Below are 72,089 nucleotides of genomic sequence, written 5' to 3' on the forward strand. Positions count from 1 at the left end.
AGTAAGTTTGTACATATATTTACAAAATATTTTCCCCAGTATTCTTAAGAAACGAAATCATTGTATCTTTTCCGCATTCTATATTGATCGTGTCAGAACTATAGTAAATTTTTTGTTGTTGTATTAAATGTAATTTGTTGTATTTTTGTTGCGCACTAAAATCCTCGGATTCGAAATATATCTGAATTCCTGCTCGTTGCAGCAAATATTAAAAGTAGGGGGAACTACGCTGAAATATCGATTTTTGGGAAAACATCGAATGTTTTTTATTTATTATTTTAGATTTCTGAAAAAGTTTCTTTTATAAAACTTTTTCTTTGAACATTTATTTTATATAGCTTCTGATATAAAATAAGAGCATGCATTTGTTCATTTAGCATGACGCGTCATTCTGATGTAATCTGTATTTCTATCTATATACTACAATCTAGAAAGAAATATAACATATTTTTTCAAATTTTAGATCTCAGAGAAATTAAATCTCAACAGTCTCATAAAGAAATAGACTCAAATATTGACAATTTTTTGATGGTCATTTAAAGAAACTGAGAACATTTTTTTACAAATTCCTTTGTAAAGTTTTAACATTTAACAATGAAAGAAAGGATCAGCATCTGAATGAAAAAGAAGTTAAATAATATTTGATTTCCTTTAATTAAATGTAAAATTAACTATTATATGTTATTTTGAAGCCAAATGAGAGATATTGTGCTTGCCCCCCTGTCGACTTTGTCATGCCTGCCCGTTAGCAAATCTCTGCCGCTGCCTCTGATTTTGTAATTCCATACGGATTTCTTCAGAGCATTGTTTTATGTAATGCAATGTTGTTAATCGTTGATAAACAATCTCCATGCACTCTTAAGCTGCCATCAATTATTTTTCTCTTAGCATACGAAATAGGTCCAGCAACTTCTTGAAAGAATGTTTTGCTGCAGAAGTCTTCCTGCATCGATTGAAGAAATATTTCCTATTTTCCAAACAGAACCACCATTTGCTGTTTCTTTTTCTGTTTCATTTTCCACGCTTTTGATATGTTTCCTCCGTTCTCGAGTTTTATTTGTTGATTGCTTTCTATAATATGAATATCATTACTGATTTCCCTTCTAGAAACTGTACTAACCGCTGACAATGAATTATTTTCTTGATCTAAATCTTTATTTTATTTGTTGTTTTGTAAACAGGCCCCACATCAGATGACTCAGATTCACTTGCGGTATTAGAAGCGATCCAGTCTTCATCGAATAAATCTGACGTACTTCCGACATCAGGCTCAATTTCTATACTGGAATTATCATCATAAAGACTTTCAAGAGCTTTCAGCCTTTCTACAGCATAAGATATTTTCTACCAACACTTCTATACGATATGATACACAGATCACAAAATACACAAGTTAGAACAATGAAATTATTCAAACTGAATTGAAGTAAAGTACATCTGTATCCTTTGAGAGGCAAAAGGAATAAAAGAAAGGAAATGCAAAGTTAGATGGTGCAGGAAACTTATAAACAGGTGTTTTACTCCCCTTCCCTCCCCACTCATTTCCTTTTCTGTGAAATACACAAATCCCATCTTGGCAATTGCACTTGTTTTTCTGTCAGCATATGAATATAGGTAAAAAAAATCGTAAAACTTATGTGAAAAATAATTTTTTTGGATGAAGTTAAAATTATTGATAGCCATAATTGTATGCACACACAGTAATATTGGCTAAAATATTTATTTAATATGAACAAAATTGCATTTCTGTGATATTCGTACAATTTTAGGAAAAGTAAAAAAAATAACAAAATTATTCATAAAAAAGTTAAATTCAATTAAAGTGTGTTTTTCGTAAAAATTAACCGCTTCCATAATTCTAGTGTTAATGCTAAATAAATACCTTAAGAAAGCAGTTTATAACAGGGAATATTCAACAATATGCACATGTGATCTGAAAAATTCCAGAATCCTATGAATGAAATAAAAACATTTTTGCAACTCTAAGAAATCAAAATGAGCCAATTACGCAGGATTTCTAAAGGAAAAATGCTTTATATTGTATTTAATAATCCGCTGAAATTCTTTATATTGTATTAACATCTTAACACCACACCTCCGTTTCTAGAGCTCATGAGGCCCCTTTCCGGTTTGGTATAGATGTAGGTGGACTTTATTAAAAAAATTACACAACAATTAATAGGAAAGATACAAACAAATGGCAACTTTATATTGTATTTAAATGTTGTTGTTGCCTCAAATAATCTTTAGTTTTAAAGATCAGATTTTGACAGCAATGATTATATGACACCTCAAATTATTTGTTCCTAAGGACCTACAGGTTAAGAAGCAATATTTCACGTCAATTACAACTAAAGAATAATCAAATTAATTTTTTATAAAGCAAACATTTTTTTAATTATCAATAATAAAAATATGCATAGGTATGTATGCATACATATTTATTTAATGTACAATTTTTTAATGTCGTTTGCACAGATATACCACTTTTGTATTGAAATGAACTTAATTTGTATAATTACAAAAGCATATTCATAAAAATTGGAACGTCTACGTATAAAAAGTAATATGCAATAGCAATGTTCATTAAAAGATATTGTAATTCTCTACAAATAATTACTCATTTCTTTCTGGTGAACACCATTTTATTTTCGGACACATTTTTTGTGCCTCTTCAGGTAGACTGTTACAGATTAGGACACCTCTTACAGTTGGATGCCACGTCTCAGTTCACAGAATCGTTCTTACACACACTACGTTCAGAAACAAAAAAGAGTTAACAGGAACTTTGTACTCGACAGATACGCCATCTATCGGCGTGAAGCTGTAACATACTCCCCACCTTGAAACCCCAGGGTTTCAAGAGATTACAATGTTCAATAACATAAACAATATTACAACTTTTACACAAAGCTAGTAAAAAACACACAATATACATAATAATATCTTTAAGAAATAACAATCAAAACTTACAAATTTCAACATTAAATATTACAAATTAATTATGTTCCATAGGCAATACACAAATTTTAGAAATGGCTCTTTTACAAGTACTAAACTGCGTTTTAATCTTAACAACACGAATTTTCTTATCATCACCATAATAAATTTTAATTATCCTACCCATAGCCCATTTATAACAAGGAAAATTATCTTCGATTAATAACACTAAATCTCCTAATTTTGCATTATTTTTGTCAAACATCCATTTAGATCTCTGTTGTAACTGACTTAAATAATTACGATGCCAAAATTTCCACATACATTGTACAAGTCTAGTTACCTTTTGCCATCTCTTGAGATGACTCTCTTTTAAATTTGCAAATCAGAAACAATTTCTATATGGTCAGCTTTAAAACAAAAACATACAAAAATACAAATATAAATTTTTTGTAAAGCACCTTTACGCTGAGCCTTATTCTTAATATAAAACGGTCCACAGAAATCGGCACCAGCACAATTAAAAGCAAAATCTGGAGACACTCTTTCCTTGGGCAAATTGCCCATGATTTGAGTAGGCGGAATTGGTTGGGCTTTGAAACAAATGATACATTGATGAACAATTTTTCTGCAGCTATTACGTCCATTTAGAGGCCAAAATTTTTCTCTAACAAGATAGAGTAAAGAAGCACCAAAATGTAAATATTTATTTTAAAAATGTTCTATTATAATTAAAGTTAATCTATGGCCTTTAGGAAAAATTATTTGATGCTTTTTATTAAAACTAAAATTACTATTACCCAACCGTCCTCCGACTCTTAACAATCCTTTAGAATCCAAGAAAGGATTCAAAGTTTTTAATTTACTACCAGGAGGCACACAGTGGTGTTTTTGGAGACTACTGAACTCTTTAGAAAACTCTTGTATTTGGACATTTTTAATTAAAAATGTCTCTGCATAGTTGAATTCCTCAGCATTCAGTGGACATGTTGCCTTCTTCACTGCTCCTTTTAGGTTCTTGACAAACCTGAAAACATAACTCAAAACACGAACAATTTTACTATAATTATTACTTATATCTAATATAAACTGTAAAAAACTAGGATTATTACAAATGGAAAGATTGATCATAAGATCATTATTCAGTTCAGAGTTCTTCGCAGTTCTTTTCACCTCAAGAAGATATTCATCATCTGAGACACCAGGATCGTCATTGAAGTTTGGCCAGCTACTAGATGAAAAAAAAGACGGTCCATTCCACCAAATGTCCAACTGTTGGATTGTTGAAGGAAATACTCCTCGTGATATCAAGTCCGCAGGATTCTCAGCAGTATTTACATAATGCCATTGGAAGTTCTCAGTATACTCTTGAATCCCAGTGACTCGATTAGCAACAAAAGTTTTCAACGATGTAGGTGGAGTTTTGATCCAAGCAAGCACCACAGTGGAGTCTGAGTACAAATGTACACCATGAATGTCTAGTTGCAAGGATGACAGAACCTTAACGGTAAGCTTGGAAAGCAGATCCGCTGCACACAGCTCCAAACGTGGGATACTAATTTCTTTGATGGGAGCCACTCGAGATTTGCTGCATAAGAGTGACACCTTTATCTCACCAGACCTTGACCAAGACCTGGTGTAGACAGCAAAACCGTATGCATTTTTCGAAGCATCTCCGATGCCTATCAGGTCTACTTTCAGAACTTTAGAACATAACACATGACGATCTATGTTTACATTTTTCAATTGACTCAGTTCAGAACTAAATTTTTCCCACTCTCTATTTAAGTGTAAGGGAACTTCATCGTCCCAATAAATTCTCAAAATCCACAACTTCTGCAAGAACATCTTCGCTGTGATTATCAAAGGTCCTAAAAGACCTAAAGGATCAAACAATCTGGATATGTCCGATAGCATTGTTCTTTTTGTTGCAGGTCTCACAATTTTTTGAACACTAAAACTAAATGTATCCTTTTCAGGACTGAATTGTAATCCCAAAGTTTTTAAAGTTGCTGAGTTAGGATTATCGAAATTGTATTCTCGGTCCGACGTTGGAACATTTTGTAACAAAACAGGATTATTTGAGCTCCATTTGTGAAGCTCCATACCAGCTGATTTTAACAATTGTATTAACTGGTTTTGTAGTTCAATGGCAGAAGATAAATCCTCGGTACCACTGAGTATATCATCGACGTAAAAGTCTTTGCCAGCAGCAGCGGCTAAAGGATAATTGTCCTGCTCATCACAGCATATTTGTTTTAGTACTCGGGTCGCCAAGTAAGGAGCGCATTTGGTTCCGTAGGTAACAGTGAGCAACTTAAATACACGTAATTTCTCTTCCTCTAAATCCTTCCATAAAATACATTGTAAATCACACTGATCTGGATGTATCCAAATTTGACGATACATCTTTTTTATATCAGCGGTGAAAACTATAGAATGTTTTCGAAACCTCAACAAAATAGCAAACAAATCATCTTGGACAACAGATCCTGAATACAAATTATCATTAAGCGATTGTCCAGATGACGTTGCCTCTGAGGAGTTAAAAACAACGCGTAATTTTGTAGTACTACTTTCTGGCCTAAAAACGCCATGATGAGGCATAATGTACCTTGGAGTTTCGCAAGTTGTCTGCATATGCCCCAAATTCTCATACTCAGTTAAAAATTCGCTGTATAGTTGCCTATACTCTGGTTCTCTTTTCAAACTTTGCCAAAGTGATTTAAATCTTTTAGTAGCAATGTGTTTTGATTCGCCTAAACATGGGGGGGGGTCTATTTTAAACAGCATTTTAACAACATAGCTTCCATCGTCATTTCTGAAATGTGTTTTCATGAAATGATCTTCACATATTAAACTCTCATCATTTTGTAATTTATCCCCCTCTACATCTTCAATTTCCCAAAATTTCCTTAAATTTGCATCCAAATCTTCTATTACTAACCCACAATGAACAGTAGTTTCGTTTTCTATTGGAACACTTCCGGTAGCAACAAACCCAAACACAGTATTTTGAAAAAAGATGTCTGTTCCCGAAAACCTAATTTGACCCGATCTTTAAAGTTCATAGAATATTTGGGCACCTAATAAAATATCCACCTCTCCAGGTTCATTGAAACTCACATCCGCTAAATTGAAACCATCTAATTCTAGCGTATCAATGTCAAATTGTTTGGAGGGGATACAATCTGTTATATGCGGCACTACCAATTGCTCAATTCCCTTTTCAAAGCTTCTGCTTACGTTCGAAAATTTCGTTTTTACGATCGAATTAATAACAGATGATGATTGATTTAGTCCAGAAACCAAAATGTTTCGTCTTTCTTTTTTCAAATTCAGTTTATCGGCTAAACGTTTTAAAATGAAATGACTCATACTACCAACATCCAGTCACGCACGTGCACCCATAAACATTCCTACATTATTTTGAATCATCACATTTGCAGTACTTAATAAAACCAATTTGTTTACATTTAAGTTGGTAGCAGTGAATGAATGCGTACTGTTCGCAGGTGACTCATTCGTCAGTTGTGAAGAATTATGACTAGGATTCTCAGTTCTCGGAACGAATACATTTGACCTTGGATTTAATCCCGCGTTAGCATTTTGCGAACGAGTTTCAGTTTCGCTTTGAGTATTTCCCAAGTGCAAAAGAGTGTTGTGTCGTTTTTTGCAAGTGGAGCAATTGGATTTTGAATAACAGTTAGCAATTTTATGGTGATTTAAACAATTAAAACATAATTGCTTATTTTTAACGACCTCTATTCTCTCATTAACAAGCATATTTTTGAAAACAGGACATACATTCAGGGAATGATTTTCATTAGATTTACAAATTATACATTTCAGAGTTTTAACTTCCGCTACGAATGCTTTTAGTGGACTGTATTCTTTACGATATTTTTGAGAATGGTTTACAACTTGCGGTCATGAAAACACATTACTATCGTTTTTGAATTTTGACGATACATAAATATCGCAATGCCTGGCCAAATCAGGTGGCACATACCAAGATTCTAATTGTTTCACGCCAATATGAATTTGTAGTTCACGATCTAATGAATCAAATATTTTTTCGGAAACCATGAGTTCACAAACTCCCTTAAAATCATTTACCTTTCTTAATTGACAATAATAATCAAAGGCTGCACTAAGTCGCGATGCAAACTGGATATAGCTTTCGTTTGGGCGTTTTTTCGCTTTACGGAAATTATTTCAAACTTCTTGTGGGGTAGATTGAAATTCTTTTAACACTAATTCCTTTAATTTGTCATACATACACAATTCATCTTCATTTAAATATATCATTAAATTGGTAACTTTTTCACCTAAGATATTTAATAGGATCTCTGATTTGAATTGTTCTGGGACATTTTTGATTTTGAAAGCTCTTTCAAGCGATTGGAAAAATAAATTATACGACTCTGCTCGTGTAGGAACTGGAATAGTTAAAGTTTTGACACTTTTTATCAAACTTTCTAAACTAAAATTTGAATCAGAATCGCTATTTGTCACATTAACCTTTTGTGTTACATCTTTTTGTAAATTAGCAAGCTCAAGTTGTTTTTCTAATTGCGCGAGTTTAAGTTTTTCCAATTCTACTTTCTGTGCTTCATTTTTCTCGTATTTTTCTAATTGCGCGAGTTTAAGTTTTTCCTATTCTACTTTCTGTGCTTCATTTTTCTCGTAATCTTTTTTTCTTTTCAATTATTGACTCAACCACAGTTTTTACGAATTCATAATTATCTTTATAGATCTCGCTCTTTTCAATTAAATTTTTAATAGTAACTACTTTGGCACCCGAAGGAATATCAATTTCTAGTTCCTCGGCAACTTCAATTAATTCACTCTTCTTAAGTTTTGAAAGCATTTTGAAAAGAGAACTCTGAATATATGCAACTCATAAAAACGAAACTAATACACAAATTTGGAAAACAAAAGTATACTCACAGTTACCCTGAAACCAAAACAGACATAATAATCCAATTATAGGAATTTACACTTTATATCCATTGAAGATCACTCTAAGGATTCAGAAATTACTGAGAACAATATCAAATAAACACACGCGGCAAAACAGAAACACTTGCCGACTTCTCAAAACTCTCGATGGTTCAATACTGCGTAGTCGACGGACCACTTAATGTAATTCTCTACAAATAATTACTCATTTCTTTCTGGTGAACACCATTTTATTTTCGGACACATTTTTGTGCCTCTTTAGGTAGACTGTTACAGATTAGGACACCTCTTACAGTTGGATGCCACGTCTCAGTTCACAGAATCGTTCTTACACACACTACGTTCAGAAACAAAAAAAGAGTTAACAGGAACTTTGTACTCGACAGATACGCCATCTATCGGCGTGAAGCTGTAACAGATATTTTGTGCTATAAAACAGTTTTTAAACTGACGAACATTTTCTATACAGAGTAAAGAATCTTTTTGGAAGTATTTTTTCTGCATGTAATAAAATTCCAAAATCATTCATAAATTGGAATTTCTAAATATACAAAATATCTTGACTAAAATTTGTAAAAAATACTTTTAAAAAATACATACACATAAGAACAATTTTTTTAAATCACATATTTTTATAAGTAAATCATTTTTGGAAACATTTATTACAAACAAGTATACTATCTTTAAATTAATAAACTTTGCATGACAAAAATAAAATATTATTTGATTCAGAGTTTTAACGAAAACTACCAATAGTATGTAAAGATAAAATGAGCATTACCTGGATTTTTAAACCAAATATCTCTCAATTCTTGAATACTTGCAGGTTGCTGTAAGTCGAAATCACAGTTCAAAAAACCCAAATATAAGGCTAATTCAATGTCTTCACCATTAGTGAGCAAGTATTTCACTTGAATACTCAAGTTACGCTTTAGAAACTCAGCAACCACAGATCCTGAAATGATTCAAACAATTCTTTCAATAATTTTATATAAATTATCAGATCGAAAAATATTGAATGAGAGACAATGTTGTTTCTCCATCATTTTTCTTTTTAAAATTAATATTCTGTTTATGGATGGTGTTATTAGGAGAAGATGGACAAAAGATCAAAAGATACTAATATTTTATGTACATATTTTGGGTAAGATATAAATTTATATATAATTGATTATAAAGCTGACTGAATTTCATAATTCAATATATATATATATATATATATATATATATATATATATATATATATATATATATATATATATATATATATATATATATATATATATATATATATATATATATATATATAATGAAATACGTATTTTTCTATATTTGAAGAACTAATAAACAGATTACCAGTTTCTTTTGACAACTTCAAGGCGCAATAACTTTTTAGGACAAAAATGAATATACAGGGTGTTCCGAAAAAACGTGGACAAAATGACATGGCAGATCGGTCATACAACAAGGATCAAAAATCGCATAGGAACATGGGGTCGCAAACGCTTGTAGAGGGCGCGAGAAGCACGAAAGAGCGTTGCGGTGCAGACACGAGCCGAGCAAAAGGAGATTGAATTCATTCGAGCCATGGATGCGTTGGGCGTAACATGGCTAGTTACATGTAAAACGAATTGGCTGACATGCATTTAGTTTACGGCATGGCCAACTGCAATGGACGAGAAGCCTTTTGAATGTATCGTCAAAAATATCCTAGTAGAAAGATGCCTAGCCGCTCATTCTTTGCCACTATTCACCGAAGATTGTGTGAAACCGGCGCGTTAGACGTGCACAAGCCAGATTCAGGTCGCCAACGAATATCTCTGACAGTTGATGCTGAAGAAAGAGTTGTCCAAGCACTTCAGCGTAATCCTTCAACAAGTATACGAGTTGTATCCCGAGAGACCCATATTCCCCAAACTATCGTCTGGCGCATTCTACACGACGAAGGACTTTACCCATATCATTTACAACGCGTCCAGGCACTTCAACCGGGAGACTAAAGCAGTCGTATGCATTTTGCGCCGTGGTATGTGCAAGAAAAAGCTGCCGACCGACATTTCGCTGCAAGTATTCTATTCACGGATGAGGCTGCATTCTCATTAGAGGGTGTGATGAATTGTCACAACTTGCATAGGTGGACAGATGAAAACCCGCATGCTACATGTTCGCACGCCGCACAACGAAGAGTTTCCGTGAACGTGTGGGCTGGCATTGTAGGAGACTGTTTACTTGGTCCGTACATTCTACCAGACAGACTGAACGGTTCTACGTATCTAACATTCTTGCAAGAGATTCTGCCAGACATGCTGAATAATGTTCCGATGCCTATTCGTCGACGCATTCAATTTCAACACAATGGCGCTCCCGCACATTTCGGCAACGGCAACGTCGTGATGTTTCGGAGTTCCGCGATGTGACAAAGTGGTCACGAGCACCTCCACATCATAATTTGGAATAGATACTTTAATTTGTTAGTTTAGGGAAAAGTTAAAATTAATTGAACTAGTTTGGACGAGCGCAATAAAGCTCTAACGTCATGAAATTTGGTATTTAATTCATATTATTATTATTTATGATACAATTAATTAATTTAAAAATAATATTTATATTATTTATGGGGTAAAATAGAACTTTAGTGGAATTACGTTGCACGTGCTATAACTATTGGGGCTTTTTAGGAATAAACTTTCTGAAGGAAAAAATTTCAAGAAATTTCACGCGTGTAGCTCATCGTAGCTATCTGAGGCCAAAACAAATAATTTTGATAAATTTAATCCACCAGATTGGTAACAGAGTTAATTAATTCTCAGTTTTTTGACTGAGGGAAAATTGATATAGACATTGTCTATCGCAGCTCTAGGTCTTTTCCTAGAGCTGGGAACTGCAGGATCATATGCAGGTAGATTAAGTAACTTGTTACGAATCTGGGGCAGTTTTTCGAAGAAATTTATTGATGTTCTTCTAATAAATTCCGAAACAGGTTCAATTTTGAGATCGTCATGTAAGATCTTTCTATTGATATACCAGGGGGCGTCAACAATCTTCATCAGGTGCCTATTTTGAAAAACTTGCAACCTCTTGATGTTAGTGGCTGATGTCCCCCCATATTTGGGAGCCGTACATCAGTATTGGTCTTAAAATAGCTTTGTAGAGCAGAAGCTTGAGCCTAATCGATAGCTTGCTCCTAGGAGAAATTAAGCTGTTGAGTTTAACACTCATTCTAGTAGCTTTGGAGAGGGCTGCTTTAATATGACTATTAAAGCTTAATTTTGCGTCTAAAATTAACCCTAAGTATTTGTATTCATTTACAAAGGGGACGGGTTGGCCGAAAATTTGGATAGGGGCTAAGTCAGGCATATTCACTTTTTTAGTAAACAGGGGGCACGCGCAATTACTTGGGTTGACTTTTATTTTCCAGCCGATGAGCCAGCACTGCAAAATGGTCATGTACTGTTGAATGTTCCCGCACATTTCAGTACACTCGTCAGAGCACATCTGCAGGCTACTTTTCCTGGCGGCTGGATTGGTCGCGGTGGACCAATGGGGTCAATTCATGTGACGTAAAAGTCACATGTCATGAGCTATCCGCGCATGGCATTTAAGTTTCATCCGCACCGCTTTCGTCGATTAGTCTGCCATTAACGTTCTCCGCCGAGTATAAAGCGGATTTTTTTTTGTTTACATTTGAAGTTATAATTTTTGAGTCATTTTCTTTCCTCTTATTATGTGTTAAAAGAGGAAATACTGGTGTGCTGGTGGATGCTTTAATGCGAAACACAAGAGTGACTGTCATGATAAAATGTTTTCTTATTTTCCTTTCAACAATCCTGCCTAGGATTGGTATTTTTGGTATAGATTTTTTTAAGCCTTCGAAGTCGGTGATATGCTTCGATCATTTTGAAGAATTCATTCAGTGTGTGTTCATTTATTAAATCGTAAATGGAATTCCAGTAATAGCAAATGTTTCTGTAATTTTTTAGAAAAATTCTTCGAAAAAAAGAAATCGGGGATCAGATTTACTGTACGGTCACCCTTGGCGCGATTTTTTTAGATTGGCGATAAATCTTTCTATATGGCAACCCCCATCCGACCGACAACTAATTATAATAGGGTAATTGCATTAACCCTATTGGTCAACTGGTCAACTGAATGTAGACGCAATTATTTAATTTTCGTTTGACCACGTTGCACGTGTGCTTTTTCAATCTTCAGCTCCCGCGTTCTTTTATTTGGATTTTTTTGTGATGGCTGCTGCATGGGGAATGTCTGAGGTAAGTGCGAGAATGTTTGGTGAGAATGATGTTATGGGGTATGATGAGAATGTTAATTTAAGATATTTGTATGGACTAGATAAAGGTAAGGAGACGTTTGAATTTTGTATGAAAGCGGGTTTGATTGCGAATAAATATGAGTGTTGTAAGTGTGGCAAGGACATGAAATTGGTTGAAAGGCATGATATAAGTGATGGTTTTGAATGGAGGTGTAAATCAAAGGTGAAAGGACAAATGCATGACGTCAAAAGGAGTGTGAGAAAGGGTTCTTTTTTTGAATTGAGTAGAATGACATTGAATGAGATTTTAGTTCAGGTATATTTGTGGGTGACTCAGAGTAAGGTTGATTTTAATATGAAAGAAAGTAAATGTTCTTCTAAGACTGTGTGTGACTATCGTTCTTATTGTCGTGAGGTTTGTGTGGTAGAGATGATTGAAAGTAGTATGAAAGTGGGTGGAAGCGGCGTGACTGTTGAGATAGATGAAAGTAAATTTGGAAAACGTAAATTTAATCGGGGAAAACGTGTGGAAGGTAAATGGGTGTTTGGGGGAGTTGAGCGCGAGACGGGCAAATGTTTTATGAAAGTTGTGGATGATAGGACGACTGATTCTTTATTAAGTGTTATAAATGAGTATATTCTTCCGGGTTCGATAATAATTTCAGACTGCTGGAAGAGCTACGATTGCCTTTCTAATGAAGGCTTCGTGCATCTGAAGGTTAACCATAGTGTGAATTTCAAGGACCCGGATACAGGTGCCCACACTAATACCATTGAAGGAACGTGGGGGGCAGTAAAACGTGCTATACCAGCTAGCAAAGCAAAAACACAGCTCGATTACTATCTAGCCGAGTATGTGTGGCGCAAAAAAACAAGCACATGTGTGACAAGTTCATGGCCTTTGTCGACTCCATCATCCGCATTTACCCTCCTCAAAGAGCCGACAAGGAGCCGGAAGACGGAACATCGTCATCAAAGTAAAGGCGGAGTGAGGTGGAAGGTAGTGAGGAGTCGAGCGATAGCGGATAATAGGAGAGAGGTATGTTTATTGTTCATTATTAACGATTTCAGCGATTTGTTTCTCGTTTATACAAACTAGTTATACATGTTTATTGTTCATTATTAACGATTTCAGCGATTTGGCCGCCATTTCATTTTTTTCCGCAGGCAACATTTTCACTACGCTGTTTTCTTTAAATCTCGTTTATACAAAAAATCGCCATTTTGGCGACTTTTGGCGAGATTTTGAAAAAGTCGCCAAGGGTGACCGTACAGTAAATTTTTACCGAAATCGGGAAGCGATTTGTAAACAAAAACAATCAAACAAAATCGTGAGAGCATTTCTAATTTACTTTATTCACATTTGATGAAATTTCTGATAATTTTGAATATGCTTAGAAGGTTTTAAAATGTTTACATGAATATTACATTGCATTTTCTAAAAAATCTTATCTAAATTTAATTAATGTAAGTAAACAAACTCCTGCTGCAAAACATTTGCAGATTTGTGATGGATTCAAAGTGAATTTATATCAAACAACTCTTCTATTGTTAAAAATGAAATGTCAATAGTTTATTGTATTTAAACTGAAATTGACTTTTATCATAATATCATGTTATACCATTGTGCACCTCAGTGATTTCTGTTTTAATAAATACAGGTCTTTTCATTGAAAATCAATTTCCATATCAGCATTTATTATATAATTTTTATTCCCAACTTCATTGCTACATGCATGTCTCACTTTTTTTTTCTATTTTTTTTAACATATCAATTTTGAGTTATAAAATTCTGTAAAAGCATAAAAGTGTTTCTTCTAACTCATCTTTATATCCTATTTAACTTCTCTCTCTCTCTCTCTCTCTCTATATATATATATATATATATATATATATATATCATGACCTTATTCTTGTTTATTAAATTTACTGTATTGTATGTTTTATTTTATGATATTCATTCAATGTAATTTTTATCAATGTAGCTTTAACATTTAAATAAAATTTCATAAATGTTCTGCTTTTAAAGTATATTGTTCAACATAATGTTTTTATTCATGATAAAAAAAACTGTTGTTTAGTATTTAGATTGTTTCTGTTGAATAAAATTGATTTCATCATTTACATTGCCATTCTTGTCATACTGTGTTTATGTTTTTTCTAAGTGTCTAGAAAAATAAATGTTGATAAATAGTTTTTTGAATTAGTGAGTACATTGAAACATCCATTTGATCACATTTTTTCAAATAATTATCATATATATTTTATCTATCTATCTATCTTTTTTTTTTTTAATGTGTAAACAAAAAATATGAAACTGTAATTTTGTTTGTTTTCCTTTAATGATCTCTACAAATTAAAATGAAATAACTGATTCATAAGTTGCATAGATTTAAAAAAGGTATCTATACCTTTAATATTTCATAATTTGAAATTGTAAACATAATTTATTCAATATATACTAATTTGAATTTCATGTTCTTTCCTCTGAGCAAACTGAAAACATCAAAGTCTCAATATTAATAAAAATCATTATATAAGAAAAAAAATGTAATAATTTTATTAGTAAGCTTTAAAATATTAACTTATCTAAGAGTAATAATTTATTTTTGTTGTTGTGGAAAAGAACTATATTTATAAGATTCAACATTCAATAATATTTAAATAATATGTAAAAAAAAGAATATATGTAATTTTTCAAAAACACTGCCATAGTCATTTGTCAAAATGTATCCTTTGGATAAAAAAAAAAGTGGGGGGAAGGATATGGGAAAGGAAAGAATAAAGCAGCACCAAACGAATTAAAAAGCGACGTTAATTAATTATGCAAAAACAATAATTCCATTGAAAATACTAATTAAAATTTTAGTATAAGAAATAAAATTATATAACTACGAAAATTTGGAGAAAATAATTCAAAATAATATCTTTAAAAAAAAATCAGAAGTTTTTAATAATTGATCGGCTAGCGTAACATTTACTAAACAATAGTTTCATCAACGTTATCGGCCCGACATGCGCAGAACGGTTGAAAATTGAACAGAAACGGTTTGTTTGGTACCTGACACGTGACCGTGAATTGACCCCATTGCATGGCCACCACGATCACCAGACATGTCTCCCGTGGATTTCTTCTTATGGGGCTTTTTAAAAGGACTTGTGTATGAAACACTTGTTGAAACGCCAGAAGACTTGGTAGGAAGAATCGTTGAGGCAGCGGGATGTGTTCGAGATAAACCTGATATCTTTGAGATAGGGATGACAAATATTTTCAGAGTGGTTATTACGTAACCAATATCAAAAAGTCACAAATACAAGTGATCAATACTTTTCAAAAAGGGGTGTGATTCAAATCCTTGATACGATCTTATTGATGATATTTCGATTACAGGTTTTGGATCACGATAGAAAGTAACAATCGATACGATATCACTGAAATTTGCCGGAGCGGTGACTTTACTGGAAAGTAAGAATCGATACGATCTGTCCAATGGAAGCTCTCGAAAGAAATCTGTGATTGGATTGAAAAGTGAACGGACCGGTTATTTGAATTATCGTATCGTATCATTGAATTGCATATCACTGAAATTTATCGAAGCGGTGATTTCACCGGAAAGTGCGAGGCTTCACTGAAAAGGGCGAAGTCGCCGCTCCACTTTACGGGAGTGACCGATATTCGTATTTGATGATGCGCTATTCCGTACAGATCATTTTTAATTGCTCGTGACATGATTGACTTTGATTACATGTACTCTGTTTACTGCTGGCGCCATCTATTGGTAGAATATAGGACTAAAGTAAACATTTTAAAGAAATGACATATATTTTTAACTCATCTTTTCCAGAAAATGGTTCACTCTAATAAATAAATTAAATAAATAGTTTTGAGAAAAAAATAAAATTTAAGAAGTAAGCTGAAACAGATAATTTAATTCAATCACACGTTAATTAAATTAGTAAATTAAGTATTAATTACAATTAATAAATTTATATTTAATATTAAGTAATAATTTTTAATTAATAATATGATTGAAATAACAGATATTTGGAACGCATATTTAAAAATAACAACAGCAATATTATTTGTTATTCAAAAAATCGTGGATAATGCATCTCTACTTTGAGAAGGTGCGCAATTCCATGCAACGTCGATGCCAGGCATGTCTCGATGCATCTGGTAAACACTTTGAGCACCTCCTGTAGGCGCAACGTTTGGCATGCATAAGTCGCATGTCAGTAAGTAATTATCAATAAAATGTTCTGTATTGATTTTGTTTCTTCTCTTTGTGTTATGTATTATTTTATACGCCCTTTAGCTGCTCCGCATCGCAGTTGCGACCCCATGTTCCTATGCAATTTTTGATCCTTGTTGTATGACTGATCTGTCATGTCCTTTTGTCCACGTTTTTTCGGAACACCCTGTAGATATACCCTGTAATTACTAATGATAAAGACCTGAAAGCGCAGTAAAAACTATGAACAAAGTGTAGCGTTTAAGTAGCATACGACTTTGGTACAGGTTTACTTAAGCAGTCTACAAGCAGGTATAAAAGCATTATTGACATTGATACTGATATTTATTTTTATTAATATAAATAATAATAGAAAGGAAAAATTCATTTCACTATTGCTGAAATTATCGCTTTAATCAGGAAAGTTTTAAAAGGGGAGTGAGTACCCCATATACTTTTTTAAAAAAAATTTGGGTTTATATATATTTATATTTGAAATTTCCATTTCAATATCATTCCAACGGTGATAGTCTATAGCTTGTGTGTATATTAGAAATAAGTTAAAATTAATTTTAAATGAATGTAAACAGATTTTTAAATTCCATAATTCCATGCCACGCCCACTTTGAAAGATGAAAACGTAAACATTGGACCTTAAAACCATCTGTTAAGCCTCTATTTATTATTTGACTTCAAGAGAGGAGTAGTTTAATCGTAACTGTGATTGTTTACCTTGTTTACATTTCCCGCTTTGTTTAAATCATGTTTTATCGCTGGTAGCGCTGCCTTTTTTGTGTTGTAAAGCAAAGATTTTTCTGCTTTTTTTTTTTTTTGTGCACTGTTTTAATTATTTTTTATCAATTGATTAAAAGAATTAAGCATGCCACGATCAAACAGCATTTTTAAAAAAAGAAAAGGCATGTATCATAAACGATCAGAAATTCTCCTGCTAATTTCGATAACATTTCGCCTGATATTAAACTGATTTCTGTGAAAGAAAAGAAAATTCCCAACCTTGAAGACAGTTTTAGACTGGATAATTCTTATCAAGGTATTATTAATGCAATTATGCACCTGAACATTCTCGCAAACTTCTATAAAAGCAATGTTACTTGCAAGAATTGCACTAGTGGAATTGCAGGTGATGACAAGTAATTAAGGTCTTGCAGTTTCTTTCATTTTAAAATGCTTTGAATGTGATTATACTCATGAATTTAATTCCTCTGAATTTCATGAAGAAACACAGACTGCCACTGTCAGTACAAGATATGTATATGCCATGCATTCCGTTGGTAAAAATGCAGAAGCTTGTAGAATGTTTTGTGCAATTATGAATCTGCCACAACCATCAACCAGATTTCAGTTGTATAATAAGAGACTTTTAGGTGCAACCAGGGAAACTGTTTAAACAGTTGCAAAGGAAGCTGTCATTTAAAACAATAATGACAAAAACTTTATAGTAGCGGTTAATGGAACCTGGCAAAAGCGAGGCTATACATCACTAAATAGTGCAGTAACTAGTATGGGCACTAGTAAGGTAATTTATGTTGAAGTGCTAAGTAAATGGTGTCTCTGCAAAAACTAGCAAAAGCATGAAAAAAATTGTAAAAGCAATTTTCAGGGCTCGAGTGGAATGATGGAGGTAAAAGTTGCTTGTAAAATTTTTGAACAGTCTTTAGTATTCCATGATACACGTTACACTAAATATTTAGGTGATGGTGACTCCAAAGCATTTGATACTATAAATGAATATATATATATATAAGTGAATATCCTATTGAAAAATTAGAATGGATTGGCCATCTAATGAACACATGGGATCAAGACTTTGGAGGTTAAAGGAAAAGATGAAGGAGCAAGTTTTGTTTGATGAGAAGCCTCTGTCAGGAAAAAAATCATTTGACTGACAGCCAAATTGACGAAATTCAAAATTATTAAGGCTTAGCTATTTGACAAAATCTGAATAATGTTCATGATATGCGCCAAGGCATTTGTGCAACTTTTATGCACAAATTATCTACAGATGAGAAGGCTCAATTTACTCAAAACTCAGTTATACTACCAGATGAATACACCTTATGTGCACTAAAATGCCTCACCAGAGAAAAACTTTTGAGAGTAACCTATGCCTTATCTCAGCAATTGAGAGAAAATAGAGATGCTGTAAAAGAAAAAGAGAGGAAAACAAGAATAAAAATAATGTAAAAGTTGCAGGCTATGGAGCAGGAATGTTTTGATTAGGTAAGAATTTTCCTTTTAAATTGCATTAGTGCTCAAAAATATTTTTAAAATTCTATGTACCTTTATCTCAAAAGACACATTACGTGCATACTTAAAATTTTCATCACTTATTATATACCTATAACTGTATATGCTGAATTTAAATTTTTGTGATATTCCAAAAATATTTATTAGTAATCCTGATCTCTTACTATACTCTATTTCACCCCAACTTGGCAGTGTTGTAAAAGGCAGAAAATATGACAATCCATGTTGGGAAAGAGTTCCCCATCAATTTCGACTTCAAAATAGCTAAAATGCACAGAAATTTATCAAATATCATAAATTACAGAAATCCTTTATTTATCAGTATGTATTTAAAAAATTTTCTCAAGTTAGAAGTGCTTATCTGTTAACTATTTGGTAAATAAAGTGAACGAATAAAACCAAAAGAATGACATAATGAATTCCACTTAGGCTATAAGCAATCTTCAAGGTCAAATATTTGGCACGCTTTTCTTGTATGTTTCCGCCGACTTTGCTTCATTCACTTCGCAGCCGTTATTATCATTACTCGTGCTTTTTTATTCTCGCTTTTTTAACAGCTGATATTTTTGATACTGTTAATCACATTAGTAAATATTAGTTTTGATTGTTGAATATTTATTTAATTCATCATTTCTTTTCACTTCTAAAAAGTATTATCACCGACTATGCTATAGGTACCTCCAAGACGAGTGAAACTAACAAAAAGTGCAGCACGAGGAAACATATTAAATGTTTATTCTTGACTCCAAGAAGAAAATCCTCAAGATTTTATCAATCAAATCGTCGATAAAGTTTCGCATCTTACAGATATTTTGCAAAGGACAGTTTTCCGTTTGAAAAAAGAAATAAAGGCATCCAGTCCTTTAAGTATCCCTGGAAAGATGTGACCAGGCTCAGTAGGTAAACATTCAAGTCTTGTAAAATATGATGATTTTATATTAACCTGTATTTGATGAAAAATCCATTCATTTTTTCGTAGAAATGAGATCCCAACATTAGATAAAGTTTTAAAAGATTAGAAAGATAATACAGATATCTTCTTGAAAAACAGCCGAACTACGCTTTACAGAATATTGAAAAACGATGAAACGAAATCAAATAACTTTAAGGATTTATTAATATAATGTATCAATAATATTAAACAAAATAAGGAAAAAATTAATTCTCTGATTTAAAATGATAATAAAATAAAGTTAATAAATATTTACTATTTGGCGAAAAATTTGATAAGATAAAGTTTCGCCAGCGATCTGCATTTCTAGTAACTTTATATTTTAAAGTAACCCAGTTCCCCTCACAACGACTGTGATTTGGCATGTCTAGAATATACACTACTGCCAAGTTAGGGTGAAACAGAATATAGAGAAATATTGAAAATTATTGAGGAATTTTTGGTGACATTCAGTTAATTTTTTTTAAGTACCAATTTATATTTTTGTATATTTTTATTTGTAAGGAGAAAAATGTCAAACTTGAATCTGTAATATATTTTTAGAAAAAAGAACATGAAATTATACAATGTAATGTTTTCGTTTGTGGTGATAAGATTTTAAGGAAACAATACGCCATTTCTCAGCTATTAAAAGAAAGAAGTAATAAAAAAAAATGTAAAAAAAGAGAGAGAGAGAGTAATGAAAGATGTTATAAAATATATATAGTTTGTAAGCTATTGTGTTGGACTATTTTGTGACACGTTAATTTTACTTATAAATTGCATTATCTCAAAATAGTATTTTTGGAACTGCATGTACCTTTTTTTCCAAATCTACTTAATACATGGTCTTGAAATTTTCTTCACATATTACATGCATATAAAGGTACATACTAATTTGAAGATTTTCTGATATTCCTAAAATATTTCTTAATAGAGCTGATCTCGAGCTAAAAAATGTCATATTTTCAAAAATTATCAGTGATGTTCAATTAAATTTTTAAAGAAAGCAATATATAGTTAACATTTCACAACAGTAAAGAGAAAAAGGTAAATTTAAACTATGAAAAAAATTTTAGACTTGTATAAAATTACACTGAAAAAGATACATAAAATTGCGTAATTTAACATTGTCGGTGTAGGGAGTGCCGACTCCTTAAATGAATAATAAGAAAAAATGCATACCACCATGACCATCAAATACACCGAAGAAGCTGAGATCTCCATGAAATGCTGGCTCAATTACAAATCTATCCTGAAACAACAGAAGAATTTAAATAAATTCAATTCCCTATGATAACTAAACACGATTCTATTCCATTTCATTGGAAGGAATGGCAATAAAAAAAAATCCCTGACAATATCATCATAACCAAAATCGAAACAAACATAGAATAATCATAAACACAAGCAAAAACCAAAATTTAACAATAAGGAAACAAATTTTTTTTTCTTTACATAAATTACTTACAATTACAATTCAAAAGGAAGTAAAAATAAAGAAAAGTAGGATGTATAGGGAGAAATCGCTACTAAAATTAAGCCTGTTTGAACATGCATGTATTCATACACCCACATCTTTTCTAGGCAATGGATATTTTCTGTTTTATAATATCACATAGTGTTGATTTGAAAATTTCATAATATGCCAAATTTTACAATAGTCCTTTTTTTTTTTTTTTTTTGATATTTTTTCTGTACTTGCAAAATGTACTGTAAGATTAGTCAACTTTTAAAAGATTAATAATAAAACTCGGTGGCCTCTTTTAATATTTCTTAAAATTCACAAATTAGTTGTTAAGTTGAATGGATAGACACATTTGCAGAAACTGTTGACAGTGATGTGGAAAATAGAATTACCAAATATTTTATAAGTGGGCAAAATAACTTTATCATATTTATATCAATACACAATCAAAAATTAGAGAATGCATTTAAAAAAAAACAATATTTTGCCCAGTATTAAAAAGATTTCAAGAAATTTTTAATAGAATTTAAGCTATCTTATTTTATTAAGTTGATTTCGTAAGTCTCAATTAATACAATATAAGGTTTTTAATACATTGTACAGATAAAAACTTTTAAAAATAAACTATCGAAAAGAGATTAGCTTCTCATATTTTAATCAAAATATTCATATATAATATAGTGAATTCTAAAATTGATTACCACTTTTCTTAGAGATTGAATCTAGCCATATCACTAATTGAGAATGTTAGCATTATTCTTAAATAATAACTGATGCTAAAGTTTCATATATGAATTATTCAACAAAATCCATTCAAATGTATGCTATAAGCATATTTCTGTGCGGTATTATGCTTTAATAGAAGCATGTTTATTTTTTTAATTAATCTACTCATTAAAATTTTGGAAAATCTCTTTTAGTGAGCCTCTAATACCCAAGAAGCAATTCCATGCTTAAAATTCTAGCGGCTTAAGCTGTACTTCACTTTGTCAAACAGAACAAATCATTATAAATACAAATTTTACTGAAAAATAAAAAAAAAAAAAAAAAAATGTAAACAAGTTGCAAAAGGACAAAAAGCAAAAACTGCTAAAAATACATAATAGATTCTAGCAGAATCTATTATGAATTGAATTGCAGAATTGAAATACCACAGCTAGCAGAATTTTTTTTATAAACCTAATATTTATTTAGAATTTTTTTAATAAAACTTAATATTTGGTAACAACCTTTAACAAATAATAATTTTCAAAAAGATAGAAAGTTTAAAACTGCCTGTTGAAAAAAATCATTATCATTCCAAATTTATAGCCTCAAGCTAGAGTTTCTTCGCAATAGATTTTCTGCAATTATAATAAATAATGTTACTATTCAATATTATACAGTGAATATACAGAATGCAGTATAGTACAGTAAATACTATATTGAATTACAACTCAATATGGTATAGTGAAACTAGGTCATTAGGGATCACTCAAAAATGAAATGTTAACAAGAAAGACAACTGAATGTGTGATGTACTCAAAAGGGTTCACTTCAATAAGAATAAAAGCAATTAAATACCATATGTGTTTATCAAGCAACTTGTCTCATATTTGATATATCTATACCTTTTGTGTAACAAATACATTTTGCTTTACTCTTATTATCTGATGATTGGAGACAATCTGTTTATTTTTCTTTAAAATCCATAAAGTGTTAAACATGCATTTATCAGGCATAACTAAACAGGTCATAAAACATAATCCTAACATGAGTTTGCACTCCTGAACATATATTCCCATTCTCTACTCTATTTCATGTAAAAAGAAAATCGGGCAACATCAGTCATTCGCACTCTGCCAAGGGAGTGTGACGTCATTATAATCGAACTTTAAAATAGTTTCAGTTCATATTGCTAGTACTGATTGTACTTCACAATTTCTGAAGAACGAATTTGTCATTGTGCTTTGTTGTGTGATTTCTATCTATCTATATATATATTTTACTTATTATTTTTCAACAAAATGAAATTGTCTGAGCGTATTCGTATGAATATAAATGCCGAGAATTTGCCTTCGAATTTTGAAAATGATATTGTCAAAAATGATGAAATAGTTTCCATTGGGTGCAATTTCAAATCCATGGGTGAAAGAATTTGAAAATTCTACAAATACTAAATGGAACAGTTGAAAATCATGTCCCTCAGGAAAAAGATTTCATTGCTGGTAAGTTGAGTTTCAAAATTAATTTTTGCTTTAAATTTTAACAAAGATATATTTCGCACTTCATTGTGGATTCTTATAAAGGGTTGGTTTTTTTTTTTTTTTTTTTTTTTTTTTTTGCTTTATTGCAGGAAAATATTTGTATGCCAATATAGCTCATTCAATAAGGGGCCATTTACCAAGAATAAGAAAGGAATTTCAAAAAATGCTGAATGCCTTGCCTCTATTAGGGTGAAAATAAAACTAAATATTACACCCTTGAGAAAGGAAGATGATTTTCTAAGTATAATTTAAAGTTAATTTCTGATTAAAAATTTATATTTTTCAGAAATTAAGTTTATTAAATTCATATTTGCAATTAATTCAGTTGTTTAAGTTATTTATACTGAATCATTTTAAGTTATTTTAATCTGCATTATAAAAATAGTCAGAGACATTGTTTATTATCTTTTCAAATTTTATAGTTTATTATCCTTCAGTTATATCTCATTATAAAATATTTATTTCCAGCATTTGACAATGTAATAAAGTTATCGCTACTGGTGTGTGAAAAGTCAATTCATATATTTATCCCAAAAAATTTTGTGCGTTTATAAATTTTTCATTCAAAAAATGCACAAAATAAAATTCTTAATAAATTCAGTATTTTGATTAAAACTCATTATTTAGGTCAGACTTTCATAATGGAAATAAACTATAGTTTATATTTATTCTGATCTTATATTGAATTCACTCTTGTCTTATATTGAATTATTTGAACAATTATTTTTTACAAATAAATAATTTTAGGAATTTAATCTATAAATCCATTGCCTGCATTGAATATCTTTATTTATTTGATAAAAGTGTATCAGTTTCAAAATTCAATTTTGAATCTTTTCAGAGGGGATTAGCTGGAATAGTCACTATTATTCCTTTTCATAAACACAGTCTCATGATTGCTGAGACTTTAAGATTTCTTCCTGCTGAAGACTACAGAGAAAAGTTTGAAGATTATTTTAGTGATGGTATGGGACCTGCAAAAGCAGTCAAATCCCACAAAGAAATTCTGGAGATGAAATCAGATTTCTGGTCAAGTGATCTTGCAAACAGTAGGATTAATCTTGTTCAAAGAACAATTGAATATTGGTATGAAAAATGGAGACTTCATCTGGGATCTTGAGATTTGCCTGGCATGATTGCAGTAAGTTGCAAATTCTAAATTTAAGATCTAGGTGGACCATGATTCTAATGATTTACAGTATTTATTTTAGCATTTTATTAGATCAGTAGTGTTTTATTTTTATATTTCATACCTGTGTTTAATCATGTATTTAGACATTTGTGATGTATACATATCCATTAACATTTATGTTATATAGTTTGAAATGCAAGGATAAACAGGACCAATAAAGTGCTTTCAGTGATATGATGTTCCACGATACTATACACCCTGAATTAGTGTATAAACTAATAAACTCAAGATATCCTCCTTCTTTTTTTAATCAAATCCCCAACTCCAGCAAAATAAATAAATAAATAAAAATAAAAAAAATATTGAAATCATAAACTAAACAATCTCATAATAAATTAAAAAAATAAATTTCATTAGCACTATGAACTTTAAGCAAAGTAAAAGAATAACATTTCATTACATAGCAATAAATATTACAGGAATTTCTGCTTATTCTTTCTATTAAGAACTAGAAGCCTTAATAGTTAAATATTTTATGTAATTCCTACTTTAATATCTTCTTCATCAAAATATTTTAAAACTTCAAATTTTGATAGTCATATATTCACTCATAATATAAAGGCCTTCAGTCATAACGTAATATGTATCTCTAATTTCCTGTTAGCTGCCGTAGAATTTATGCTTTCAATTAAAGTGGAAATGATTATTCTGCAATTAATATAATAATATTTTTTACTGAAACAAAGCATTTTTTTTTTATAATATGATTACTGAAAACATAATTACTGAGCATTTAAACCCTATGGGCACTAAAGAATATCTTTCTTAATTTATGTAATATCTCAAGAATTTGTCAACAAAATTTTCTCTGATTCATCATGAGCAAAGCGATTAATTAACAATGTTTAATTTTAAATTCATCAAACACTAAGAAAATAAACAGAATTGTTTAAAATAATCGGTTGAAAATGGGTTAAAAAAACTACTTAAAAAACGATGTACTTAAAACTATTAGCATACACAAAAAATATATAACTAACATAAATACAATTTAATTACAAAAGCATATAACTAACTAAAAATAATTTTAATCAAGTCCTCATCCGTTGATAATAGTTGTCAACAATCAGAACACAATGCGCATGCGTGAATTTTCAACGCCAGTTACGGTATAGTCCACCTCAGTATTGTTGGCGCTCGACGGTTGAGTCGAAAACATCGAATTAGCAGGAAATGGGGAGGGCCATAAAAGCAAGCCGCAAATCAAGGTTTCCATAGTTGGCGCATTAGCGGGAGGATTTGTCTCAAGCATTCAGTTAATTTTTTTTTCAGCTTCTATGATACGATATTTGTGAAAATAAAAAGTCGTGGCGAATGAAATAATACTACAGTTATATGGCTGAATCAATCATTTATCTTATGATTTAATTAATTAATTATCATATGATTAAGTTAATTCAGCATTACTATAATCAATCAAGATAGCTGGTATTTGCATATGCAGTTTCAGACTTTATATAGATTCCCAGGAACTTAGTGAGAGGAGGGGATGAGGGGTGACACCGCTCCCCCTAGATCTGGCTTGAAATCGGTAATATTTGAAAGGTACTCGAACGTGATATTTTATTCTGCAATATCGATGACAATCTAGATAAATACGATTACATTGTTAAGAGAAAACAGTAAAATACTCGAGTATTCCGTGAAATACTCAACTACTTCCTCCCGAAAAGTAATTCAAGGTTTAAAAAAAAAATGTGTTGCAACTTTATTGAAATAATTTAATCGAAAGAAAAAGCTGTTGCTTCTCAGATTTTTAGAAAAATCTTTATTGCCTTATATAATAAAATTCAATATTATTTAATCAAGTTTTACATTAGCCAGATGAAATTTCATGTTATTACGCATTAGCTTTCAAACCAAATCATTTTTTCAGAGATATTTTTGTCTTAATTCTATCAAAAACAAAGAATTTCTAATTTGAATATTAACAATCTATAATATTTAAGCATCAAAAATATTTAAGCATCATAAGAACCGTCAATAGAGAAAGTTATATATACTGAAAAACCAAGATGCAAATCATGCAAAAAAAAAAAGAAGCCACAAAGCTGATGAATGTTCAATTTTACGGTGTTCTAGTCGAAACACCGGTCGCTTCTGCAGCTCTTTTGATCCGTTGACAAAGTGGGATACTTAATTCGTTTTAAGAACATTCATTTTCAAAATACCTCAAAACATTCATAATTATTTTTCTTTCTTTGGAAACAATGCGATTCCCAGGCATTATGGCACTGATATTTAGATTAGAAATATAAGAAGTCGGAAAAGCACCAATAAACGCAAGGCACTCGCAAAGCCAATCGTAAACAAATAATGACGCTTCACGAAGGAAACTTCTTTCGCCAACGCATGATTATAGCAACCTTGGCTCGTCTTGTTTCCAACCCGTTTTGAAGTGGACTCATCTGAAGTCGAACGCCAACAATCGTGAGGTGGACTATAACACAAATGCGTGAATTTTTCTACGCCAGTTGGGGTAACGTTATGCAGATTACAAATTTTTATTTTAATTCAAAAGTACTTCAGAATGAATCTGAAAGATTGATTAATTTACAATGTTTAATTTTAAATGCATCAAACATTAAGAAAATAAACAGAATCGTTTGAAATAATCGGCCGAAAAATGTGAAGCCTAGCCTGATTAGCGTGGGGGAAAAACTAAAGCCTTACTGATTTGGCGGGGGGGAAAATGAAGATTTTTTAAGCAGGAAAGTTAGTTTTTAATTGATGATTAAAATTCAGAAAAAGGGACCCCAGGTGCACATTCCCGACCTCTAAGGTATACATGTACTAAATTTGGTAGCTGTAGGTTAAACGGTCTGCTTGTAGAGCGCCAACACACACACATTGAGCTTTATATAAGTATAGATAGATATAGATTATATTTATTTCAAGTATACTTAAAATCGCTACTGTTTTAAATACTCTTTCTTCGGCATTATGAAAATGCAGAATAATTTAATAGATTCTTTAAAGTGTCAAAACACAAAATTTGAATTATTTACTAGAATAATTATGCGACTACTTCCAAGAACTTGATTTTTTTTCCACGGGTTTAATTCATCCTACAACTAATATTCACTTCTCTGTTCGCGTGAAACGCCTAACATCGTTACGATATCTTCACGATATTGACAAGTATTTAGAGCAACAACTATGAGATATCGTACAATATCTTTTGTTAATAATGTAGTTTCGCTTCTTTCTCTAAACATATGTTTATGGAAACTTAAACAACTTCAGGAATAGAAGCATTTAGACACAAATTCATGCAAAAATTGCTTAGTTAAAATGGCTGAAATGTTATTTTCATATTTTTGTACTTACTTCAAAATTTCGTCGCCATCCTTGAATAGATGCTGCACCAAATCTGATGCGCTCGAACGAACCTGAGTCAAAATCAACGCAGTTCAGTGGATTATAGGTAAGTATACGACGAAGCATTTTAACAATTTCAGAAACTTATGAATTTCGTGCTTAGTGATATAACAGATGATTTTCATGCTTTTGGGCAACGGAGTCAAAGTTACAGTTTCCCAGAATTTGTTGACAATGAAATTTCCGATATTTTATATATAAATTTTTAGAGATTTATATATATTAAAGCGGAATAATTGGCATCTCAAGCTGACTAAGATTTTTAATGTTGTCTGTAATATTTTTTCAACATAAAAAGACACGTTTCTGTATATAGTTAGAGTATAAAAACGAATTTAGACGAATTCAACCCTTTAACGGATTTTGTTGGGATTCCTGGCGTAACCATAATTACATGTAACCTTTTAGCGCATGCGCGCTAGTGACGTCAGGGAAAGATTTCTCATGATCCCACAGAGTAAGAGATGTATGTTGAGGTTTGAGTTTGGATTGATGAAGTGTGTATGATGAAACCAAAGATGGTTGTCTGTTTTATTAAGAATTATTGCACATAAAATGAAATATGTAGATATTTGTATTTAATTATCTGTGCCTGTGTTCTCGTCCTGCAAATAAAAGTGATGATAAAATTGAGAATACTTGGATTAATGATTTCGATGTTTATGTGATCTAATTCACCTTGGAATACCTCGATGCTATTTCATTTAGAAGATCCCGGAATGACAAGGTAAGAGTGAATTTTTCTTACATTTCGATAAATTTGAATTTGGGGCCTAGAAATCCCAAAATCTGGCATCCCTGCCGGGATTTACGTATATATAATTAACATAAATAGATATAGAATTCGAGGTATTTGGAATTAGAATTTAGGAATTATTAGAAATGGATGTCGAAAGTATTAAAAAGTTAATAACTCCTACGAGGAGTAATTTTACGAGATCATTAAATAAAGCTTGTGAAATTTTAGAAAACAAAGTAGAGGACACAGATAACTTGGTGGCACAGATAGTTCTGTTAGAACAAAAATATAAAGAATTAAATGATTTAGATACAAAGGTTTTGGTACAATTCTAGAGACGGGTACCATTTGGCGATTTCCCGCCAAATTTTCCTCGCCAAGCCCCGCGGACGCTGTAATCTTCAGAATTATATTTCTCAATATTATGACTATTTTCAAGAGATTTTTTTCTGAAGATTACAGCGTCCATGGGGCTATGGCAGGAGAAAAATTTGGCATGAAGTATACAAAAAGAACAAAAATAAGAATTAGAAATAATTAAAAATAGCACAATTTGAACAATGTTAAATTTAAAAAAATGCACAAAAATAACAATACAAATTTTTTTTTAACTCACCCGATTTAACGATGTGAATTTCTTTAATTTACATTAATGTCCTTCCCTTCTACAAACCTTTCCTTTCTGTTAATACCATATCCTGCCAGCATTCACCACACTTTCATCAGCAATTAAATCCATTTTCATGCACCATTCAACACACGCTTTCGCTTCCAAACGTTCTAAATCGAAAAAACCTCTCAATTTAAGGGATTCCTCATTTGTCACATTCATACCAGCCATTTTGCACCACAAGAAAAATCGAAGAAAGTAAGAAAAAAAAATACTTTACAAAACTTGGGGAGCAGTAGAAATTAGAAATTCCCCGCGAAAAGCTGCACTAATACCTAATTGGTTGATATTCAACGTCAATTCATACCTGATTAGTTGATAATTACATCACCGACATCACCCCATTCTCTTCACAGGGTTGCCATACATTGGAGGCGTAGAGGGGTTGCCATATTGGCAACTTTAGCTTTAAAATTTGGCGGTTCCCGTCTCTAGGATTTAGCCAAGGTTTTTGCTATTTTGCAAAGCGATACAACGTGCACTCAAGAAAGTTTTGATCTAGAATATGAAGCAATTAGATTTTTAGAAACAAAAACGAAACTACAGAGAAGATTAAATGCTTTAGAAAAACCGAAACCAGATGTTACTGTAATGAAACAATCTGTCGATAATACTAATCGTAAGTTTAGACTTCCAGAACTAGAATTAAAACAATTTAGCACAAACATTAAAGAATGGCTTCAATGGTGGGGACAGTTTTAAAAAAATTCATGAAGATGAAGATATTGTAGACGATGATGAATTTCAGTATTTGTTGCAATCAACACAAAAGTGTTCGCCAGCTATACAGTTAGTGGAATCTTTCCCGCCAACAGGAAAAAATTATGAGGCAGCTGTCAAATGTTTAAAGCAGCGCTTCGGAAGAGATGATTTGCAGATCGAAATTTACATTAGAGAGCTACTTTCGGTTGTCATAAATAACGCGAATCCTCAAGGTCAAAAGTATTCACTATAGTGGAATCTTTCCCGCCAACAGGAAAAAATTATGAGGAAGCTGTCAGATGTTTAAAGCAGCGCTTCGGAAGAGATGATTTGCAGATCGAAATTTACATTAGAGAGCTACTTTCGGTTGTCATAAATAACGCGAATCCTCAAGGTCAAAAGTATTCTCTAATTAAACTGTACGATACTTTAGAAGGGCAACTCAGAGCATTAAAATCATTAGGAGGTGCAAGAGATAACTTATTGCTATATCCTCTTGTAGAGTCATGTTTACCAAGCGATTTATTGAGAGTTTACGAACGAAATCAAACCGAATTAATTACAGCAGAAAGTTCGGGGAGTGATAGGCTGACTCATCTCTTAAACTTTCTTAAAAAGGAAATCGGATCGGAACAAAAATTGATTATTGTGCGTTCTTCTTTCGAAATAGAAAAACATAATACAAAAACGCTGAATCATCATATTCGTGAAAAAGTAAATAGGCCATCTGGTTTTGATTTATTTAATAATTGGAGAAGAAATTCGTATCTGGTTGATTCAAAAAATAAAGGTTGCGTTTTTTGTAATAAATCGCATATGACTCAAGATTGTAGGTTTGCGAAAGATTTAACATATGAAAAAAAAAAAAAAAGAAGGACATTCTTTTAAACCGCGTAATTTGTTTTCGATGCTTAAATTTTAAACCCAAACATATTGCGCGTTTCTGTAAACAAACAATTAATTGTCCTAAATGCAATGGGAAACATTTATCTATCATGTGTCATGCTAATGATGAATGCGCAAGTAATAAAAGTAAAGACAAAAGTTCGGAAGAAAAAATTGCTACAGACAGCTCTTTAACTAATAAAACATTTTTAAGTCAAGTTTATTTACAAACAATAGTAGTTCAAATTCGTGGGAACTGTGAAACTAAATTAATTCGTTGTCTCTATGATACAGGGTCTCAAAGATCCTACATATCAAAATACGCCGCAGAAAGAATGAATTATGAAGTTATCAGTGAGGAATCTATTTTGCATTCTTTTTTTAGCGGGGTTGAAAAAGCGGAAAACTATAAAAAGTATCGGGTACGCTTAAGTAATGTCGATAATAGTTACCATTGTAATTTTGAGGTGTTAGATCAGGAAAAGATTTGTTCCCATATTTCTAGAGTAAAATTGTCTCCCTATGTGAGAGAACTTAAATCTAATAGAATATTTTTAACTGATGTAGTGCATGCTTATGATGACCAATTATTGTATCAGTCTTCTCCATTAGAAATTCATCTGTTAATTGGAGCTGACGTCGCTGGTAAACTGCTCACAGGAGAGGTAAGGCAACTTAGTTCAGGAGTAGTATGTGTAGGAACTAAATTAGGCTGGACACTGATGGGAAAGAGAAATGAAATAGAAAAAAGTGACAGTACGTCTACTGTTCTATCCTGTCACGTTAATGATGCAGTCATCTCAGATTTATGGCGATTAGACACACTTGGAATTTGTAATCCAATTGAAAAGAAAACTTGGGAAGACTTGGAACAATCAGCAAAAGAGCATTTTTTTTTCAAACTGTAACTAGAAATGAAGAAGGGAGGTGCCAAGTACGATTACCTTGGGTAGAAGGACATCCTTCCTTAACAAACTGCAAAGGTATTTCTGAAAAAAGACTTGCAAATTCTATTAAATCTCTAAAGAAATTAGGAAAAATGGAGGAATACGAAAACATTTTTAAGGACTGGTTGGATCAGGGTATTATTGAGGAGGTCGATACTTCAGAACCTGTACACTACTTACCTCATCGCCCTGTTTTCAAAGAAAATTCCACAACGAAGATCAGGCTCGTCTTCGATAGATCTGCCCGATACAAAAATTCTCCATCAATAAATAATTGCTTAGAAAAGGGGCGCAAATTGGTTGAACTTATTCCCTCTCTTTTAAACAGGTTTAGAATAGGAAACTATGGAGTTATTGCCGATATTGAGAAGGAATTTTTGCAGATACAACTCCATGAAGATGATAGGCCTCATTTGAAGTTTTTGTGGTGTCAGGGTGGGCAGAAAGAAAATTTTAAAATTTTCTTGCACCAAAGAGTAGTTTTTGGAATAACTTCCAGCCCTTTCTTACTGGGAGTAACTCTTGATTATCATCTGAATAATGCTCCCCCTGATTACGACGAAACGGCTCGAAATCTTTCGAAGAATTTTTTTGTAGACAACTGTGTGCATAGTGTTGAAAATGAAGAGGAATTAATGAAATTCATACATGAATCGCAAGAGATTTTTAAACCTGCAAAGTTCAACTTACGAGGGTGGGAGCATACCTCCTTTGAAGAAAATGAATCTTACACAGGGCCACAAGATAATTGGCTCCAGAAACTCCAAATATTTACAGATGAGAATGGACTTTTCCGAATTAAGACAAGACTGTCATTAAAGGACGATTAAAAGAATTTTAAATTTCCTGTAGTGTTACCAAGTGAGCATTTGATAGTTGAAAAACTATAAAGCTGGAAACACTGCTCTCTAGGTCATGCAGGTGTTCAAATAGTGATGACCAATCTCGGAGAAGAATTCTGGATACTGAAATATCGTAAAACTGTTCGCAAAGTTGTTAAGAACTATGTGTCTTGTAAAAGCTATGATGCACGAGCAATAGAAACTCCAACAGCTCCATTGCCAGTCGCCGACTTAGAGCGGCCTCTGTGTTTGAAATTATAGGAGTCGATTTTGCTGGAACTCTCTATCTAAAGGGAAATCAGAAGTCCTGGATTGTCATTTATACTTGTGCAGTATTTAGAGTAATACACCTCAAGCTGACCACTTCATTATCAAAAGAAAGTTTCCTGCAGTCATTCTGTAGATACGTGACTTGTTGAATTAGACCAGCTGTCGTCTATTCGGACAATGGAACAAACTTAGTCGGAGCAAACAACCTCATCAAAAAGATTAACTGGAAGATCAAAACCAAATACAATACTGTGAACAAAATTGACTGGAAGTTCATTCCCCCGTCTGCACCTTGGTGGGGTGGCTTTTGGGAACGTTTAATCGGTATTGTTAAACGAATCCTTCTTAAAGTTCTTGGACAAACATCTCCAAATTTTGAGGAATTAAGCACTGTCTTATGTGACTGTGAAAGTGTCATCAATGGACGGCCTCTAACTTATGTAAGTGATGACTCAAATGACCTAGAACCTCTTACACCCAATATGTTCTTGCAAGAAGTCAGAGAGGTTAGAATACCTGCTCTTGATCTCCTGGATAGTAATTCTCTAAATAAAAGATTTGCTTATCGCCAAAGATTACGACAAGACCTTAGAAAGCGCTTTCGCTCTGAATATTTGGAACAGCTCAGACAGTTTGAAAGAAAAGAAACTCGCCATCCATCAAGATCTTAGACATCGTTCTGATATCCAGTGACAATATGAAAAGAACGGACTGGTCTTTGGGCAAAGTCATCGAAGTTTTCACATCGCCAGATGGAAACATCAGACTTGTAAAACTGAAAACCAAAAGTGGAGAAATCTTGCGTCCAACTTTGAGACTGTATCCTTTGGAAGCTTGTTAGCAAGACAAGGAACTTTTCCAAAAGTGTGAACTACCAGTAATATCTAGCTGTGATGATTCCAGTGCAGCTGAAGGTGATTCGTTGGACAAACCTGTGCCTGATGTACAACCTCTAGGTATGGCAGGAGGTTAAGAAAGATAAAGATACTCTTAATGTGAAAACTGAACTTTTCTTTATTACAAGAACGCTTATCCTTTGAACTTTTTATTATCTACTTCATATCTTAAGAACTTTAATTGAGAATTGAAAATTTAGTTAAAGTTTTATACCTATGATATATTTTGATAGATGAATGATGATTTGATTTATTTTAATATTTAAAATGCTTTTTCTAACTTTATAGTTGAAATGTTTTGTTGAGTTATATTTGATATTTGTCAATTTGTATTTGGTAATTTTGAACTTTTTTGTATTAATTTGATAATTGTGTTTGAGTTTTCTGTAATAAAAACTCAAAGGTGGGTGGATCTTGGGATTCCTGGCGAAACCCTAATTACATGTAACCTTTTAGCGTGTGCGCGCTAGTGACGTCAGGAAAAGATTTCCCATGATCCCACAGAGTAAGAGATGTATGTTGAGGTTTGAGTTTTGATTGATGAAGTGTGTATGATGAAACCAAAGATGGATGTGTGTTTTATTAAGAATTAGTGCACATAAAATGAAATATGTAAATATTTGTATATAATTATCTGTGCCTGTGTCCTCGTCCTACAAATAAAAGTGTGAATACATGGATTAATGATTTCGATGTTTATGTGATCTAATTCACCTTGGAATACCTCGATTCTATTTCATTTAGAAGATCCCGGAATGACAAGGTAAGAGTGAATTTTTCTTACATTTCGATAAATTTGAATTTGGGGCCTAGAAATCCCAAAAGATTTAGTTCAAAATTTGATATAGATGTACACTTCAAATGTTAAATATGTATATCAAATTTTATTCATTTAGCTCCTACGTTGTAATCATCATTTTCACTTGTATGAGAAGCCAGACAGACCTCCGGAGATTGGATATCTTTCAAAATTTGTAAAAATCTAAGAATATGGTGTTTCGTACCAGATACCAAATTTCATCCTTTTTTCTTTTCTTTTTTTTAGTTATTGTGTTTACAGTCGGACAAGTATAATTTTAAAAACGTGTTTCAAAGATTCTTTGTCAAAATCTCAAGCTCGACTGTTTTTTGCTGATAAGTTATTTTTATTTATATATTTCGTATACTAGAAATTAAAAATGCTTAAATTTCATAAATATTTGAAAGACGAAATTTAAATTACTGAGGGTTCCACCTTTCAAATTTGTTCGTATCATTCTAACGTTATCCATATCCATCCAGAAGTATTCAATAATCGAAAGCTTATACTAGAATATATAATTTTTGTATATGTTTGTTATTTTTTACATGCATTAAAATATTATTATTAAGCATTAATCATTAAATTAATTCTTTTCAAAATCATAAAATTATGTAAGAATAAGGCATTGAAGTACTTAAACAAAATTATTTGACAAATCGCGATTGTTCATATAATTGAAGTCAAACAAAAACTAACCACAATTTTTTTCTTTAAAAAAAAGCGACGTATAATTTCTTATCCTCTTAGTGAACATCACATTTTGAATTTCATGCAAGATTTGTGTAAATATATTGTTATAGATTATTTTTGCTTTTTTAGAGAAATTCTTACAAAACTTTATTTTTCAAGTAGTTTATTCATTTCGAGATTCAAGTAAACTGAAATGTATTCTTTTAAATTTTTATTTGATTCTTTTATGTTCTTTATTTTCATATAAAGCTAAAATTACGTGATCTGATACATATTAAAACAGTGGTAAACTAAAATATCAATCAATACTTCCTGAATCATTGAAATTGTAAGAAATTCTTCGTTTTCACATGTGTAGGGAATAAATGTAAGACATTTTGCGTCCAAAAATTAATACTATACTATAACCGTCATCTAATGATGTTTTGATGCTTGGTTTTTTAATACTATTTATGATTATACACAATATTATAATAATTAAATTACGGTAGATTTATTTCAAGAAATTTCAGACTTTTCTAAGAAATATCTAGCTCATAAAAATTTAAACAAACACAAATGGCCCTTTTCTTGTTATAGAATATGAACTTCGTTATGCATTAGTTATAATGATAATATTTTGGTCAATATTTTTATAAAATTAAATAGTTCCAATCGTATAATGTATTTAATAGGATATAAATTCTTATTTTCCAATAATTTGTTAAATTCTGTAAATGAAATTATATGAGCAGACGAGCAATCAGCTGATGTTTAACTACGGTTGATGAATACGACCGCAAGTCTTTCATTCGCGAATCATTCAGAGATCAGTTACATATGAATGCCAAGAAAACTGCTGTCGGTTTTGTATTTTGAAATTAATGAATACTCTTCTAATTATTTTGTTTTAGTAGTGAAAAAATGTAACAGCTTGCAGAAATGAGCTGAAATTTTGTATGCCCTATAAAACACCCTTTACTTTGATTTATGCCCAAATTTAAGTGTGTTAAAACTAAAAAATTTGGAACTCGTAATTTTGAATTTATTACATATTAAATACTTTCCATGATAAATATGTGTGCATAACCAACACCTCCTAATGTACAAAGCCTCAGCTATGGCTGAAATTCGAGTGGATGAGTCATAGGAAGTAGTGTGACGAAAAGTAACTGACTGCGAGCTAGCAGATGTGTAGATTGTCTTCAAACCATTGGCGGTAATTTCCCATCTTTTGTATTTCTTTCAGAAAACTACGTATTAGACAGATATCTCATTTGTTTTCACATAAATAAATGCTTTTTTCAATAAGATAATTCCTTTCTATTATTCAGTCTTCAACTGCAAATAAATTGTGATAATGGTACAAAAGCGTCCATTTTTAAATTTCTCCAGGATGAAAAATTAAAAGCATAGTGGATTCACCGGCTCCTTCGTAAGGATTTCAAGCCAAGCAAAAGCTCAAGAGTAAGTACAGCTATTCAATAATTTTCTTAAAAGATAATATTCATATGATTTTCATTCTAAATTTATATTTGAATGTATAAATGTGGTTTATTTTTAGTTTTCAACAGTGAATAATCTTTTTAGTAACAGTGTGAATTGCTTCTTTTATTTTCTTTTTGTTTCAGCTTAAAGTTATAGAATCTATTTTCAATTTATTAATAAATTGAAAGATTGGTTCAGTATTAATCTTGAATTTCACCACATAACTATAGACAAACATGTTTAGCAACAACATAATGCATTTCTAAAGTATAATTTATTTATGTTTTAATATTTTTTCTTGTTATAAGTTAGTTTTATATGTTTAACAATAAAAATTTCAATCTGTTATAATAAGAATTTAAATTTTAATTAATCTCTAACTCAATATCCAGTAATTTTAACTACAGTTATTAAGTCAACTGTATAACCAAAAAGTAAATACCGGCTGCAGCATAAATTCGTGCAAACTTCAAAAAATCATAATAAAAAAAGTAATGCTCGAAAAAAATTGCGGTTTGAGGGAATATGCTCAGAGAGCCTTTGGATTTGGTTATTTCCATTAAAAAAATGTATTTATAAATGACTGGTAGATGGCGCTCACACGTCATACCGAGACGGTTTATGCAAATCAGTATAGCTATAAAACACACTGCTGGAAAGGGATCTGTCATTCGACGCCAGTAGCATGCTATCGCTACCGGATCGAGCATTAGTGGTTAAACTGTTCTATAAGAACGGTGAATCCGCGACTAAAGCATTGCGACAGTTACGAACGGTGAAAAGAATTAAGGCGAAGAAAAAGCCAATTTCATTGAATTGGATATTGAATTAAGTTCGCCGTTTTGAGGGAACGGGAAGATTAGAGGATCGTCCACGAAATGGCAAACCATCCATCAGCGCTGAGCGCGTCAATGTTGTCCAAAGGGTCATGAGAAATGTGGCAGCCGAGATTTCAACGGGGAGTTCCAGTGCACGTGAAGCAGGTAAAATAACAGGAATTCTAGAAAGGTCGATCCGACGCATTTTGCACGAAATCTTGAAACTGCATCCGTACAAGATAGAGGCATTACACCAGTTGTTACCAGCAGATTGCGAGAAAAGACAAGCCTTCGCAACATGGGTGCTCGCACAAATGGAATGTGACCCACGATGGTTACTGAACATCATGTGGACAGATGAAGCCCATTTTTCATTGCATGGTGACGTCAATACGCAAAACAGTCGGTATGTGGGCAACATCAAACCCTAGTGCGTACACGACCAAACCACTACATTCTCCACATGTGACTGTTTGGTGCGGTTTCACTGCGTCCTTCATTCTAGGTCCTTTCTTTTTTGAAGAGCGTTGTCCTGTATCCGGTTGGAAAGCCTGTTCCGTCACTGCAGAATGCTATCTTAGGCTTTTGCGAGACCACATTAAGCCTGCTTTGCAGCAAAGACGTGTGTTATCTTCCGTCACCTTCATACAGAATGGTGTCCCGCCCCACGTTGCTAGTTCCGTTAAGACGTTTCTCCTAGGCACATTCACTGAGGACAGAATGATAAGCAGAGGATGTAAGAATGAGTGGCCCTCACGATCGCCAGATCTTTTTCCAGCGGACTTTTGGTTGTGGGGATACCTGAAGTCTCATGTCTACCGTTGCTCTCCTGTCACTTTGATGGAACTGAAAGATGCCATTCAAATGGCCGTTAGTGGCATCGATGCCGACATGTTACACGCAGCTATAATAGGCGTAGTGACGCACCTCACTTGCTTAATACCTTGTGGTGGCGGTCACGTTGAGTATCTTTTGCTTTAAAATAAAATGTACTATAATGTTACGGTGCTCTGTTTTCCTGATTTGCATAAACCGTCTCGGTATGACTGTGTGAGCGCTATCTGTCGTTCATTTTTAAATACATTTTTTTAATTTAAATAACGAAATCCAAAGGCTCTCTGAACATATTCCCGCAAACCGCAATTTTGTTCGAGCATTACTTTTTTTATAATGATTTTTTGAAGTTTGCATGAATTTATGCCGGTATAATATACAAACATGATAAATGCAACATCTCAATTCGTAAATTGTGAAAACATACATTAGAGAAAACAAAATTATAATGCAGTAATTTTTTAATTTGTGGACATTATCAAAATCCTAAAAATAATTAATATAATTTCATCGTTAGTTAATTCTAATTTATCTTCTACACTTTTCCATGTCCGTGTACTGCATTTTAGAGGGGAAGACGTTATAAGAAATATCGAATATTTTCATGAAGAGAGAATCTGTATTCTGATAATGTTTTTTTATGTAGTTTGTTGTAAAGTATATACAATATAGTTAATTAGTGATGTTGAGTGCATCTTGTAATATAACGTGTGTTTTCTATGTCTTTTTTGCGTATACGTTTCTAAATTACTTTGCATAAAATAATTTTATTGCCACAGTTGAAGTTCATTCAAAAATTTAGAAAGCCTTGACTTGCTTTTACCATGTAAAAATCTTTTTAATAAATTGACTTATTCATAATTTTTTCTATAAAATGTATGAGAAATTGTAATAATTGCATTCCAGAATATCTTTTAGTTAGTATTGCATCTTGTCAGTGCTTGCATACTTTATGTAATAATGGTTTAAGCTGTTTTATTCATGACCATTTAAGATTTATGAGAGAAATTATATAGATATCCCACTCCAGAATATCATTTGATTTGCATTTTTCTTCCTTTGAGAGCTTGTACACTTCATGTGAAATTGTTTTTAAATAAAATGATTTAAATTTTTCTATTCATGACCATTTCTTTTAAGATTTATGAGAGAAGTTATATCATGACAATTATGTAAATATGATTTATCAAAATTATATATATATTGCACTCCAGAATATCCTTTAAATCTGAGTTGTTCTTCTTATGAGACCTTACATATCTCATGTAAAAATGTTTTTAAATAAAATTTGTTAAATTATGCTAATTTTTGTGCTCATGCTATGCTTATGCATGCTTTTTTTTTTTTTTTAAAGGTTGAAATGATATATATTAATTCTCCAAAATATTCTTAAATGAGAGTCTTATAGCTACTTTCAAATGATGGATTTTATAGATATTTCATAATATAATTGCTAGAATAAAATTTTAAAAATCTAATTTGAAATTTTTAAAAATACTATAAAGATAAAAATTCTTTATATTTCATTGAACCAGTATTTTATAACACTCAAACGATGTGTTTATTATAGAGAAAGCATGAAACTACATCGCTTTCCCCATTGGGCTGTTGAGAATCGGCAGACTTTTTTGTTTGACTCATCCCAGCCGTCTGGAGGCTTTGTACTTTAGGATGTGTTGTTATAATGTGCAATAAACCTCAAATTTTCATATTGAATTGATTGTAAGCCACTAACTATATATATTTTTTAAGATGTGAATAAAATTTCACAATTTTATTTCAACATTAGAAGGTCAAATATTTGTTGGTTCATAATTTTTAAACAAATAGACCCAGACAAATGAAGTTTGATTTCTGGAAAGAACTTTTAATGTACTTTTGGAATTTGATAAAAGAAATGGGCGTTGCTATTGGAAATTTTGAAGTTTATTCTTATTTCAAAGTTATTATGAAGTGTTTAATTCAAAAATCTATAAGAATATGTTAATTCCTTTCGAATGATATCTTCTTTTATGATTATACGATAAACGAAGCCAAAATAAAGCTATATGTTTCTTTCTATTCGGGGACTGTACGTATATGAATTAATTAATGTTACTAATCGTGAGCTGTTTAACAAATGGTCAAAATTAAACTTTGGGAAAATAATTCTGTTGATGAAAATTTATTTTAAAGGAAAACTGCCAGACATTATTATATTCCCAAAAAATAAGTTGCATCTTGCTATTCTTCTTTTGTTTAAAAACCATTCGTAAATATTTATTTTTGTGTTATCTTCATCGAATACTTTTCTAGTTTTTCGTACCCTTGCTCCCTCATTACCTCGGTATTCACAATATTGTTCAATATTTCTGAAATATTATGGTGCGTAATAGAATTATTTGACAAATCGCGATTATTCATATAGTTGAGGTAAAATAAAAAATAACCACAAATGTTTTATAAAAAAAATGTGTCGTTTACTTCTACGGGAAATATCGTTCATTTGAAACATCCGATTCAAATTCTATTGTTCATCATTTTGACTCTTTCGCGAATGAAAGACTTGCGGTCGTATTCATCAACCGTAGTTAGATTAATAAAAAATCTAATATCATAGTTTTCCTATCTTTAAATTGAAATAGATCATTTTTGTTCATTAAAGGAAAAGTATTACAATACTATTTTTAAGAAAATAAAAATTAAGCTTGTTATGTTTTGATTTTATCTAAGGTAATCTATTAAGCATTCTTGCTTTGAAGAGAAATCCAGAATTTTATTATCTGTATATTATAAATTATAGTATGATTTTTTTAAAAAGTAAGATTGATGCATAAAAATGTTTTAAAATTTTGTTCAATTCTACAAAATTTTGCTGTTATGTGTTATTTAAAATTAATTTAATTATCTATCACGAATGCAGAGTTTGATATTTTTGTATTATATAAGTAATTGGTCATAAATTTCAGCATTATATATCATGATTAAAAATTGACATACATGGAATGTATGTGTTATAAAGCTGTTACATAAAAACAAATCATCAATTGCTATTTATAAATAAAATATGAAATCGTATTTATTTATTCAAAAAAAATTTAAATATCGTTTTGTAGTTCTATATACTTTAGCTATAAAATTTTTATTGCTTTCAGTATAATTTTTAGTTTATCAATAGGACATTTTGTGGATTTCTATTGTTTTGTAAGAGATGAATGAATTTGTCTGGTGATAGATTTACAGGATTGATTTTTGCACTATAAAAACTTTCCTGTATGATCTGTTTCCATGGCTACTTCTAATTATAATTTTTCTGACATTAATGAATAAGTTCTTTGAGTTAAATATTATGTTTGTATGTCATAGTACATTTCATTGATTAGTGTTTAAAAAATTATATAGATCATTTTATGGAATACTAATTTCTGTATCAGCTTTATTATGTCTTTCATTTCTAGTTCTTATAAAATTGAGGTATTTTCTTATTTTCAACTTTTGTGCTACAGGGATATTTTATCAAGGCTTTTTCTGTGATGTATATCTAAGTTTATATACTGTGTCATCATATATCAAATATATTGTGTTCTTTTTGGTGAGAATTAATTAGACTTTTTAATTGTAGCTTCAGAGGAAAAGATATGCTTATTATTTATATTTATAAAAATTTGAATATGTAAAAGAAAAGGAAAGAACTGATGTCTGATAAAGCAGCTATCCTCGCATACAGATCACATATTTAAAAGCTTCTGAAATGGGATGATGGGACCAATTAAATGAAAGAAATTTAATGAACCAAAAAGATATAAATACAACTCAAGAAAATGTACAATTCTTTATAATTGAAGAAGATAGCGTAGAAAATGTTAATTTATGTAAGTCATCTGAAATTCAAATTATTTACCATTGATTGTGAAATTTGAATTTCATTCTTATTAAGGTTTAAAACATAACTTAAGAACCCTAAAAGAATTATGAGCAAGTCTTTAATTTTAGTTTTCATTTACAGCTCTTTTATTAAGCGAACTCAACACTTTTTTTTTATTTAGTTAAAATTATTCATTTCTTTACAAATCAAATTTCTTTACAACTTTATTATTCCTTTAATCTTTGTAAACTAAAATGATTAACATTTAAATTAAATTTTGTATGAAAAATACATATTTGCATTTATTTTTTCTGGTTAATTTTTTAAAAATTTTCATAAAATTAAAACTGTATACCTGCTTAATTTTCTTTATCTCATTTTTATTCTCAATGTACAATTAGAATATCATATTACCCATCAATACAGGCATTTTATATAACAAATTGAAAAATAAGCTCATTGCAAATAAATATCCAAGTACATCACTATTACTATTGTTTTTAAAACCGATATTTTTTTACAGTACTTTCATTTTTTTATCTAAGTAGCTTATTTTGATATTTTAAACCTTTCATTTACCAATGTTGCATTGTTATTATATGTTAACCATTCACAAAACATTTAAATTTGTATTAGGGTAGGAAAAATTTAGTAAAAATTAAGTATTATGTGATTATTTTGTTAATGTAAATTTTTGAACAATATGCTATATATATATAATATGTTAATTTGCATTCAAATACTAAAGACTGAACAAAGAAATTTATTTTCTTGATAATTATAGAAAAGTTTCAAACAATCACAATATATCTCATTTTCTATTAGCATAATTCATTGCTTATTTATAATTAAGTACATTTTTATTCCATTTAATCAAATACCTTCAGATATTTATTAAATTAAATGAATCAATCGATACCATTCTGTGTATGTAGAGAAAGTTATTCTACTTATTTTACCTGCCAAATATACAATATTTTTTGGGATTTCTAGGCCCCAAATTCAAAAATTCTAATTGTAACAGAAAATTTATTCTTATCTATCTTTCCGAGAAATTCTAAATCTAAAGAACCGTGGTATTCCAACATGAATTAATCCAGAAAAACGTCGAAAACATTAATCCAATAACTTGTGAGCCTTTTTATCATCTTTTTATATTTTCTGTTCGAGGATACAGCCATAGATAATTATTTAAAACGATTATTTATATATTTCATTTCATGTGCACCAATTCTAATATTCTGATTTCTTAACATGACTTACAACCATCTTTCATCAATAAATTTGTAATTTTTTTTTTTTTTTTTTTAGAAATTACATGGAAATTAGTTAGCAACAATTACTGTCACAGCAAGCAAAATCTCTGATGATATGTTTTAATAATGTATATGTAAAAACTGAACGTTGTAATGTCAAGTGACTTGAATGTATATAAATGAATTTACCAAAGCATGAAAATTTAATTGCTCATCATTTTATATCTACAAATGCTCAGCAAAATGAATTGACAAAATAACATTTAAAATATTCTGGGGGAAAAGGTTCTATACAATCCTAAATAAATAAAACAGAAAATTCATTCATTCTATAAAGAAATTTTATTTGATACTGATCTAATTCGAAATGCTAGCTTATATTATATTAAGTCTGTCCAGAATCAAAAAGTTTCTGATTGAAAGTTATTCTCACGGATAACGAAAAAGACTTTCATGGAAGAATCATGCACGAGAATTATAATTAAATGTATGTCATTAAAACCAAGCTGCTTTGTTAGCTCTTTTTATCTCAATAAAGCAATAAATAAAATTTATAATCATAAAAATACAACACAATTTGCTTAAATATTTTAAAATGCATAATAATTTTATAATTTGAAGTGAAAAATATACATTTTTATAATTTCAAATCACAGAATAAAATATAATATAATAGTTCGCGGAATGCAAACCCATACGTTACAGACAGACCGATTCTCCACTCAATTCCTGATGAAACATCAGAAGATTTGAGCAGTCGTAGATGACACGTGACTTTTAAGGCAGGTGAAGTGAAATCTTTGCACCCGCCAAATTAATCTCGTCTTTTTGGCCGATCCTTCATCTAAATTATAGTTTTTAATTGATACGGGAAAGGACATATATGTTATCTTAGTCAATTCTTGCAAACAGGCTGACGTAAATGAGGGTCTAATTCTTTACACAGCAAATATCATAAAATTCTCATCTTTTGGTACTCAACGTCTATCTCTCAATCTAAATCTGCGCAGAACCTTCACTTGGTTCTTCCTAATCGCTAAGGTTAACCGACCAATCATGGGCATCTATTTCTTGAAAAAAATTAATTTACTGATTGGTGCCAAAAATAATAGCATAATTGATGACTAGACTATGATTTCATCACAAGGAAAAATCGCTACATATTATTAAAGGTAGCAGTAGGTATTGTAGGAGTTCTTCTTAGCCCTTCTAGGTTTGATAAAGTGCTGTCTGAACTTGTCATATATTCCAGAGCATATATTCCCATATATTCCCAATGAACTAACTAGACAAAGGTTCTTCGCTATATCGAGACAAAGGGGTCACTGGCGTTTTCTAAATCACGTCGCCTTTCCCCAGAGCTCCTCATGGCTGCTCGACAGGAATTTTAAATTTCTAATGGCGCAGGGTATTATGCGGCCTTCGAAAAGTGCATGGGTAAGTCCACTTCATATCGATAAGAAAGAAAATAGTGTAAGACGTCTCTGCGGTGTTTGTCGTCATTTGAATGTCACCACTGTTCCATATGGTAATTCCTCCTCCATATTCATGACTGCACCCAGGTATTCTACTGTAAACAAATGATTATAACATTAGTTTTAGCTCGCGCGTGTCATCGAAATCCCGTTAATCCCAATGATATTGAAAAAGCAGCTGTAACAATCTCATTTGGCGTGTTTGAATTTTTGTTTACGCCATTTGGCCTATGTAATGCTCAGCAAATTTGTCAGAGATACCTGCACCAAGTTTTAAATGCCTTAGATTTTTTATATCCTTCCTCGATCTACGATAGGTTTTAAACTCCTCAGACACCACCACGGCTTGAAACTAATCTAGCTGAATGTGTTTTGAGAAAATATTCCGTTGCTACTCTTGGGTGCCTTATAACACTTTCCAGCGTGAAAACTCTCCTCGAAGAAACTGAAACGATAGCCAAATCCCCCAAACCTGAAACTAATGCAGAAATAAGACGTTTTTTGACCATGATAAATTTCTACCGTTTCATTCCACACGTCGCTAAAATCTAAGCTCCCTTGCAAGAACTGTTAAAAGGTTCTAAAAAGAATGACCAGCGACCGGTTTCTTGGAACGATACCTTACAAGCATTTCAAGAGTGTAAACAGGACCTTATGAAATCAGCGACTCTAGCATATTATTATCCTCATCAATAGTTAGTTCTGATATCTAATGCTTCTGACAATGACATTGGCGCTATATTGAATGTCCTAAATGAAAGTAATTTACAACCTCCCGCATTCTTTTCACGTAAGCTTAGCGATACTGAACAAAAGAACGGCACCTATGACAGCACTACTAGCAATTTATTCGGCAAGAAAACACTTTCGGATCATGTCTCAGATAAATGCATATAACTATCTACAACTGACTTTTCCTTCATGGCCTGAGAACATACCACAGATAAGAAGTTGTCTGGATTACTTTCTAAGCCTAATGCATCGCCTTCAACTCTAACTTTTGCTGATGTCTCCAAATCTGAAACTTTACGGTGATGCGAGCATGTCTTTTGGATAAGTTACATTACGCTGTGTTTCGACATCTCCTTGGTTTATCCCATCCATGCATTACAGCCTCTCGTAAACGTATCCTACAATGATTTGCGTGACCCAGTATGCTAAAAGACATTTCAGATTGAGAACGGTCGTGCATAGATTGTCATAAATCAAAAATTCATCGGTACACTCACAATTCTTCGGACCCTTGCCTCCATCTGAGGGATATACTTACCTTAACGCATTCATTGGTAGATTTTTTCGCTGGCCAGAATCAATACCTTTTTCAGGATATCACGGCGGGAGTAGCAGCTAGCACACTTGTCACACTTTGAGTTTCTAGATTTGGAATCCCAAAAATTTTGTTTACCTATAAAGGACAACAATTCGAGTCACGCTTAATTTCTTCGCTTGCAATGATCTTAGGCCCTCACCTTATTCGAACTGCCCCATATCACCCATTAAGCAATGGAATAGTCGAAACATTTCCTTGGGGCTTTAAGCAGGCCCTGAATGCCATAATCATGTTCGATGGACAGAAAACTTACCAATTGTTCTTCTTGGCCTTCGTACAGTATTGAAGGAAGATCTTTGTGCGACTTGTTCCGAAATGCTCTATGGAGCATCAGTGTCTCTACCAGACGTATTTATACAGTTTTCTGACCACCAGTTACACACAGTTCAGATTTTTCTCCAGCATTTGTATAACACCATGCGAGAATTGGCTGCAACTACTACGTCTTCACAGAATAAACCTTTTTATTATTTACCAGTGACTGCGGCAGAGGCTCACAGATGGGGAGGAGGCAAAACAAATCCGACAGGCGGACAAGTTTAAAATATAATAATTAATTTTACATTTATTTATATAAAATTAAGTATTATTTAGCTTTTCTTTAAAATTCAGATACTAACATTTTTCCTCATTGTTAAAAATTTGCAAAGATATTTGGAAAAAAAAATGTAAGTTTTTTTTTTTTTTTTTTTTTTTTTTTTTAACTGACCATTAAAAGATTCTTTGAATCTATTTTCATGAGACTTTGAGATTTGATTGCATCGAGATCTAAATCATGAAAAAACATGGTTATGTTTCCTACAAGATTGTAATATATACAGGGTGGTTATAGTTTAAGTGACCCTATTCAGACAACCTAGAACCCGCTCTATCTATCAGATTTTGAAGAAATTTGATTTGATGATGATTTGGTATATAAGTTATATGGACCATGGGAAAAAAATTTCTACAACAAAAAAAAGTAATTCAAATTTTGATCACCAGATGACATTTTTAAACTTCCTTATACAAATTAGTTATACCTATAAAGAGACATTTACAGTCAAAGCCCGAAAACCTTTTTGAGTGCCTTTGTCATCGTTATTCATGGAGTCATAGATCGAGCTTTATTTGGTAAAACTGTTTTATCAAAACGGCAGTAATAGCTTAGCTGCACTGCGGAAATATCATCGTTTAAAGAGATTACGAAAAGGGCCCTGTCGAAGAAGGTTTTGAAATGGATGATTATGAAATTTGAAAAGATTGGAGGCTTGGGCGCTTTGGAAAGAAGGTGGAAAGGGGGAAGAGGGCGGAAACCGGTTGCGAATGAAATTGTCGATGAAATCGCTACTGCAGTAGTTGAAAGAGCCTCCAATCCCAACTATTCTTCAGCAAGTGCTTGATCGGTGTCACGTGAGTTAGTGATTCCGTGATCTACTCGACAGCACGAAAAATTTTCGATTCATTTTTAATTGGTATCCGAGTAAGATACATCTGGTGCAAATGCTGCAATCTGAAGACCACCAAACACGCTATGAATTTGCTTGCCGATTTTTGAGAGAATGGAAGTTGATGAAGCGTGTCCTTGGCATATTCACTGGTCAGATGAGGATCACTTTTCTTTAGATGGAGTTGTGAATAATCAGAATTTCCGCATATCATGTGCTTCACCTCCTAATGTCCTGCACCACCAAAAGCTGCATTGTGTGGATTTTTTGCTGATTTTATCGTTGGACCGTTTTTCTCTGAAACTCTCACTCCTAAAGGTCTTAAAACATGCTATGTCACGAGCGCAGGCATAGTGAACTTCTTCGGCAGCAGGTCATTTTTGCTTTACATAAACGGCAGTGTTTGCAGACCACTGTCTTCATACAACATGGAGCAACTCCCCACATTGAGCACCAAGTCAAAGAATTGGTTCGTGACTAGTTCTAGAGAGAATCATATAATACCCAAAGCTCTTCTGGATGCCTGGCATCCTCGTTCAACTGACTTAAATCCTTGCGATTTCTAGTTGTGGGAATTCCTAAAAGACCATGTTTATGGGGGAGAAATTAGGATTTACCTGAACCGAAAGCCAGCATTACACGCCATGTTACTGAAATCCCTCGAGAGTTTCTTCGTGCTACCATTGAACACGCTATAATGCTCTTTCAACTTCGTTCAAATCTGCATTTCTGTATGTTTCAATAATTAACTCTTTCAGTTTGTGAAAAATTAAGTTAGATCGAGTTAAATAGATTGCATTGACATATCTAAATATTAATATTATATGCAAAGTAGCTGGTTGCTGAAGACGGTTAGTATCAAATAAGAGCAGAAATTTAAGTATTTTTTTTGAGTGAAAATTACCAAGCATTTCTAATTCAAGTGTATAATTTCAGCATTATAAGCTTTTATTTTAATTAAAATGTTTACAATTGCGCATGCAATTTATGACAAATCGCAAAACATTATTTTGAAATTAATAACAAACGTTTACTGATTTCTGTAACAAGTTTTTTTATCTTTAAAATATCTGTTTTAATAATCTTGAAAATCACAATCAAATTTCAAACTTATTCAGAAAATCACATACTCCATGTGATGTAATTTTTTTTAAAAAAAATACTTTTAAACGAAATATTAAAAAATAATTATTTCTGAAGGAATATTGATGCCTTAAAAAAATTTAGAAGTAAAAGGCTTTTGTCAGAATTATTCCCGACTACAAAATAAGAATCAGAATTAAATTGTTTAAGAATGATAATAATTTGGCTTTTGCCTACAAATATAGAAAAGAATGTATTGTGCTCATTCTGTTCTATACTTATAGAATGTGTACTGAATGTGAATTTTTTTTAATTTAATTTTTGTATTCAAAGTTGTGGCACACCCACTTAAAAAATAACTCATAAATTGGCTGACACATGACAGCATAATTGTCATAGCTTGTTATTTTTGCCTTTTTTGTCCATCTCGCATTCAATTCTACAAAAGTTTAGACTGTATACTTGAGTGCTCTTATATAACCAATAACAAAGAAGACTATAAGAAAATTTGGATTGAATTTTATTATAGTCTTACATTAAAACTTGTCTTTATGGCAGAAGTAGTGGCAATCAGAAATGTACTGGAGTTTGTCTCTCAGCGCAATTTAAAAGGGGCAAAGATAATTTCTGATTCAAGAGCGGCTTAAATGGCCCTAGATTCCATTGGTGAAACAACAACAACAACAAAAAATGTAATATCGGATATAAAAGAAAAAGCTGCTGAGTTTGGTGTTGAAATGATCTGGATGAGACCTCATCAGGGGTATATTGGATATGAAAAAGCAGATACACTAGCCAAGGAAGCTTTAAACTTAGAAACCCAAGAAATATCTTTCCACGAGTCCAAAATAAATTCAGAAATGAAACTAAACTCTAATAATTAAGAATTGGGAGGAGAGATAGAATAATTCCATCAAGGGGCGAACAACCTATCAACATTTTAAACACATTTCGATTAACCGAATTGAGGGTGATTTTTATCTTAACCAAGTATACACTGGTCATGTATACAGTCCAACTTGGTCGACATATCATGTGTATCGGTTTCTGTGTGTCAAAGTCGTTTCTTTGACCAAAGTTCGACTTGTCAGTGTGGCACCAAAAAAGGATCTATAAATCACGTGATCAAAGCCTGTACACTATGGCGAGAACACAGACTCAGATGGCCAAGAAATTGGATGTCTCTTGAAATCGAAAAAGTCATAAAAATTCCAATCATTAAATATTCTATTAGTGTAACAGTAAACAAAACTAGTTACCGTTGGGCGCCAAAAACTATTCCTGCTAGGGAAAAACAAAACTCTTAAGGAAAGAAGATTAAATGATTTAAATCTTTTTAATAAGACATTAAAGGACATAACACACGAAAAACAATAATAGGACAAACAATTAATATAAACATTTAAGGAAAAGTACAAATCTCGGGGATAAACATTATGCGTAATTCATGACTCCAGAGCACATACTGAAGTTTTATCGAGCGGCCGCTAGGTGACAAGCTGGAAAAGTTGTCCGGTTACAGACTCCCCCTCTGGCTTGCACGACGTCTTGGAGAAGAGTCAGCACGGAATTTCTTTGATCTGCCACGTCTCCGGAGGGATGCTACAATTCCACTGTCTCTAGCAACTGAGAATTCATATGCTCGTAACGGTGAGCTGTGGTAAGTCCCAAGGATTTCATCTGGCTTTGCTGGGTCAGCAACGTCATACGTAGTGGGTGAACGATTAGTAATCACTAAATAAGGTCCTTCCCGCTTGGGCATAAATTTGCGATTTTTCTTATTTTGTGACTTGCTAACAGGATGTAATGTCACCCATACTAGATCACCTGGCTTGTAGAAAACTTGTCGTCTTTGACGATCAGAATAAGCTTTACGCTTGTCTTGGTTTTGCTCGACGTGGTTTTTAATTTCTGCAGTCAAATGAGCAAACCACTTCAGATATGGGGTTATCTCAGCTACGAAGTTATCATTGTCAATCAGTGCTCTTAAGTCGTATGTGACATCATCTGTTGTTCTTAACTCTCCACCAAATTGCAAATAAGCTGCTGTGTGATTTGTGGTTTCACACCTGGAAGTGTTTAGTGCGAAGCGAATCATTGGTAGTTTTTCATCCCAAGTGTCGTGTTCATCTCTGACTAGTATGGCGAATCGGGGTTTGAGATCTCTATTTTTACATTCGGATGGGTTTGATAGGGGATGATACAGAGGAATAAGGTCTTGCTTAATGCCAAGAAAATTGCAAGTATGTTGCTTTACAGCACTGACAAATTGTGAACCATTATCACGGATGAGTCTACGTGGAAGTCCATATCTTAAGAAACTTCTTCGACTAAAGTTTTGGCGCAAATTACAGATGTTGCTTCTTCAAGGGCAAATAACTCCACCCATTTTGTACTGGTATCTTTTACGAGAAAAATCCACTTCTTACCAGATGAGGTCTCTGAAAGAGGTCCAAACAAATCAATAGCGAGAGTTTCAAATCGCTGTGCATATACTGGAGTTCTCAGAAGATCTGTTGGCTTTTGATTGGTTTATAACGATTACAGTCCGGGAAATTTTTGACATATTCCGCAATATATTTCCTCATTCCTGGAAATTAGTAACTGCAGGCAACTTTATTATAAGTCCCTTCAGCCCCATAGTGTCCAGCTGTTGGAACATCATGGTACTCTTGCAACACTCTTTCTCTTTCCTGGACAGGAACTACGTTGTGCTTCTTCTGTTTCTACTTCGGGTGAGTAGAAATACCTTGAATATCGAGTCAGAATACCTTGATTCATTAAATAACCTCGGCTTGTCCAGTTTGCAAAATTCTCATCTTTTGAACTGTTTTCAAAACAATCAATTATCTTTTTTAGTTCTTGGTCGTTTAACTGTTCTTCTCGAATGTCTCTAGGTCTTCTGACTGGAAAATCAGCTGATATAGCAAATACGTCACAAGGGACATCTTCATTTAAATTAGTAGGCCTATACAACATGTCTGCAAGAACATTGGACTTACGAGGTGCATACTCGATTTTGGGATTAAAAGATTGGATCTGAAGAACCCATCTTGCCAAACGACCTGATGGCGACATGATGCTCATAAGCCATTTCAAAGGTTTTTGGTCAGATGCTATTATAATTTCTTGGTTTTCGACATAACCTCGAAATTTTTCAAGAGCCCAAACTACTGCTAGTGCTTCTCTTTCTGTAGTTAAGTAATTCTGTTCCGCTGGGATAAGCAGACGACTGGAGCGATCCTGTGCAGGCGTCGTTGCTCTCTGACGGCCTTGATCGGCCTTCCTGGTTACAGTACCACTTGTTTGGAATTGATTTCACAATCTGGATACCACTTTCGGTGCCACGTATAACCATCGAAATTCTCACGATTCATCTCAAGGAATCGTCTAAACGATTATGAGAACTCATTCTCACTGGAAACAGGTTAATTTTTTTTTTTTTTTTTTTTTTTGGTTTTAATGCAATATTCACAAAATTACAGGCAAAAATCCCAGATGCCTAAACTGTCTAATTTCAGTAGTTCCTCAAAAACTAATGCTAAACAAAACTTTTTCCCGCAACAAAGTTTAATATTGTGTTACCGGTCCTTTACAATATATAAAATATAATTTGTTTAAATTTTACTGGTAGCCATTTAGAAGTACTTTGAAAAACATTTTTGTGACCTTAATTTTGGGCATGAGTGTAGTTCCTGCTCTCAAACAAGTCTGGTTGTATCTCGATCCTCTTCATTAATTTCTGTTTGAAGGAATGCCCGATTTGGTCAGCTGTGAATGCAATAGATTTTTTTCTCTAAATCTAATCAAAAGAAGAAATATATCGGGGTTTAAATTTAATCCAGTATGTAAACAATCATTCAAGGATAGCTGCATTTTACTATGGGAAGACGCATCAGAAGTTATAAGTAATCTATTTGACGTGTCCTTGTCCTTGTGAATCACTGCTTTATGAGGTGAATAAAATGTTGGTACGTACGTTTTTTCATTCAACGGAACATTTTTCATTTCATTTTTTTTCCACACGGAACTTGTTCAGTAATATTCTCCTTTTGATACTCCTCTAGAACAGTTTTATATTCAATGAAAAACAAGAGGAAATTCGGAAATTTTGTTTTTATACCTCAAAACCTTTTTAGAGCTACTTCACTATTGTCTTGTAATTATTCCTTCATACCAGGTTTCCATGGAAGAGCTTAACGTTGTATCTGTTGTTAGAGAAAGTAATTCCTGATTCAAATTCCTTCATAATGCATCGTCAAATATATTTTCTATAGCATAAGTCTTAACGCCCAAGTTTTCTAATTCCCAAAATTTTGTGAATTGATCCGAAATCATTTTTCCTTTCTACAATTTTTATTTCCAATATTTTATTTTGCCATCTCAGTTTTCCTCGAAGACACCAGCCAAATAAAGTGTCAATGGCTACAAGTTTATCATTCAACCGTTTTATTCGACTAGTTCCATAATACGACTAGTTCCATTCGACTAGTATTCATAGTATTATGAGCGACCACTAAAATCACAATTTTGTTGTTTCTAAATTCATAGCAATCAGTAAGCTGTAAACCCTTTAACTGTTTATTTAACTTCAAAATATTGTTATTAGAAGCTGGTAAATTAGTTGCAGTTATTTGCTCAGTTTCTTATGCCTTAATTTCAATGTTTAAAGTCAGCTCATTACGATTCTCCAGTTTAATCTTGATTACATTATATGTTCGTTCAGTTGCTTGTTTAGCACGGAAACCATATGCTGACAAAGTTTCACTTCTAGAAGCAGGTAGTTTAAACTGTTGAGAAATTTTTCGAGAAGTAAAACTTCTTATGTTACCAATGTCTAGCAAAATGCGAACTGTTTCAAATCTGCCATCATCAAATGGAGAGCGAATACAGGCAGTACATGTTTGTAATAGTACGGAGCACAGAGTGTTTACTCCTACTTCCGGTTTTTTATTCTTTCTATTATAGTTACAATGGGAAACTGCGGATGCAGTTTTATTCTCTTCGTTACTGCTGTTAGTTTTGTTTTCTAATTGATTACAAAATTATTTTTTATGCTTCTTATTACAATTTTCACCCATATCTCTTTTCTTACATTCCTTAATTCTATGGTTTTGCCCTAAACCTAAGAAACAGCGACCTTTTTTTTTTTCAGAATATGCTTTGTTTCATCTTATGTTAAATCCTTACAAAGTTCTGAAATAGGTTTACTATTACAGTATACGCATTTTTTTCCTCTTCAATTAATGCTAAATATTTATGGGTTTTTAAAAATTTATTATTCCACGGAATTCGATTTCTGTTATATTGTCTGAGATTTGTAATGTTTTGCTTATCGTATGAACTATTTTAACTGTACTTAGAATTTTTTAAATCAAAGTTATGAGCAATGGTTTTTTTTTCATTCACCTTTCGAGGCATTTAGCAAATTAGATGATTCTCGACATTCGATTTAAATTTTCAAAAACTGTAACAATACCATAACATTGATTTTGCTCTCTTACGTTTTTTTCTAAATATTTTCTGCTAAAATCTAAAACTAGATCTTCGGGTGTTTATTTAAGGATGATCGGTTGAAACAAATGACCATATATTCTACATGTAACGTTAAGTGACTCTATGTTCTTAATTATATTACAAATGCCATATAACTTTCTTAATCCAAAAATATCACTTGTATGCTTTACAGGATAAAGATTCAGAAGTTTCGACAAGTGAGCGTTTATAACAAGCTCCTCTCTACGAAATCTCTCTTTTAATAACATTAAAGCTTTATCATAATTTCGTCAGATAATGCGAAGACATTTACCACATTACCAACAGATCCCCCTAACAATCCTTTTAGAAAAGCAATTTTATCTAAAGGATCGTTAGGGGGATTAGTTTCGATTTTATCAATCGAGTTTTGGAATTTATTTCAAAATTCTAATTATAAACATGGGTCATTGAAATATTTGTCGATACTCAGTTTAGATAAACGGACAGAATTAACATTTCTGTTAGAATTAATAGTAGATTCAATAATCGAATTATTTAATGAACCACTCTGTGTACTCAATGGCAAATTTGGGTTCAACTGTGATGAAACACTAGAATCAATTTTAGACATTTTGTTAATTTGTATTGATATTCTAGAACCTAATAGAGTAATCTTTTCATTATATTCAAAAGCAGATTCTCTTTCCGTATCGAATTCGTTTTCTTCGGAAATAATTTCCTGAATCTTACTATCTAATTCTCTTAATCGTCTTAACACCTCATTTAAATATTCTAAATGTTAGCGTAAGTTATTAACAGATTGCTCATCAAATTCGGTTCCTAATTTATTTATAAGTTTAATTACTGCTATACGAATGACAGCGTCAGATTTTTTCGATTTCTTTTTTCATCCATTTTTATAATATATAATTAACTAAATATACCAGTAGAATATCAAAAGTAATTTTTCAAATCAAAGAAATATTCATTAAGAAATAGTAATCGAAATTCTCTACAATCAATATTTAATCAATTCTATCAATATCAATTGGTTTCTTCACATCAATAATATTAATTTCTATTTCTATTCTACCTCCAAGTATCAAAATAATATTTTCAAATCAATTCTAATTATTTTCATCGAAATTAAATTCTATAATAAAGGACTTGCTTTTACTTTTTTTTTCACCAGGCAGCCAGTATCTGAGAGCATCGAAACCGATATTATATAATTTATCTATAATATCGGTTGGATTTATCTATTAAATCGGCTGGATGTGATAAATCAGGATACTATCACATCCAGTTTTCTTTCCCGAGAATGAACCAAAACAAATGTGATGTCTATCGCGCCAAAGTTTTCAACAGCTAATTCTAAGAGCGATCTTACCATTCTGAAACTATTATGTCGTTCAGTGGTTTTAATTATCTATGATCTAACCTCTAAAATCTATTTTCTAATTCTCAAGAATCAAATATATCATTAAACACAGAATGACATTTATTGACGGACAGGAAAACACACACGCACACAAAGATATTTACCGTTACATCACCAATTAGACATAACAAATCTGGATAGCTAAATATATATATGTAAAAAAAAACAATTAAAGCTCTAGAAAAAACTGCGTGTGCGCCAGTTTCCATGGTAACCATAGCTGGAAAAGAGAAAAGGCGTCTCAAAGACGGAACATATATTATGTTTCATTTTTAAATGAATTGAAATAATTTATGAGCTATTTCCACTGTAATTTGCAATGTAGACGAATATTATTGAATATAATATTATTAGGAATAGAGTAATATTTACATATTTTTTAATAAAATATTTATAATGTATGTATATTTCATTACTGTAAAAATCAATGAGATGATGAAACATTTAAAAACATTGTGCATTTAAAGATAAGATATATATTTAAAAAAAAATATTTTAATCTATTCGTCATTCCTTCTTTATAAATATCTTTCATTATAAATTCCTCAAATGATAATGAAATAACTACTAGATAATAATGAAATACTCTCAACTTCGTTTCGTGCTGCTTCCTCAACATTCGTTTAAAAAAAATCACATAGCGTCATTAAACGTTCTTAAAAACTGTTTATTATTTATGGTCTTTATATAAGGGCCTTAAAAGTCTTTTTTTTTTTTTTTTTTTTTTCATCTAGCTGCTTATATTTTTTTCCTAACGAAAAAAAATTCATTTCACCACGCTAGATCTGCTCGTTATAGGCTGTATTTTCTTTGCGATTTGGGGTCTTTCAATGTTTAACGAATTTAATGAATCCGGAGGTCAGTGGAAAAGGTTTTATCTCAGTTTAAGGGCATGCTGATACAATGGGGAAAATACTTATTTATCTTGATTCTTCTTTGACCTCCTTTTTCTTATTTATATAAGGGGGAAATTCTTTCTTTTTAGAAATAATTTTATATATTCATATTATGTTTTTAACAGTAACTTCAGCTCATCCTTGAATTTTCTACACATAATTAATTGCTTGTAGAGCAGTAGTTAGTTATATTTTAACTTCATTTAATAACTTTCCTTTAGGAAATTACTTAAGAATTTTTATTTAGATTAATTTTTGTGCAAAAGGTAAGAACTTCTTAACAGTATGCCGGAAAAAGTGCATTTAATTCATTATGGACTTATACTAGTGAATACACTGGATGATTCAAGGCTTCCAAAAATAAAAATAAAGCAAAATGTTCATGATGCTCAAAAGTTACTTGTAGGTAATTTGTTACTTTAGCAAAAAGATACCAAAAATAAATTAATGCCGCTAAAATTTCTTCTGTACTTTTTCGGATACGAACAATTCAAAGAGAAAAGATTGTAATCGCCAAAAATTTCGAACTTGAGATTTTGCCCTATTTCCATGATTCAAACCTCCAAATAACAAATTTTTGGTATTGTTACAAACCTGTAATTTTGCTTCTCAGCACGAATAGTGTCATCATAAGAAATATCGTTTTACAGTCATCTATATTGGTTGCTGTCGGATGCCAAGCCAGTGATCAAAGAGCAGCTTGACCATTTGGCGACAAAAGGGATAATGCTCGAAACTTCGAGAGTTTTGTCGATCCGTCCATTGAGAACCGAGATACGCCTGATTTGTCTAGAAGCTTCTAGCTCCGCCTCCCGGGAGCTATAAAAGGCTGGCACTCTCAAGCTGTGTGTCTCGTCGAAAGTCGTCATCGTGAATTGTAGTCGGAGTCGCCGACAAGTAACGAATCTTCGAGAGGAGAGCGACGCAACAGCGGAGTGCCAACGATGCGTGGAGAGAGTGCTGAGCTGAGCTGTGAGCATCGAATTTTGCTGTCTATTGTAGAAGCAGCGTCGTATCTTTTGTGTAGTAGCCAGTTGTGAGAAGTAGTGAGTCGGCAGCTAAAGCGAGAAGAGACAGTGAGAAATTCAGCCGTTGGAGAGACCGTAGAGCGAACCTCCGAGGATCCCCTCTCCTGCTGGATTCTATCTGGCCGCTTCGTGTACTGTGGACGATTACTAGTGGGCTACTGTCTGTTGTAGTGTGTTGCTCTGTGCTGTCCTGTGTTCGTCTCGGCTGTAAATATTTGTCGTCTTTGTGTACTCGTGCTCTTCGTGTAAATAAACGTCGTTGTTTTCTACTGAGGCCTGCTGATTGTGTTCTCACACCATACACCCACTATCAAAAGAGCTCGGCGATGAGGAAAAATCCGTAACAATATTTTGTCTGTCTGGGAACATAACTTGAAAAACGCTTTGGGCTGGAATTTCTTAATACTAAATTTGCAGATTTCAGCCAAATTTTAAATAAAATCCATTTCTGTTGTTTTTGTTGGGTTTGCCCGTTTGTTTGTTTGTCCGAATACAAGTGAACAGAATAACTTCAAAATGCAAAATGCTACATCGGTAAAACCTGACACAAAGTTTTAGCATCTAAAATATAGATCAATATAAAAATTTTGAATCAAATCCGTCAAAGAGTTGACCATCTGTCGGTCTGTATGCTCGTATGCATGTAAACATAACTTAAATAAATAAAATTTTGTTTCTTGTTTGTAAAATTGTAGCTCTGTCATAAATTTTGGATTTAATTGGCCGGCTATAAAGATTCTGGGTGTACTCGGTTTTTTTCATCCTTTTTTTTTTTTTTTTTTTTTTTTTTCTACTTTGGGGTTTGGAAAATAAAAATCTGTATACTCGTGGCATTCAAGGCCTTCCTTAAGGTTTCCAATTTTTATATTAGAGAGAGGAGTGAGAATTTCCATTCGGAAATATGCAATGAAGTAGTGATGAAACATTTTCAGCTGATTTCATATTATTTATGATAAAGCGTATTAAGTCATTTTTTCAAATGTATTATAAATCTGTGTATTTTCTGTAGGCGGTTCAAGGTCACATTTTCCACCGTGTTACTGGTACCAGACAACCAATAACGAGGTAGAAAATGTGACCTTGAATCGCCTACAGAAAATACACAGACTTTAGTCATGACCCATTTTTGAATTTTTATGTATATGATATATGTAAATTAGGAAAAAAACAATTGTACCTTCATAGTTTTGAAAGAAAACTCCTGAGCCGAAATTATTTCTTCAGTGAATATCTAATGCTAGTATGATTTTTCTAACAATGTACCTTGTTCTGCAATTGTTAAAGTGAGTGCATGCATAAGAAGGGGCAAATTGTTGAAAGACTTACTTTCCTCAAAAGCAATAACCGATGCTTTTCAAGGAATGAACTGTCAGTAACTTGTTTTTTAAATTGTTGAGTTGAATGAACGCATAATGAATTCAGTATCCGTAAGAAATATTATTTTAGCAAAGAACAACTAAGTGTGAAAAATGAATTCTGTTTTGTGTTGCGCTTTCATTAATCTTAATTTATAAAGGATAAAAAATCGCATGAAGAAGCTATTCTCATGGAGTCTATAGATTTCCTAGTCAAATCGTTTTTAATCGATTTCGATAATTTTCATGTCAGAGAAAATGAGATGGATGAGGATTTTTTTAAAAAAATTCTTTATGTGAACATCATAAATTTAAAGAGTTTTTCATTCTTTTTCGTGAACAAGCATCTATTGAAAGAGTATTTGTCATTAATTAAAATATTGAAGTGGGAAATTTGAGTGAAAAATAGCATGTTTCACAACATGTAGTCTATTACCACATAAAGCAATCTGGCAGATTCCACTCGGTAAATATTGTTAAAAAATTGAGAATGTTAGCAATATTATCCCATTCAAAATGTTGCCTACTTTTGGGGAAACAGATGATGAAAGAAATGAAATAGTTGTCAATGACATAAATAAAGTTAGTCTCTGATTTCTTGATCTTTTTACAGAAAAAGAAATTTCTCTTATTAAAGGAAAGTGTTGAAATTGAATATAAAGCTAATGCACTTACTTGTTCAACAAGCAAGACGCTTTTGACTACTAACAAATTTAATTAGTTGGGAAAAGTTATTAGTGAAAATTGAACGAATTGAAAGCGTTTGAAAAAATCTCTGAAGGGAAACAATTTTTTATTTACATTTTTAATAAAATTTGTATGATTTTTATATTCTAGATGTGTTTACTTATGTTCTTAATCTTTGTTTGAGGAATTGGAATGTTAATGAAATAGCAATGTAACCTTATTTTCCTTATACTACTTACTGCAGTGTAGTTAAATAATTTAAGGTTTGCGATTAAAGTCTTTTAATAAGGTTTTTCAAAGGAAACTTCAGTTAAAAATATTTTAAATAACTTAGTTTCAAGGTTGCTGAAAAATATTTAATGACTTTATGTTTATATTTGTATAAAATTAGACAATTACTTAGTTAATACAGAAATTAGTTTATTTCATTCAAACTTATAGTCTATTATAAATAAATTTTATTAGATTAAGTTTGGTTCTCATTTCTTTTCTAAAGGTGCTTAAAAAGTACTTATTCAATTACTACTATTAGTTCATATTCTTCCTATATATATTTATATATCTTGTTCAAATTTTCAATCGTTAATAAAATACTTTTTATTCATCCACTCAAGTTCAAATACATTTTTTATGCTTGTAGTGGATGACACTTGATGCTAATACAGTTTTTTCAAATATTAATTCATCTATTATTAAATTAAATTAATTTTTAATACTTTAAATAGAGTTTTAGAAGTTTGTAAAGAAAACTAAAATCAACAGGCAGTAGCTCAGTCGGTACAATGCAACGGTTTCAGTATTTTTCACGTGAAGGTGAAGAATGCGAATTCAATTCTTACGAAATTAGAAATTGACTTTAAAAGATTTTTTTACATTACTTGTTTTTTAAAATAAAATACGTCTACGCACTCTTAATGAACATACATTTATTGAATTCTTTTATTTAAAATCTAAAATAAGACTGCAAAGCAAGGAATAAAATGGTTTGCTATAAAATATAATGACTGGATCTTTAATTGAAATTTGTTTTGCACAAATTCTAGATAATTATTGGTAAGAAATTTTTGGAGATTTTGAATTGATCATAGATAAAAATGCAAAATATTTCAATGCTAATAAGCTATGTAGAGATCTGGTAGAAAGTTTCATAAATGGTTGGAAAAGAACAACTTACCTTAAGTACCTAGGGAGAAATTCTGTCCATCCGAATTCTGTTGACCTCAAAATTATATATCAACTTAGAAAAGGGACTTAAAAAATAAAATCAATGGAATTTATATAAATCCGGATTTAATCACTCACATTACTTGTTGGGATATCATTTGAATTTAGTTCAAAAGTTAATAAAATTATAACAAATTATTATATTAACAAATTTAATAAAGAATATAAAAGTAATAATGATAAAATGGTTGAAATAAATTTAAGGCTGTAGCCTTTCAGCTTAAAAATGAAATGAAAGTGAAAAAAGATCGAATTAGAAGGAAAAAAAATGATAAAATTAAACGAGTAGAAGAAGATATAACCACAAAGAAAATAAATCCTAAAAAGTTAATGGATGAAGTAAACTGAAAGAGACCCGAACCAGAGAAATAACCAAATTCAAACTTTTGGATTATATTACTATTTAATTTATTATCTTTCAATAATATAAATTATATACCTTTAAATTCACTTTGGAGTGGTCACCCCATCCTAAAATTTAATTCTTTTTTATGAGAAGCACCTTTTATTTTATTTTCATTGAATTCTTTGATTCGATAAGTGATTGGGTTCGTTTTCAATGCTTCTGAAATGACAAAAATGGTTTCCGTAAATGTGAGATCATAATTTCTCATGAACGTTGTTTTATATTAAAATTTTCTAACTATATCATCTGAATTTCGATTTTCCTATTACTTTTCTTTGAATACGTTTTTATAAATCAAAGACTCGTTTTTTCCCTTACTCCCCTCAATAGGAGTAATTTTCTTACGATTTATACTTTCTGTCTAATTTATCCAATGCATCTATACCTATTTTTCTCTTATTAATGATATACAGTGGGTAAAAAAAGTATTGGCAATTTCCTTAATTTATTCATATTGACAAATGAATAAAATGTTATGCAATTTTAGCTGTCGTAATTAAATACAAGACATCTTACATATATAAAAATAGTAAAACTTTTATTTTAATTTGCATTTTCTACGATTTTTTCTTTCAAAATCGAAAATTTGCATGTCAAAAAAATATTGGCAAAGTTTTAACTGCTATGCAAATTTTGTTACACTGAAGTCACGTGTTTCGACTGATAAGAAACTCTACCGGTATAAAGTCAGCAAAACTACTCCAAAAGTGTGTATGCATTATTTTGCGATTACTGCAGTAAAATGACTTCGAAATCGAAGGAGTTGGACGTTAGTGTTAAAAACATGATTATTAGGCTCAGAAATGAAGGTTTAACTTACCGTGCTATAGGAGTGCAGTTGAATATAAGTTTATTTACTGTCAGAAGTATTGTAAAAAAGTTCAAGGAAACAGGATCAACGGAAAATAAGACTAGAAGTGGACGACCTCGAATATTTTCTACAAGAGAAAAACGTGCCATTATTAACAAGGTCAAGAAGAACCCTAAAATAAGTGCACTCCAGATAGCTAGAGGTGTTGCTTTCACTTCGCAAAAGACTTTCAGTGTACAGACTGTACGGAATGTTTTACACGAGGGACGTTATTATGGAAGGGCAGCTAGTAGGAAACCATTCATCTCGCAAATAAATAGGAGAAAGAGGTTAGATTTTGCAAAATCCCACGTTGATTTATCCGAAGAGTTTTGGAACACAGTTATTTTTTCCGATGAATCAAAGTTTAACCTTTTCGACAGTGATGGACGACGATATGTGTGGAGGAGGCCAAATACTGAATTGGAAGAGCAACATTTAACTGTTACTGTAAAACATGGTGGAGGCAGCGTCTTAGTTTGGGGCTGTATGGCAGCTAATGGAGTTGGCAACCTGTATTTTATTGATGGTATTATGACAGCACGTACATACATTGACATTTTGCGCCATAACTTAAAAATCAGTGCCCAAAATCTTGGCTTGGGAACATCATTCGTTTTTCAACAAGACAATGACCCCAAGCATACAGCGAATCTCACCCGTGAATGGCTACTCTAGAATGCTCCTCGCCAGTTAAAAACCCCACCTCAATCACCTGACATCAATCCAATTGAAAATTTATGGCACCTGCTGAATCTAGAAATCAGAAAATATAAAATTTCAAGTAAAGACGACCTCAAACGTTTACTCTTGCAAGAGTGGCACAAAATTCCCAACAGTACAACAAAGACCTTAGTTTCCTCTATGAGAAATAGATTACAAGCTGTTATAGATGCAGAAAGTATGCATACAAAGTACTAAACATATACTGATTTTGTTTTCACTCATAATTTTGTCAATTTCATAATTTTGCCAATACTTTTTTTATCATGTAAATTTTGGTTTTTCTCGTAGATTTTGACTAAAAAAATATTTAAATGAAAATTTCGTTATATTTGTTTGTCTTTTCTCCTTCTGTAATCACTATGTTAAAATAAAATTTGTAAACATACTTTTTTAGCAAATATGATCATTTATAAGCAATTGCCAAAACTTTTTTTATCCACTGTAAATATTTTTTAATTTTGTTATTAATAAGGCTATTAAAACATTCAACGACTGAACATTGAATTTCTTCATTTTCTTTTGTAAACCAGTGTCTATTATTATTTTGAAATAAATTTTGTACATTTTTATTAATAAATTCAGTATTTTTTTGTCAGTTTGAAATTTTTCAGGAATTCTTCCTTGAAATGTCTTTTTAAATGCCTCAGTGACTTCTCGTTTTTCATTTAATCAATATAACTTAAGCATATTTACTAAATGTATCAATAACTACTAATAAATAATACCTTCATTACATTTTTAAATGGTTTGATAAATAATTAATCGACTTGTTACTCAACATACCTGTAAGAAATATATATTCTTCTTCGATTAAATTTACATATTTATATTTAGTACAGACATCCTGAGAATGTAGTAAATCTGTAAATCTTTCACTTTTTTTTTTATTGAGACCCGTTCTTCTCAATTCTTTAATGCCACAAATTCTGTTTATGGATTACAATTTAATTTTTCTTAGGACTTCAGGATTTAATACGAACGATATTTCTTCCTTAATCCTTCGATTTTAGTCCTAAAAAAGACTCCTTTTTTTTTTTTTTACTTCCACAATTGATGCAAATTCCTTTTAAGAAAGATCTATTACTTTTAGAAACGGTTTCTTTTAAATCCTTTGTTTCTCTGTGAAATTTACATTTTAAACAATATAAGACAGAATCTTTTTATCGGTTCATTCCAAATGTATTTTTAGTTTCGAGAAAAATCTTAATAATAGCTCTAGCTTGTCTTTTTTTCAAAGGATAAATATCATTTCTAGGATTTTCAATAATATGTATTAGTTCTGTATCTTTTATTTGATTATATTGTTACGAAATTTTTCTTCTACAACAAATACAGCTAATCAATTGTAATAACGCAGCGTACTTAATCACTGATTCAGCAGCTTGCTTGCTGTCTAATCCTCCAGTTTCTTTTACTCGTCGGCGACTCCGACCACTCTCACACACTCAACTTTTTCTGAAACACACGACTCCCGAGTGCCTGTCTTTTATAGTTCCGGGAGGCGGAGCTAGAGTCTTCCAGACCAATCAGGGCGTACCTGGCTGTACCTCGGGTCTTACTAGATGGAACTTCTCGAACTTTCCGGTATTATCCATTTAGTCGCCAAACTCGCCAAATTCGTCGCCAAGTCGCCAAATGGTCGCCAAGCTCTCAGGTCATTGACGCGGCAGCTGCTCAGCACAGATCTTACAACGGTCTTTCTCACGATGACACTATTCATGGCCGAGTAGCAAAATTACAGATTTGTAACAATATTTAATGTCATATTTTTACATGCTTTATCTTTTTTTTTTATACCTTAATCACTTCTTTTTAAACATTTATCTAATTTTGTAAATGGTTCTCAGTATTGATATCCTGGAATGCGCATTTCAGGAGGATTGATTTTATCTTGAAATATCATCAATCAATAATAATAATTGATATCAATAATATCAATTAACAATATCATCACCTTTAACAATTCCTGCCATACCTGAACTTGGATTTCTTAAACAATATGAATATTTTTTTACATACTGTTTATTAGGATGAAAATCCTTTGTCTTAGGAATATATAAACATTAAATTGTATCTTTTTTTGGATATTTTTCGACAGAAAAATAGCTTAAAAGTATAAAATCTTATTCTTGTAGATAAACTTCTTCCCTAGAAATGGATTTTGCTTTCCATAAATTTAACAAATGTTTATAAAATCTATATAATATTGTTTATATTCATTCTTTTCGTTCCGAAATATATAATGATTTGGCAATAATCTCCACAATACCTCAGATTTGCTAAATGTATAAATACGAATACTGATAGATCAGTTCTCTTTAAAATAAATTTATTCACGGATAATGAAATGTTTTTCTTATGAAAGTAATTATAACACTTTCTGTAAAAAAAATTCGTTTCTTTTAAATATTCGTCCACCAACCTCAAAATTTTTTCTATATCTCTTTTTCGAATTCACAAAATCTAACACGAAAAAACCAAGCTTTTTTAATGCACTTATTATAGTATAATTATTTAAATCCTTCTGCTCTTAATTTGTCAACCATTTCCATAATAACCATTTCCATTTGTTTCATTTCTCGTGGCTGAAGATTAAAGAAAATGAAATAATTACAATTCTTTCGAATGTTGATAGATGTTGAACAATAAGATTGCAATAAATATAGAACTGAAATATTCTTTTTCCTTCCTCTAATGAACAAATCTTCAATACTTTTTTCATCTTTTTTTATGACACAATAAAAGAATGTGACTATATTTTTCCTACATGCATCTAAATCATTAATTGCAAACAGCTCATTCATGATGCATCTTTGCTTGCTGCATTTTTTTTTCTTATTTTTTTTCCTTGTTGCAAATTTTTATTCTCGATGAATGAGTGAGAAACCGAAGCAAGAATTAAATAAATTAATATCTATCGCGAAATTAAATAAAGTAAAAAGGATTAATTGGAATAAGAATTAGGAATGGAAAGGCCTTTAAAATGATGTTATAAATCTGTTTTAGAAGAAATAATAATAAAAAAAACAAGATACAGCTAGGAAAAAACAAATATAATCTATTCAAAATTTAATAGATAATTTATCAATTATTCTTCAGCATGAATCATCCAAAATGTTAGAAGAATCAGATGTTGCAAAGATGTTTGAAATAGCTGAATGCATCCCAAACTCTTTTTAATAAAGATTTAGAAATAAATTTCGTCTTAAATGAAAGTTTTGTTTACCAAATGAATTAATAAATAAAATAGAATCTGAACCAGAAAAAAAGTAATTAATTTAGCAGCAGAGAAATGACATATTTACAAACGTGCAAAATTAAATGCTTGCAATCATAAAAAAGTTAAAGAATTAAACAAAGCAGATTACAACTTGAAAATGGTAAAAAAAAAAAATACGTAAAAGTTTTGAATGTTTTAAAGCAAGATATACGGGAGACGACTTAACTGAAAAATGATCTCCTTCAGATAACTTAGAAGTCTTCAATAAATTTGTAAAGAAGTTGGTCAGAAAAAGTTATAATTAAGTCGTAATTGTATTAGATAGATTATTAAAGGAAGGAACAATGACTCGTGATCAAATGAAACAATATTATAAGAATTTTCGACAACAAATCCAGAGGATTTTCATTCTTAATAAATGAATTATTATATTCACAAGAAGATTAATTTCAGGGGTATCAGGACCCTTAAACCAATGTTCCTTTTTTTTTTTTTTTTTTTTTTTTTTTTTGAAAACAGTATGTGTTAGAGTTCTAATTATTACATTCAAAAGAAGATTAATTTCAGGGGTATCAGGACCCTTAAACAAATGTTTCGATTTTTTTTATTTATTTATTTATTTATTTTGAAAGAAGTATGTGTTAGAGTTATAATTATTATATTCAAAAGAAGATTAATTTCAGGGGTATCAGGACCCTTAAACAAATGTTCCGATTTTTTTTATCTTTTTTTCGAAAAAAATATTTGTTAGAGTTCTTTCTCTTCTGAACATTTTGGTACCAAAATTTTAATGATATTGTCAAGACTTTCAGAGTTAGCGAGAAAAATCTGAAACAAGACTGAGTAAATATAAAAAGATACTTTTCTGACACTGCCGACTTTGACAGCTAGCAAACGATTTCAGAATAATTTTTTGCTCTTTTTGAATTGTTTTAGAAGAGCCATCTTTCATATCAAAATAAACTTGCGAAGGAATAGCACAGCTGTAGATCAACTTCTAATTTCGGTTTTGTTTATTTACTTAGCGATTTTCAATTCGGTGATATTTCACCTGTCTTAGGAATTGTTTTAATTATGGATGCTTCTTTATAAAAACAATCATCTAAAAAGAGTCTAAAAAGAAAATTTTAATGCAATAAATATTTGAAGAAATGTAAATCGGAAAGTGGTATTGTTTTTGAAAACATTTTATCAAAGAAAATTGCTTTTCCTAGAAAGTTGCCAAGTGCACAAAATGTTTCTCATTCAGTTGAGAATGATATTTCTTATGAATTTCAAAGTTATAGATTGATTGATATTAATTTGTCCTTGAAATAAGTTCAAAAATATATTTGTTGTTCTGAGTGTCATGAGGAAATCAAAATAAATGAAAAATTTATTACAGGATTGTCATCTTCTTTTCTATTAGTTTGTGCACAATGTTTCAGCCGAAATTGAATTTATGTGAATTGGTTGGGATGAAGAAAAATATTCCAGAAATCAATAGACTATCAGTTTTCGCCATGAAATATATAGACAAAGGATTATCTGAATTCACCAAATTTTGTTAAAATTTCAAAAGAAATGGAATAGTTTAAGCTAACTATAGTCAATGTTTGTGCATATTGGAGATTTTTGATTTGCATCACTTTGTTCAAATTCTTTTTTTACATTAACGCCATTTTTCTTAAAAGAAACAAAAAAATGTAGCTTTTGCGTAGTATTTCTCAAAAACTATATATTTTATTAATTTAAAATTTCATTTACATGCTCGAAATAAATTCCTCTGTGACTTACATATCAGTTTTTACGCAAATTATTCATAGAAAACATTTTACATGAATTTTAATTAGAATTTTTTTGAGATTTCAATTTTCTTAATAATTGTATTTTACGTACATTTTTTATAAAAAGTATATACAACTTCAAAGCTGGACTTTTTCTACAATTTAATATTAATTTTGTAAATTTTCACAAGTTTTTAAATTCAGAATCCTGCGCTCAGTAAAATACTGATTTTTAAGATTTTGGAAAAAATATCTAATTTACATAAATTTAAAATTTCTAAATTTTTAATTTTTTTCTTAAAATTATATGAAAATATGAGAAATATTATAATTGTATTTAAGTCTTCTATGATTAAATATTCAGATTTCACAATTGTTTCACTTGTAAATTAGATGGATTGGGAAAAGGATGATTTTTCGCTTTCACGGATAATTGTTAAAAATCCTGAGACTCCTTAAGTGATGGACAGGAAGCACTCTTCTAAAAATTGATGATATTACTTTACAAATCGATAAATCGAAAGTTCTAAATTATTAAATTTTTAACACGGACACAATTAAATCAAATACAGCTAGGAAAAAGATTTAAAATCAGTAAAACTGAATTCAAGAAAAATGGTGAGGTTTTGGGGCCTATACTTGTTAAGGATTTATGCCAGGGAACCAAATAAATATTAGATAAAATTTCAAATTCTGGATTTTAAAAAATTCTCTTGAGTGGGGCAGAACTCCAATGAAATGACTGAGAAAAATATGGAAAACGAGCAAGTGTTTCGAGGATTGATAGTTTTACATCAGATTTATTACCTAAATATTGGAAAAAGGTATTATTGATTTAGATGTTTCAACATGTTCAGATATGTGTTGTTGTTTTTTTAATTAATAAATAACTAATTTTTAATAACTGATCCCGCGTATGATTTTGTTGAATATTTTATCCGCGGATGATTATGAACATGAGAATATTAAATTTAATGGTACTGTGTGTATCCCTAAAAATATTGAAAGTTATCTCTAAACATCTAAGAATCAAATCAGATACAATTCTGGTGTTTTACTGCAACCAATTTCAGTAAAATGCGGCTTGTTTTACATGAAATATATAAGAAAAAGAAATAAAGGGAACTGGCCTGTGGATGTTTTATATTCGTTACTAAAGAACCAAGTATTTATAAGAAAAATTCTGTGACTAAAAAAATAAATGTAAAACCTTAAAATTGAAATCAGATAATGAAAAATCCGAAGATTTTAAGGTGGAATTATCATCTTATTTGATGTTTAAAAAATTAACTCCGTCATCGTTTTCTATGGAAGTGTCTGAGTACAATATTAGTGAAAAATATAACAACAATAAGTTTAAACTAATAAAAGGAAACAATGAAAAATATATTACGATTCCTGATGGAAATTACACTGTTTAAATTTTAATTATATGATTAAATTATTTGAAAAAGATCCACCTATTTTATTTATTATTGATGAAAGATAATAAATTCATTTAAATTGGAAAAACCTTTAAGGCTGACAATCCTCCGTATTTTTAAATAGATGTAGAAATCAGTGAATTGAATAAACTGCTGGACTTTAAAATTAAATTATTTGATAAAATAGGGGAATATATAGCAAATATTTCACATGAATGCGATAACATTTATAATCATTGCGATGTTGTACACGTAACATAAACTTTGTCAAAAGAAGCATAATCGAAGAAGCAAAAATATTAGACGCTTATTTTTTATACAACTTGATGTTCCTAAAAATCTGAGAAAAAATACCGATATTGGAATAGGGATTACAAGTCGCTTAATTACTAGTGGAGCTACAGAAACTGAAAAAAAAAACAGGCTACAGAAAGAAATGAAACAGGACAGACACTTGGAACCAAAAAAAAAAACTGAATTTAATAAAATAATGAAATTTGCCAAACATAAATACTGAGAAATAAAATAAGCATGTTAAAAGGAAAATAAAATGAATAACTTACACAAACAGTGCTTGAGATGTGAAAAATATTTAAAATAATTTTATTGTATGTAGTAAATAGCTAGAAAGAAAAAAATTCGATTCAGAAAAAACTGAAATCCACGGAAATGCAGTGCAAAATATAAATTAAAATTATTCTAAAAACAAATATTAGTAGACCTTAGCTCATTAATAACCCATTAAATAAATTAATAATCCATCCCATCTCATTAATCCAGTATAAAAAACATAAATAAGAGTCAAGTTTCTGATTCCATAACTTTATAATATTCAGGACTTAAAAAAAAAAAAAACTAATCATTAGGATCACTAGGATTGAAACAAAACACGATTGAACAAAAAAAAAATGCATTGCCAAATACAATTTTTTTAAAAAAATCCCGAGTAGAAGAAAAGAAAGAAAGAGAGGATTCAGTGCTGATTTGCTTTGAAGAAATTTCACCAATTCCTTGAGCTTCGAAATAATCCTGTTAAAACTATTTAAAAAAATTAAAAAGAAAGTTAACCCAAGATTTTTTCAGTCAACTGAATTTTTATTCTACAAAAAAAATTATTTACGAAGTCATTGCCTTAAAAATGAAGATGAATTAATTAAACAAAAAATTTAAAAAGTTCTACTGCGTTCGTTCGCCTTCCTTTTCATATTAATACTACTTTTTTTACAGCACAAATGATATTCATATGCGCATGCATTAACGCTTCCAGGTTTTCTCATCAAATGGGAGTTAAAAAGATGCCAAAAAACCATTACTGTGTAGTACTCTCCGAGTACTGTAATTTCCCTTTGTCCCAATTTCTTTTTGTTGAGTATGTGTATTTACAGAGTCTTTTTTGCTAATCTGGCAGTTTTCAGTACTGATACAAGATGGCTAAATTAATTGTGAAAAAAAAATCCCTGGCTAAACTTACAACATTTATCTGATATACGGTTATAAATAATATTATTTTCCTAACTGTTTCCTTATTTACTCTCGTTGTATGCATACAATATAAGTTATTCAAAACATTTTTAGCTGTTATATAATATAAAAAAGCGTTTTTACGAAATAATTAAAATTTTTTAAAAATGGAATCAATATTCTAAAAAATATATTAAAATAATATATTAACTTCTTATGCGTTAAAGAAAAACATTGGGATTGTTTTAAGAAATTTAATTTTTTAAAAATGGAATGTCGAGTTGTAGAAAAAGAAAGAAGGAAAGAACTTCATGTTATAATTTGTTTTCAAAAAATTTAGGGACCGCGGTGGCCTGGTGGCAAGGTCTCGGCCTCTCAGCCAGAGGGCTTCAATCTCGAGATTCAATTCCAATCAAGAAACGTCGTGTAAGCGGGCCCGGCGCGCGCTGAATCCGTCGAGGTCAAACGCCATCCCACATGTAAGTTGAGGAAGGGGGTGCCAGTTCAGGCATCTTCCTCGTCATCTGACCGCGGTTCAAAATTACGAGGCCCATCCCAAAACATCCTTAGTGCTGCTTTAAAACGGGACATAAATGTAAATAAACTAAACTTCAAGAAATTTAACCAATTCCTTAAGCTTCGAAATAGTTCAGTTCAAAGTAAATTTTTTTATTTACTTTGAACTGAAGTATTAGGTTAGGTAATTAGGAATAGGTTAAATTTCTTGAAGTTTAAGAAAGTTAACCCAAGATTTTTTTTAGTTAACAGAATTTTTATTCTACAAAAATAATTTATTTACAAAGCTGTTGTCTTAAAATTAAATAAAGGAAAGAAAAAAAAATTAAAAAGTTCTACTGCGTTCGTTCGCCTTCCTTTTTCCTTTCAATACAACTTGTTTTACCTCACAAATGTTATTCATATGCGCATTCATTGACACTTCCAGATTTTCACATCAAATGGAAGTTGAAAAGATGCCCCCCCCCCCAAAAAAAAAGCATTACTGTGTAGTACTTTCCAAGTACTGTAATGTCCCTTTGTCCCAATTTCCTTCTGTTGACTATGTGTATTTACAGACTCTTTTCTGTCAATCTGGCAGGTTTCTGTACTGATACAAGGTGGCTAAATTAATTGTGAAAAAAATTGCTATGACTACACTTACAGCATTTCCCTGATTTACGGTTATTGATAATATTAATTTCCTAGATTTTTCTTATTTACTCTCACTGTACGCATGCAATATAAATTATTGAAATCTCT

At 31.3% G+C, this 72,089-nt stretch overlaps 4 protein-coding genes across 4 annotated transcripts; 3 read left to right on the forward strand and 1 right to left on the reverse strand.

The window, feature by feature from the left end:
* Positions 1 to 3,910: 3,910 nt before the first annotated feature.
* On the reverse strand, positions 3,911 to 5,580 carry LOC129959375 (uncharacterized). The gene is made up of 2 exons (XM_056072195.1): positions 4,114 to 5,580; positions 3,911 to 3,967 (listed from the first exon to the last, which is right to left on the reverse strand). Exons 1-2 carry the CDS (start codon positions 5,578 to 5,580, stop codon positions 3,911 to 3,913), a joined length of 1,524 nt encoding a protein of 507 aa, XP_055928170.1.
* Positions 5,581 to 12,149: 6,569 nt separating this feature from the next.
* Positions 12,150 to 24,440, forward strand: LOC129959376 (uncharacterized). Its single transcript, XM_056072196.1, has 2 exons — positions 12,150 to 13,214; positions 24,162 to 24,440. The coding sequence occupies exons 1-2, from the start codon at positions 12,150 to 12,152 to the stop codon at positions 24,438 to 24,440; spliced, it is 1,344 nt and encodes a 447-aa protein (XP_055928171.1).
* Positions 24,441 to 28,585: 4,145 nt separating this feature from the next.
* Positions 28,586 to 32,666, forward strand: LOC129959377 (uncharacterized). The gene is made up of 3 exons (XM_056072197.1): positions 28,586 to 28,620; positions 31,395 to 31,554; positions 31,971 to 32,666. Exons 1-3 carry the CDS (start codon positions 28,586 to 28,588, stop codon positions 32,664 to 32,666), a joined length of 891 nt encoding a protein of 296 aa, XP_055928172.1.
* A 105-nt stretch (positions 32,667 to 32,771) lies between these two features.
* On the forward strand, positions 32,772 to 33,619 carry LOC129959378 (uncharacterized). Its single transcript, XM_056072198.1, has 2 exons — positions 32,772 to 32,923; positions 33,103 to 33,619. The coding sequence occupies exons 1-2, from the start codon at positions 32,772 to 32,774 to the stop codon at positions 33,617 to 33,619; spliced, it is 669 nt and encodes a 222-aa protein (XP_055928173.1).
* The last annotated feature ends 38,470 nt before the right edge of the window (positions 33,620 to 72,089 follow it).

This window comes from Argiope bruennichi, chromosome X1 (genome assembly GCF_947563725.1).
Source record: "Argiope bruennichi chromosome X1, qqArgBrue1.1, whole genome shotgun sequence".
NCBI classification, from domain to species: domain Eukaryota; kingdom Metazoa; phylum Arthropoda; class Arachnida; order Araneae; family Araneidae; genus Argiope; species Argiope bruennichi.

What these genes read in the sequence shown, in the direction of transcription:
- LOC129959375 (XM_056072195.1), bottom strand. Translation starts at nt 5,580, where the DNA reads ATGCAGACAACTTGCGAAACTCCAAGGTACATTATGCCTCATCATGGC. An exon ending in ATGATGAATATCTTCTTGAG is followed by an intron (nt 3,968 to 4,113) that starts GTGAAAAGAACT and finishes TTATGTTTTCAG; the next exon opens with GTTTGTCAAGAACCTAAAAG.
- LOC129959378 (XM_056072198.1), top strand. Translation starts at nt 32,772, where the DNA reads ATGACCAATCTCGGAGAAGAATTCTGGATACTGAAATATCGTAAAACT. An exon ending in GCCGACTTAGAGCGGCCTCT is followed by an intron (nt 32,924 to 33,102) that starts GTGTTTGAAATT and finishes TTGTTGAATTAG; the next exon opens with ACCAGCTGTCGTCTATTCGG.
- LOC129959377 (XM_056072197.1), top strand. Translation starts at nt 28,586, where the DNA reads ATGCTATTTCATTTAGAAGATCCCGGAATGACAAG. An exon ending in GAAGATCCCGGAATGACAAG is followed by an intron (nt 28,621 to 31,394) that starts GTAAGAGTGAAT and finishes CCATATTTCTAG; the next exon opens with AGTAAAATTGTCTCCCTATG. An exon ending in GTAAACTGCTCACAGGAGAG is followed by an intron (nt 31,555 to 31,970) that starts GTAAGGCAACTT and finishes TGGTTGGATCAG; the next exon opens with GGTATTATTGAGGAGGTCGA.
- LOC129959376 (XM_056072196.1), top strand. Translation starts at nt 12,150, where the DNA reads ATGGCTGCTGCATGGGGAATGTCTGAGGTAAGTGCGAGAATGTTTGGT. An exon ending in TAGCGGATAATAGGAGAGAG is followed by an intron (nt 13,215 to 24,161) that starts GTATGTTTATTG and finishes GAATCTTTTCAG; the next exon opens with AGGGGATTAGCTGGAATAGT.